This window comes from Peromyscus leucopus, chromosome 15 (assembly GCF_004664715.2).
Source record: "Peromyscus leucopus breed LL Stock chromosome 15, UCI_PerLeu_2.1, whole genome shotgun sequence".
NCBI lineage: Eukaryota > Metazoa > Chordata > Mammalia > Rodentia > Cricetidae > Peromyscus > Peromyscus leucopus.
This window is the reverse complement of record NC_051076.1, coordinates 88,230,677-88,302,765: the sequence shown is the minus strand read 5'-3', so window position 1 is coordinate 88,302,765 and position 72,089 is coordinate 88,230,677. Positions and strand designations below refer to the sequence as shown.

The 72,089-nt window shown below is 36.1% G+C and overlaps 1 protein-coding gene across 2 annotated transcripts; it reads left to right on the top strand.

Annotated features, from left to right (window-relative positions):
* The first annotated feature begins 19,373 nt into the window (after nt 1–19,373).
* Nucleotides 19,374–27,323, top strand: Dsel (dermatan sulfate epimerase like). Of its 2 annotated transcripts, none has more exons than XM_028856674.2 (2): nt 19,374–19,462; nt 20,221–27,323. In XM_028856674.2, the coding sequence occupies exon 2, from the start codon at nt 21,065–21,067 to the stop codon at nt 24,686–24,688; it is 3,624 nt and encodes a 1,207-aa protein (XP_028712507.1). In that variant the 5' UTR covers nt 19,374–19,462; nt 20,221–21,064; the 3' UTR covers nt 24,689–27,323. The 2 variants fall into 2 exon arrangements, with proteins under 2 accessions (XP_028712507.1, XP_028712508.1); XM_028856675.2 differs by lacking the exon at nt 19,374–19,462 and adding an exon at nt 19,480–19,728.
* The last annotated feature ends 44,766 nt before the right edge of the window (nt 27,324–72,089 follow it).

Sequence of the window (72,089 nt, the reverse complement as noted above, 5' to 3'; positions counted from 1 at the left end):
GAAGAAAATTTTCCTAATCTAAAAAAGGACATGCTTATAAAAGTACAAGAAGCTTATAGTACACCATGTGGCCTGGACCTGAAAAGAAAGTCCTTTATACACACACACACACACACACACACACACACACACACACACACACACATATAAATATATATCAAAATATTAAACATATAGAACAAAGAAAGTACATTAAAAGCTGAAAGGGGAAATGGCCAAGTAACATACATATAAAGTCAGACCTATTAAAATTAGAGCAGACTTCTCATTAGAGACCCTAAAAGCCAAAAGGGCCTGTACAACTGTCTAGCATATTATAAGAGACCACAGATTCCAGGCTATACTATTATACTCAGCAAAACTTCTAATCACAATAGATGGAGAAAACAAAATATTCCATGATAAATTAAAAATTAAACAATATCTATACACATTCAGTCCTACATAAAGTATTAGAAGAAAAATTTCAATCCAAAGGGGCTAACTGTGCCCATGAAAACACAGGAAATTAATAATCATACACCAGTAAAATCAAAAGAGTGAAGAACACACACACACACAAACAGAAATGCACATACAACACACACACATACTACCACCACCACCACCAGCAACAACAAAATAACAGGCATTAACAATCATTGGTCATTAAAATCTCTCAATATCAATGGGTCATACATTAAAAACCTATGCTCCACAGAATTGGAAAAATCTATAAAATATGGACAATTTTCTCAATATACACAATTTTACAAAGTTAAATCAAGATCAAATAAACAATTTAAATAGACCTATAATCCCTAGGGAAATAGAAACAGTCATTAAAATTCTCTCAAACAAAACAAGCCCAGGGCCAAATGGTCTTAGTGCAAAATTCTACCAGATTTTCAAAGAAAAGATAGTATCAATACTCATCAAATTATTTCACAAAATAGAAACAGAAGGAACATTGCCAAATTCATTTTATGTGGACCCAGTTAATCTACTACCCAAACCACACAAAGACTCAACAAATAGAATTTCAAACCAATTTCCCCCATGAACATTGACATAAAAAAATTCAACAAAATACTTGTAAACCAAACCCAAGAACACATCAAAAAGACCATCTACCATGATCACATAGGCTTCTTCCCAGAGATGCAGAAATATTTCTACATATGAAAAACTATATAGGGGACCCCAAGGCAGTGGGACCAGGACATGTCCCTCATGCATGAGCTGGCTTTTTGGATCTAAGTGCCTATGCTGAGACACTTTGCACAGCCTCTGTGCAGGGAGGAGGGGCTTGAACCTGTCTCAACTGAATGTACCAGGCTCTGCTGACTCCCCATAGGGACCTTGTCTTGGAGGAGGTGAGAATGGGAGGTAGGTTGGGGGAGGAAGGCTGGGGGTGGGAGGAGGGAGGACAGGGGAATCTGTGGTTGATATGTAAAATGAATAGAAAATCTCTTAATTAAAAAAAATACAAAAATATCTGTGAAGTAACCCATCATATAAACAAAATGAAATACACACACACACACACACACACACACACACACACACACACACACACACGTTCATCTCGTCAGATGCTGAAAAACCTTAGACAAATCCAACACCCCTTTATTGTAAAAGTCTTGGAGAGATCAGGGATACAAGGGACATGCCTAAACATAGTAAAAGCAATTTACTGCAAGCCTATAGCCAACATCAAATTAAATGAAAGAAACCCATAGCAATTCCACTAAAATCTGGAACAAGACAAGGCTATCCACTCTCTCCATATCTATTCAATATAGTACTCGAAATTTAGGCTAGAGCAATAAGATAACAAAAAGAGATCAAGGGGATACAAATTGGAAAGGAAGAAGCCAAACTTCCTTATGTAGCTAGAGTTTTCCTGCCTTGCCCACAGTCAGGACAAATCTTTGTCACCCACCAGTCCCACAGCCGCTCAGACCCAACCAAGTAAACACAGAGACTTATATTGCTTACAAACTGTATGGCCGTGGCAGGCTTCTTGCTAACTGTTCTTATAGCTTAAATTAACCATTTCCATAAATCTATACCTTGCCACGTGGCTGGTGGCTTACCTGCGTCTTCACATGCTGCTGGTCATGGTGGCGGCTACAGTGTCTCTCTGCCTCAGCCTTCTGCTTCCCACAATTCTCCTCTCTCCTTGTCCCACCTACTTCCTGCCTGGCCACTGGCCAATCAGTGTTTTATTTATTGACCAATCGGAGCAATTTGACATACAGACCGTCCCACAGCATCCTTAATTGCAGATGATATGCTAGTATACATAAGTGACCCTAAAAATTCTACTAGGGAACTCCTACAGCTGATAAACACCTTCAGTAATGTGGTTAACAAGACTAACTAAAAAAAAAAAAAAAAAATCAGTATCCCTCCTATATGCAAATTATAAATGGGCTGAGAAAGAAATCAGAGGAACAACACATTTCTTTTTTATGATAGCCACAAATAATATAAAATAAATATCTTAGGATAACTCTAACCAAGCAAGTAAAAGACTGTTATGACAAGAACTTCAAGTCATTGAAGAAAGAAATTGAAGAAGATATCAGAAGATAGAAAGCTCTCCCATGTTAAAGGATTAGTAAGATATAGACGAAATGGACATCTTACTAAAAGCAATCTCCAGATTCAATAAAATCCTCATCAAAATTCCAACACAATTATTAAAGACCTTGAAAAAAACCCAACTTCTATGGAAAAACAAAAAAACCCAGGATGACTAAAACAATTCTGTACAATAAGAGAACATACAGATGTATCACCATCCCTGATTTCAAGCTGTACTACAGCTTTTAATTACAGATCTAGTAATTAAAAACACATGGTATTGGCATAAAAACAGAAAGGATGATCAAGAGGATGGAAATGAAGACCCAGACATAAATCTGCACATCTATGGACACCTGATTTTTTTTTTTTTATAAAAAAGCCAGAAATACACAAAGGGAAAAAGAAAGCATCTTCAACAAATGGTGCTGATCTAACTGGATATCTACATGTAGTAGAATGCTAATAAGTCCATATCTATCACCCTGCACAAAACTCAAGTCCAAGTGGTTCAAAGATTTAACATAAAACCAGATACACTGAACCTGATGGAAGAGAAAGTGAGAAATACCCTTGAATGCAATGGCATGGAAGACAATTTCCTGAACAGAACACTAATGGCACAGGCACTAAGATTGACAATTAATAGATGGGACTCTTGAAACTGAAAAGCTCCTGTAAGGCAAAGAACACTATCAAAAGGACAAAATGGTAGCCCACAGAATGGGAAAAGGTGTTCTCCAAACCCATATATGACCGAAGGCTAATATCCAAAATATATAATGAACACTGTAACACCAATTCTAATTGGTCTTTTAATGAAAAACACAGAACCAGATACTGGGGTAAATGATGAAAGATCAGAGTGACAAAGGAACAAGACACCTCTTAGCTCTGGGACTCCTCAGCCTGAAAAGGCTCTAGTTCCTGCTTCCTCATGCCTTATATACCTTTCTCCGCCCAGCTGCCACTTCCTGGGATTAAATGCATGTGTGCTTCTCAAGCAAAGGCATGAGATCTCAAGTGCTGGGATTAAAGGTTTGTGACACCATGCCTGGCTCTGTTTCTCTCCTAGACCAAGTCAATCTCATGTAGTCTAGGTTGGCTTTGAACCCACAGAGATCTAGAGATCTCTGCCTCCAGAGTGCTGAGATTAAAGGTGTGTGCCACCACTGCCTGCCCTCTATTTTTAATCTACTGGTTTGTTCTGTTTACTGATCTTCAGACAAATTTTATTAGGGTACACAATATATCACCACAGAACTCAAGAAACTAGACATCAACCCCCCCCAAATAATTCAAATGAAAATGGGGTACACAGCCCTAAATAGAGTAAATGCTCAACAGAGGAATCTCAAATGGCCAAGAGCACTTAGAGAAATATTCACTATCCTTAGCCATAGGGAAATGCAAATCAAAATGACAGACCTGTCAGAATTGTTAAGATCAAAAACACAGTGCTAGCTCATGTTAGTGAGGACATAGACAAAAGGGAACACTCCCCTGTTACTGGTGGGAATGCAAACTTGTACAGCATCTATTGAAATTAATATGGTGATTCCCCAGAAAAGTGGGAATTGTTCTACCTCAAGGCCCAGATATAACACTCCTAGGCATATTCCCAAAGACACTCTACCCTACCAAAAGTACATTTGCTGAACTATGTGCATAGTAGCTTTATTCATAATAGCCAGAAACTGGAAACAACCTAGATGTCCATCAACTGAAGAATGGATAAAGAAAATGTGGTATATTTACACAATGAAGCACTACTCAGCTAACAAAAAAAAAAAATGACATCATGAAATTTTGCAGGCAAATGGATAAAATTAGAAAAAAAAAAAAACACCCTGAGTGAGGTTGCATCAAGGGGGATGCATGCATAGATACCCCTGGGAAAGGGAAAATGAATATATATTTTTGGTGCACTGGTCATGGGAACAGGAGACATCAAGTGCAGGGATAGAGGGAAAGAGTACTTGGAGAGATGATTGGAATTCGGGGCCATTAGGGGGACAAAGTAGAAACCTAGTGCAATGGAAAATCCCTGGAAACTTGGAATGTTACCCCAGTGAAGTCTCCTAGTAATGGAAGATATACAGCCTGAGCTGACCATCTTCTTTAACCAGGCAAGGCTTCCAGTGGTGGTACTAGAACAACAACCCAGCCACAAAACCTTTGACCTATCATTTGTCCTGCCTGAGAGATATGATGGGGTAAAGGTAGCAGAGAACGTGTAGGAGTGCCCAAACAATGAAGTGTTCCACTCGAGGGATTATATGCCTCACACTGCCCAGGAACCAGAGTCTGGACAGCCCAGAGACCTAGGATTTAACCAAACACGACTAGCAAAAAATAGATAGATAGATAGATAGATAGATAGATAGATAGATAGATAGATAGATAGATAGATATGGATGATAGAGAGAGAGAGAGAGGGAGAGAGAGAGAGAGAGGGAGGGAGGGAGGGAGAGAGAGAGAGAGAGAGAGAGAGAGAGAGAGAGAGAGAGAGAGAGAGAGAGAGAGAGAGATTATAGATAGGAAAAAAATAATAAAAATTCAATGAACTGATTCCTAATGATACTACGCTATACTCGTAGACCAGTGCCTACTATAATGTTCATCACAAAGGTGCCATTTAACAACTGATAGGAGCAGATGCAGATACCCACAACAAAACATTACACAGAGTTCAGGGAACCCTACAGAAGAAGGAAGGAAGAATTGTGGGAGCCAGATGGGTCAAAACCACCACAAGAACGCAGAATCAACTCACTAGGGCTCATAGGGGCTCACAGACTGAAGAGAGGTTCAGAGAGCCTGCATGGGTCTGACCTCGGTCCTCTGCATGTATGTTACAGTTGTATAACTTGCTGTTGTGGTGGAGATCCTAACAGTGGGAGCAGTGCTGTCTCAGACTCTTTTATCTGCTTTTGGTATCCTTTTCTTCCTACTGGGTTGCCTTGTCCAGCCTTTGTATAAGGGTATGTGCCAAGTCCTATTATAACGTGTTATGGCATGTTCAGTTATTATCCCTGGGTGGCTTACTTGCTCTTTTCTGAAGGGAAACAGAGGAATGGACTGAAAGAGGTGGGAGGTTGGGGGAAGGAACTGGGAGGAGATGGAGGAGGGGAAATGGTGTACAGTATGTAATATATGAGAACAGAATAAATAAAGATATTCATATACACATAAAGCTTTTGATGTTGTGACTGTTTCTTTGTGGTAAGAGTCAGGTATCTGTAAATGTAGAAAAGCTTTTGGTTTCCCTCTTTATATTTTGATCATTGTATCTTTGCTTATGTATGATACCTATGAAATTCCAAAACACAGCACTCAACTCTGTTTTAGTTGAATGTGTGCTTTAATATTACTACTAATCACTGTAATTATTTATTTTTCTATCTGTCCATGATAAACTGACTTTTTCAAGGACAGTGACCAGGACTTATTTTCAGGAAATTACATCTACATTTATTAATCACAAATGTACATTTTTGTATCATCTTAGCCATGCAATTATTTGTTAAACCAAATGAGCCAATTGCCACTCAGTTGCCTTATCAGAAATCGTCACTGACAGTTTTATTTGAACTGATCTGACCAGTATGTATACTGTTACATAAAGGGTTTCTCCAGAATACTCAGTTATTCCATGAAATTGGTAAGAGAGAAAAGATACAAAGAAATATCTACATTGTGGATGAAAAAAAATGGTAGCAGGTTTTTACTGTTGTTCTTTGTAATGCATATTTTGGCATTATACATATAGAAAATAAATACTTTTTTGGAAAATAACTACTACTGTATTTCCTTTCCCACTCTTTAATCTCAGTCAGCATATTGATTTGACTTACTTGGGAATGATTCGGCCATAAAAATTATGACCAGCTTCACAATGATTCTAGACTCTCATAAATTGTAACAATTAGCATGAATTTTTTTTAATTCAGTTGACTACAGAGTACTAGTTTCCTATAGTAGATTCACCTCTATTTTCCCATATAGCACTGAAGAGGAAGGGCTAAACTGGCATTATAAATAAGTCCAGGCTTTTTTCCCACAATGTGGGTGAATGAATCTGTGGGGAATGCATATGAGATTGCTTTCCTGCAGGAAGGAGTCGTTTCTGTTATTCATACTGTAACAACATGTGTTATACTATTCCTGTTGTGGATGTGTTGTTTCTCCCAAGTCCCAAGTAACTGATTAGCCAAAAGTCTACAGCTATTGTACCTGATATTCTCAATTTTCATAATCTCAATTTTTATCAATGATATCATTTGAAATGATAATAATGGTATTTTTTTTTCATTCTATTAAAAGGTTAAGATTAGCAAGTGGAAGAACAATAGTTTCCCTGGGCTAAAATAAGGAATTAGCTTATTTATCATCAAGGATGATACTTCTAAAATTTTAGCATCAAAACAGCAAAAGCCTTACCAGGACTTCTAAAATATGGACTATTTCCCAAGGGGCCCTAATAAGTTACAATGTTTTCATCACAGAACCAAAGTTTGGTCACAGTTGGTTGACCACTATTGTCTGTGTTCCACTATCATTAGGGTTCTGGCTGAACAGTTACTATACAGACATCTCTGTTAAACCCAGTAGTTGAGGAGTTCATTTAAAGTGAGCTACTCTAGAGGAATTGAGTTAGTGACCTGTGTCAAGAGCCACAGAGATCCACAGGAAAATGATGACAGGTCACTTATAAATGGAGGGCAGCAATATCAAAACTCCCAAGATTTAGCTCTTTGCAGTATCTGGAAAAAAATCTCCATTTTCCTCTGGATTCCATAAACACTTTGGGAATTTTTATTTTGTTTTTACACTATAAGTCTTAGCAGTAATGTATTCACAGTATTTCAATATTTTCTGTATGTGAAATAACTATACAACGTAATAAACATGTATAACTCGCACATTTCAAGACTTTTCTGTTATTTTATAATAGAAATGACAAATTTCTAGGCACTTGTGTTTTATTTTTGGTAAGAAAAATTAATATTTGCATGTATCGGCTTTAACAAACATTGCTTCAGAGTGTTTTTTCTTTTAAGTTCTTTATCTACGAAAAGTTTGAAACAGTAGTCATAATTCTAGCCAAAGAGCTGAATCACTTTATAAAATTAAATGTTAACATGAATTTTATTTATTTACCTTCCAACTAATTTATAAGCCTGTGCCTTCAAAACGTATGTGTTCTGTTTAATTTTAAAAAGAAAATAATGTGTGAATATGTGTCTCTTCAAGGACTTCTGGTGAGTCATTTGATTTGTTTCCGATTGATTTGATTCCTCAACCCATTTTAATTTCTTTTAGAGGCTCACGACAGCAAATGATGTAATTCAATCAACAGTTCAGTAATATAAAAGGTTTTGTAATACTTTTAGATTATAGATCAACAAATCTTTTCTATCAAAATGAAAATCTGTATGAGGAAAATGGGGGAGAGTTTTACTTTTATTGTAGGCATTTGACAATTACATAATATCTAGACCTATTGAATTATATGGAGCTCCGGCATTTAAAAATAATATGTATTTAAGAAGCAAAAGTGAGTCCAAATCAAATGCATGTTGAATAATATTCTTCACAGAAAAATTATAAAGTTAAAAATAAGGTCCTTTAGAATGAAAAGTAAAATTAAATTAACTAAATACATGAGGGAAATGACCATTTGAAGCCATTATTATATTCCCATAGGCATTTCTTCCTAAATTATACATTTAAGAAATACTTAATTGGCAACAATTTTAAATTACTTTTTAGAGCATAGAAGATGCTTTTGAAGACAGAAAGATCAAAGCAATGAATTATATCCTCATTTTAAGAACGTTTTTATGTTAGCATATAGGAACTCAAAATGAATAGCATAGTTCATAAGAAATGATTCCCAGTCTGGATAAAATTCCTGCCACACGACAAAAGTCAGAAAACTCAAATGCCAACATGGATATAAGAGAGGCTAATGAAGACCTACACCTGGCTGAGGAGCTGTTGGCAAGTGATGGATGCTAGGGGAGGGAGGGACATTCATGGACCCTAATAGGCTGCAAATGATCCAGGGGGTGGCCGTATATCCATGAACATACTGACAACACTAAGTGAGCTCAGCTGGTTTAAAAAAGGAGTACATGCACTTGGAATGGAAAAGTAGAAGGTGTGTAAGAAGAGTAGATGAGGAAAGAGTCAGAAATGGAGTAGATTAAAATGCATACTCATGTATGAAATTCTCAAAACAATAAATTCCCCAAAAATAATTTTTTCAAAAGAGGGAAAAAAGTAATCTATTCTCAGTGTACTTTCTGAAGCAATTGTCAGTGAATGTATTTGATAAAAATGACATACCTGAAATTTGCAATTATAACCTGTGGCTCAAACTTCAGTTCCTATATAGCCTCATCCTTCTAAGAGGAAGTGATATGGTCCAAAGACATAGTCCTTCCTCACATTAGAATTTATCACATTCAGCATAATTAATCACTTAAATATTCATAAATACTATAACTCGCTGTTTGGATCTAGTCATATACTATTTGTTCTTGATTAGAACTCCTTTTGCATTCATATTATTCATCTTTATTGCCTTGAGCTTCTGCTTTTCGTTATCACGGACTTCTATTAGGTCAGCTCACTTGTAAAATAGTATAAACTACTTCTAACCCAAGTATATACTATGCAATGGTTTGAATTTACTGGGTACCCTTAACTGCCATAACACTCCATTCTAATACACTTAAACTGTACCTGTGGTCACACTTTCCATATTTCCTCACACAAAGTTATTAATTTTTGCACCATGTCCTAGTATTCCTAATGTCATCTGTTTTACCATAACAGATTCTCTACATGATGAGCATGGGAATATTTTTGCAATATAGTTCAAGTTTTGCTAGTCCCTTGCTCAAAGCACTCATATAAATTCCTGTAATGCTGAGGAGGCAATCCATCACACTTCCCAAGTACCATAGCCGTGTGCTTTCTTGGCCCTGTGTTACACCTTTACATCTTCATGCCTACATTGCCCCACTGCTCTAAGGTAAACTTCTTGCTCTTATTTTGTCTTTATGCATTTCTCTGTCCCTGTCTCTCTGCAACAGAGGTTCATTCAACCTGAAAATTTCTTCCTCTTTTCATATCATCTCTTAAAATCTTTACTAAATGTCACACCCTTACCGTGGCCTGTCAGTTATCATTCTAGTGCATCTATTCCTCCATTACTGGTTTTATTGTCCCTTTTATTATTAGTTTTTTGCTCTGTAATATTGTAGGCTTATTTGTATTGCATAAACATATGCATAAAATTATTTATTGTATGATGTTTCCATTTGTTTTTGTTGTTGTTCCTGTTGCTTGTTTGTTTGGCAGCTTGATGCAAACCTAGACAGATCTGGAAAGAAACAAGATTTTAGTTTATAAATGCCTCTATAGGAGTGGTCTGTAGGCATGTCTATAGGATATGGCATTGACTAGTCATTGATGTGGGAGAGCCCGTCTCACAGGATGTGGTGCCATCTGGGAGTTGTCCTCAGTTGTACAAGAAAGCACGCTGACAAGTCATATGTAGCAAGCCAATAAGCAGAACTCCTCTATGCCTTCTGCTTCAGGTCAATTTCCAATTTCTCCAGGAGGAATTTGATAAATATTCCCTATTAATTTTCATGGTACCCTGCAATCAGTGTCTGTTTATAACAATATCAATATAAATATGTCAGTAGAACATTTTTGCAATCAACCTTCAATTCACTGAAAAATATATTCATTTATCTTTTTCTATTTTTGTATGTCCAGTGCTAACTATGGAGCTTGACATGTAACAGAAATTCCACTACTAGTTGGTAAGTAAAGATATGCATAAATTTGACAGTGTTCTAGGTTAATAATCTTTAACATTCTTTTTTTAAATAGTGGTTTCAACAAAGTGACATTAAGAAAAATTCAGATAGTTAATTTATTCTAAAACTTTCATTAGTATACATTTCACACCTAGTTATGATTTTATTCAAGCAAGATGTTTGACAAACATAAATATGTAATATGTTAATTTTTACATAACTAGTCCTGGAATAATATTTTAGAAAACTTTTCCATCTTATAGAATAGCTATTTTGAGTTGTACTTTTAATTATCAGAAAAGCAAATCTAAAATATGCATCTAATATATCATAAAAATCAAATCCAAAATATAAATCATGGTATCACCTAAGGAACATTAATGATGTCAGAAGAAGGATGTTGGTGGGTAGTATAGATCCTGCGGCTTCTGGTGTCTACTCTCCTGCTGTCTCTCACAGTGGACAGATTAGTTTGCTTCACTGGAACTAAGACTCTTGACTGATAAAATGAAGGAATAGACTTGGGTGTTTCTTTAGCACACTCCCCTCTATAGAAATGGATGAATTCATATGTAGTCATTAGACATCAGTGTTATTTTTGTTACACTATCATAATATGAGATATTTTTTATTTTATTCTCTTCAGTTTTTTTGTGCACAATATTGAGTTAATCATACATCCTTTACTCAATTATTAAAAGGATAAATGAAACAAAGTACAAGTATATAAATAGCCTATCATCTATGAAGCTTTCACTGAGAAAGCTACAGAAACCTTTTTTTTTTTTTTAAATGTACCTAAACGTTCAACTTCCCTACTACAATACACAGTTAGTGAGATTAGCACCTCATCTTTTCATATGTGGGCTTCTCTAAAAGGTAAGGTATATAACTAGACTGGCATTTAAAAGCAACATACATCAAGCTTCGTAGTTTCTATTTCAACTTGGTATTGCATTACTCCAAAGTCTAGGTGTATAATCATCTCTGAGTGGACACATCACACTCCTAAAATGACAGAAGACAGGGAGTACTTTAACAGCAAGAGGAACACTATGTATCCTTCTCCTACAGTATTTGCTGTGATTCTCTGCTGATAATTACCACTCGAAGCAACTTGTAAGAGCATAGAATTCTCAATTTCATGCGAGATTCTGGAACTGACATTTGAAACAGAAAATTATTAGTTGCTTATTATGATTCTTTCCATCAAGAGATTTTGTAAAACGTGGTTTTATCCACTGTTTCTTTTGTACTTATTATGATTAAAGTACACACAAGAGAGATAATCTTTGATTTTGCATTGCAGATTTCACTAGATCCTGCAATGAAAAGCTATGCCCCTCCATTGAATTGGTGCCAATAAAACTTTTCTGTCCTTTTAAGTCTTCACAGTACTGCATTTTGCAGCGAGCTACAAGAGAGAATGGCATCATCCCATTTCCAACTGTTGATAAATAATTGAACTACTGTATTTCTCCTCCTCCTCCTCCTCCTCCTCCTCCTCCTCCTCCTCCTCTGTCTCCTCCTCCTCTTTCTCCTTCTCCTTCTCCTCTTTCTCCTCCTTCTCCTTCTCCTTCTTCTTATTCTTGTTCCTCTTCTTCTTCTTTTTGTTTTCTCCCTGTCTAGAGAAAGTTGCTGGCTTGATATGCTGGTAATTCTGGAAGCAGCTACCAAAAGTTCCAGAATTCCTTTCTAGAGTCCTCAGTCAGCTTGTATGCTGCCTAGCTGCACTCCAGGTGTCAGAACACAATGGATGCAGCTCTGAAGGGTCTCAGACATGCTGGAGATTCTTTGCAGCACTAACATTTTTTTATCTATTTATTTCTCTAGCTCCTGAATCACACTATTAATCTTTTGTTTTCATCTATTTAAATGTACTTTGAAAAATAATGAACAATAAGATATAGATTAACTTCTAAAGTCATTTAAATCTAAAGCAGTAATAATTCATGCCTTGAAATCAGACATTTTGTTTCTAAAAGATTGTAAGTTCCACTTGGCTAGAATCTCTTTTTCCCATCAAAGTTTCCAGTGTCTGGTATAGTGTATAACAGAACCCACAGTGCCCAGTAATTGAATACATTTAGGAAATTATATCTAAAGCTTTTCTTCTGGTATATACGTGATAACTTCAATACAGCATCAGCCATTAACTGTTCCACATGAAGCTATAGTGATAGCTTCATATAATATGATGTTTCTCTCCTCGGCATTAAATAGGAGAAGAACTCCTGGTGTGTCTGTCAAAATAGTCAAAATCAGGATATTTATTTTTGTGCCTGCAACTTCTCAGTCAAAAGTCAAAATCCTATAATTTTTCATTTAAATCTATCTTACAGGTATATTTTATCTGACCTTCATAGAGTTTTCAAAAAATTTCAACAGCTTTTAAAAATCAAATATTTTCTCTTTAAAACAAAAAAGCCCACAATTCTGGCTTTCCTTGCAAAATCATATTATTATGCCAAATATGGCACTATGTTGCATGTGAAAACAATCCATTGGTTGGTTCATATATATATATATATATATATATATATATATATATTCACATATATAATACTATGGATAGTGATTTTGTTATTAGAAACACTACATATAACACTTGGAAATGTCTTTCACATATATACCCATCTAAGTGTTAGTCATTAGTTTAGAATATCATCTTCATCCCTGTTTTAAATGCTTTTCAGATCTACATAGGCCCATAACTCAAGATCCCTGAAATAATGTTTCTCATTCCTTGGCTCTCTTCTCTATGTCCAGGTTTTCCATTAAAACATACTTTAGAGCTGTGTTTCCAATATTACTGCCATTAACCATGAATGACCATTGAATACTGGGAATGTGGAGAGCAAAGCTAAGGAAATTAATTTTTAATTTTATTCCACTTTGGATAGCAGATCATTATAGCTGTATTTGTCATAAATTTTCTCTCTGAGAACCGTTATCAAATTCTGCTCACTTGATATCAAAGAAATGTATATCCTATAGAAATTGCCAATAATTTTTAATGACAAATTTTTTTCATCTAAAGTATTACAAAGTGGATACATGCATAATTGATTAACTAAACTAAAACAATTAGCAAGTACATTACCTTCCAATGACATTTTTATACCGAAATTACTGTGCCTGAACTTCCATGTTTGTTACAGCATTTACAATGCCAAAATATGGGGCAACTTAACTGTCCCTCAGCAGATGAATGGACATGAATATGTGGTATAAATGCACAACAGAATATTTTCAGTTATTAAAAGTAACGAGACTCTGCCATTCACAGTGATATGGATGGAAATGGGCAACACTGTACAGAGAGGCAAATTTGTATGCATAATCTTAAAAAGTAGATCTTATAGAAAAGAGAGTGGTTCCCATAGACTGAGGTGAGTAAGCACAAGCAGTTTGGGAGTTGTTGGCCACAGAAATGTTTTAATAAATTATCTTGACCAGACATGATGTTACACAACTGAAATTATAGTTCTTCTGAGGCCAAAACAGGAGAACAAGGAGTTATAAGCCAACTTGAGCTAACTAGAGAGACCAATATCTTTCTTATTCTGTTTGAAGGTAATTTAATTTCACATAATAATAATGGAAAAAGCAAAATCATGTGTAAGAAAACGTAATTGCCATACTTTTTTTTCCTCATTTACAAATTCAAAACTTTAACTTAAAGGAAAAACTTCTTTTCTTAAAATTTGGATTTGGTAAGGAATTTTTTGTTTTGTTTATTTTTTACTTTTATAAACATAGTTGCCATCACACTGATCCTTGTGCAGGTGGGTAAGCACACTCAAATTACACATCTTCATTAGAAATTCTGCAGGCAAAATTCCTGTCATTTTGACATTTTTGGTATTCAGAACAATTGCTAACAGAATATTTCAAGATGCTACTCTCTTCTTTAAATCTGTAGTTTGGGTGTGGCCTATTACAGTTGGCCCACTGACTTTTGGTACCCCTTTCTATGCAGTCACTGATACTAAATCCCTTCAATTATGGCAAACACTACTTCAAATATTGCTAGCAGATCAATCTACCATATCCTGGCCCTGGTAAGTGATCCAAAATATCTGTTCAATCTTCAAAATCTGAAAGCTTATCAAGAAAGACAATTCTAATAGAAGAATAGCAAATCCATTCCTAAGGTCCCAGTGTTTGTATTTTGCAACCCTGCACACTGAATATGTGCCTGGTTTAGTGCAATATTTACCTAAATTGTACTAGTATTAATAAAAATTCAGGAAGCAGAAATTGAGATTAAAAACCTGATAAATCCACGGTACAGCAGAAGGGTGATTGGCTGACCCTACTCGCCAAGTTTTCCAGATCCAAATGCCCCAGAAATCCCCCTCAGCCCCTTCTTCTCTCTTCCTGTCCCTTTCTTTCCAAATTCCTCAGATCTCTAACATCTCTATGGTTAATCCTGGTCATCTAATCACTGACTGCATCCTTGATCAATGTGGCTTTATTGGCACTGTGGAGTAGCAGTGTGAACAATTCTCCTTCAACAGTTTGGTGCTGGGTGAAGATAAAATGATTCTTGGATTCTTGATCCTAGTTATTAAGAGTCAACCAAAATAATAGATATGGGCAAAAAATATTCCAGCCTAGGAATTTATGTAGTTACTGGTTTGTTTTATTGTTTGCATTTTATTGTTCTTTATGACTGTGTAGTATTTAACTTACATTGTAAATCTAAGAACATGAATTGATCTATCTTAGAAATAAAATTATTTCTAATAATCATTTTAAAAGGTTGGCTCACTACCCAATCCTGCGTATCACTGCATAATTAAGTTACCCTCAAGACAAATACCCAAGTATAGGTTATGCAGAAACAAATATCACAACACATAAGAAAAAGAGCTTCTAAATTTAGCTACTCTCTTTAGACTTTTACATCATTCTCTCTTCCACTTTAAATGGGGGTAGTGATATATGCTCAACTTTCAACATGCTCAATCCAAAGTGCTGGGCTCTGGAAAATATATCAAGGGAGGGATGGACAGATTATAGAAAGGAGGGAAAGAGAGAAAAACAGAGGCATGGAAGAAGGAAGACAGGGTCAGAAGGAGAGAGAGAAAGAAAAAGTAGAAGGGCACAGTGCTGTGGGATGATTTGTATGTCCTGTGGGAGCCCTTCTTGGGTTCCTTGTGGCATTACCCAGCAGGTCCGTATAGAGGATGATTAGGACCATGGGCCTGAGTGCAGGTGTTTGAGATGGTCTGCACTTGGCTGTGCTGGGGGATGGTCTGTATGTCAAGTTGTTCTGATTGGTTAATGAATAAAACCTGATCGGCCGTGGCTAGGCAGGAAAGATAGGCGGGACTAACAAAGAGGAGAAATAAAAAAGGGACAGGAAGGCAGAAGGACGCTGCAGCCGCCGCAATGACCAGAGAGGCTGCAGCCGCCGCCATGACCAGAGACACTGTGTGAAGTCGCCGGTAAGCCACCAGCCATGTGGCAAGGCATAGATAAAAGGAAATGGTTAATCTAAGATAAAGGAACAGTTACCAAGAAGCCTGCCACGGCCATACAGTTTGAAAGCAATATAAGTGTCTGTGTTTGCTTGGTTGGGTCTGAGCGGCTGTGGGACTGGCGGGTGGCAGAGATTTGTCCTGACTGTGGGCAAGGCAGGAAAACTCAAGCTACAGCACAGAGAGGGAATGGGGAGAGAAAACAATTAAAGGAAGGGAGGAATGAAGGAAGGGCTGGAGGAACAGGTATATAGAGAACAAGAAGGAAAAGAAAGACTTCAGGGTGGGGGACAGGGTATCTATTCCAGAAAACACTGTCTCTATAGTTGGGTACTTGAAAGTTGGTTAAAAGATATGCAAATAAAGAAAATGAATTTTCATAAGTATTTGAAATCACTGCATAAATCTCATGTAGATTTAAGATCCCTTTATATAGAAAGGAATCCCCAGAGCAATACTCTGTACTATACTTGATTTTCATTAAAATAAGATACTGTTCTAGGATTCTGAATTTAGCAGCTGTTGGTATATGTGTCTCTTGCTACACTCATGAAGGATTTTAATGTACAATAACATAGACTATACCTCACTTCTTCTATGGTTGGATGCATTATTTATAATTTATTAACTTTGTAGCATCTTCATGTGCATGGAAGTCATAATTGGAGCTATTCATTTTTAGTTCATAGGAAACAAGACTCTCTTCATTTTTAATAGTGCCATTTACCTACCAGCCTTTCTGAAAGGGATTTGAATCATTTATCTGTTTTATTTTAGTGCACTCAGACGTCAGAACTGTGAGAAGATTCGTGTTCAAAACAAATCATCCTGAAAGCTCATCTGAGAAGGCTGGGAACTTAGCTACATCCCCACAACTTAGTTCCAGATGTGTGTATGGCTCAGAAATAAAAAAAAGAAAGAAAGAAAGAAAGGAAGGAAGGAAGAAAGAAAGAAAAAAGAAAAGAAAAAAAGAAAGGAAGAAAGAAAGAAAAAAGAAAAGAAAAAAAGAAAGGAAGAAAGAAAGAAAAAAGAAAAGAAAAAAGAAAGGAAGAAAGAAAGAAAGAAAGAAAAAATCTCAATATCTACGCATGGGATTCATTTATCGGTGAAGTGAAAATTAGCATTTTGATGATAATAAATCAGAAAATACAATGATTGGATGAAAACTTTGTGTGACAGCTGTTTTTCTGACACTAATACTTCCTGATTCTGGTAGCCTTCACATCACAGGGCTCTGTGCAACCACAAGATGAAATTACTTTGTGTTTATATCTTGTTTTAAGAAACATCTACCAACTGTTTTTTATGAACACTGACTTCTTGGTAGAAAATGGAGTCTGATGTCCATGATGTCAGAACTCCCTACTCTCATGTAAGGAAGACAGGGTAGTGAGTGTTCTGCAATCTGGCATCATGAAGACAATCCAACTATTTGTGAGAAGTTGTCTACAAGGAAGATCTTTGTTTTAGAGCAACTTTTAGTAAATATCATAAGTTCATTCAAGCTAAACGGTTAAAAGATCAACTCATTTTAAACCCAGCTGTTACAAAAGTACTAGCTATCCATGGCCAGATAGATTCTCATGTAGAGCAGAGTAGTGAACCAAGTGAGACAGTAATCCATAGAACAATTTAGAAGCCCACACAAGAAAAATGAATATGGTTCTGTTGAAATAGTTTGGTCTAGAAAACTGATAAGGAATTTAAAGATATGAACTCTGACCAGGATAAGAAAAATCCATTCAGAAAAAAAAATTGCAGCCACTACTTGGGGGTGATTGGGTAGTAGACACTGAGGAAGCCACAGAATACATACAATTACTGAAGGGCCAAAGCAAAACTTACTTTGGCTATTGGACTGGGACAAATGTTAAGTGTGTTTTGTTTATAATTACAGGCTCTCAAATTAACTCTGCTGGTAAAGTTACCTTTGCTTCTTACCAGGATGTTATTCAAGCACCTAGCTTCCTCTCCCACCTCCCCCATGAATACAGCTGTGCATTTTAGTCAATAATAAGGGTTAGAAGGAAACTGGAGTGTAACTAATCCCCAAGTAGGAATGAAATTTTCATCTGTAAAGCTTGACAGCTCCTTGTATTATTATGGCCAAGTTATTGGCCAGACTGTCTGTTGGCCTACGTCCAAGTGTAATCTACACTCCGTGGAAAATGCTCAAGTGAGTACAACAGGAACCATAGCCCAACCTGTTTTGCAATTGAATTCCCAATTGGTTTTGTTTTTCTATGACAGCAATCTCAGCCAGTGTGCCTTAGGGTCCCAAAGAAGTGCTTTTCCAATCCTTTCTCAGCTCTTAAGGGTAACTGATTTTTCTAGTCTTTCCGCTGTCGTCACCCATCCCATTCCCCGAGTGTCTCTGATTATTTGTAATTACAACTCCTTTCTGCCACATTTAGATGTTTTACAGTTGTCTTTGTCCGATAACCAGAAAGTCAGAACATAAGTAAGCCCAGACAGATCTTCAATAAAGGGGCTTCTAAACTTCCACCAAATCTAGTCGAGTTGTTCCTAGAGCGGCTGCCAAGCCGACCAGACTCACACTCAGGGAGTCTCCTTCCTAAGGAGCCCCTGAAGCGCGGGGTCCCCTGAGCCACCGCCCGCCTCCTGGCGCAGTGCGCGCAACGCTCAGGCCTTCTCCTGGGCCTCACCAGTCTCTGTATCACCCGCCCGGGCTCGCAGGCCCGGCGCCGCGCGGCTCTCCGTCCCCCAAGACTCCGCCCCGGCACGCCCCGCCCCGGCACGCCCCGCCCCCGGCACGCCCCGCCCCCGGCACGCCTCTGGTCAGGCCCCGCCCCCGGCACGCCTCTGGTCAGGCCCCGCCCCCGCCCTCGGGCCCTGGTCGCCTTTTCTCGCCCTCCGCGGATGGGCGACCGCAGCCAGCTCGGTGGAGCGCGGGCCCTGGCGACATCCGGGCCTTGGGTCGCCGCGCGCAGCTGAAGACAGCGCCTCCGCGCGCCCCCGCCCGCGGGTTGTCTTCCGCCACGGGAGCCGCCCCAGCGAGCGACCAGCGTTCCTCAGGGCGGGCGTGTCCGGGTGTGGAGACCTGGCCCTGAGGAGACTCCGCACCCGGAGGGCTGTGGCGCTTGGGAGACCCCGCGCCGAGGAGACCCGGGGCCGAGGAGACGCCGGGGCTGAGGAGACCCCGCGCCGAGGAGACCCGGGACTGAGGAGACGCCGGGGCTGAGGAGACGCCGGGGCTGAGGAGACCCCGGGGCTGAGGAGACCCCGCGCCGAGGAGACCCGGGGCCGAGGAGACCCCGGGGCTGAGGAGACCCCGCGCCGAGGAGACCCGGGGCTGAGGAGACCCCGGGGCTGAGGAGACGCCGGGGCTGAGGAGACGCCGGCGCTGAGGAGACCCCGGGGCTGAGGAGACCAGGTGCGCATTGGAGACCCCGCCCGGCAGCTGCCTGTGCAGTCCCCGCGTCGCCTGCGCAGCTCCTGGTCTCTGCAGGCCCGCTTCCCGACAACAACAGTTTCTTGAGCTCCTTACCTTCGCCTGTGTTGGGGCCCAGCTCAGCTTGAAGACCCTGTCGCAGGCTTGAGGTAAGCCGACTTGGCCATCTAGATGTCTCTAGTCCCCACTTCGCAGTCACAGATCAGAAAGTGGGGAGCTGAGCAGAAGGGCGAGGCGCTCTAAAGACACGAATTAAAATATGCAACAGGCGAGGAAGGTCAGGAGTCCTACAGAAAGGAGGACTGAAACTTAGTGAGGTTCCTCCAAATCCAAGACGGGCTAAGGAGAGGCCTGTTAAACCTGAGTCTGATCGCCCTCTGGTGGCTCGTGGTGAGGATGTTGCCTGCAGCTACAGGTGAGCAACTGAGTCAACGGTTCCTTTTCTCAGCCTCCTGCCCTGTCAGTCGTAATTTGTCTTCAGAAAAATGACTTTTCTCGTAAGCGATTTTCTAATTCATTAAAAGCTAAACTTTGAACCATAATTTGAAAGGGTCATTTTGACTTTTACCTTTCATAACCAAAATAACGAGAATATTTTATTCATTTTCATAATGATAACTTGTGAATAGAAACATGTTTAAATAGCTAAAGCTAACACATTAAGATATGAAGTATGTCTTGTAGTTGCTTCTTCTCTGCTAATATTAACTAGGATCCAAATGAGCATGAAAATAAGGGGGGGGGGAACATTAGAAAAATTAAATTGCAAATAATATCAGGTGTTAACTGATTCTCACGTTTTTATTAAATGACTTAAACTGTTTAAATCATTATTTAAACTCCACTCTCAGGATACCTGTAGCCTTTGAATTTTGCTTTGTTTTTGTTTTTGTTTTTTTCCACCCAGAGAGGAATGACATGAAAAAGGAACAGAAAACAGTCTTCAGTGTTGCTGAAAGGGAAATTTTCTTTCCCAATTGGTGGTTATGATTTGAAGAGGAGCACCTAGAGATTGAAGAGCTTAGATTCCTCTAGAGGTGCAGATAAACTTGATAAAAGGAAGATTTGGAAATACTTTAAAAAGATGTTTGAAGTGAAGGCAGAAATTTCGATCATGTTTATCAACCATGTAGGACTTTGAACACTTGTTCAGAATTTTTTCCTCCCCAAAATGGAAGAAGAAACAATTCACAAACCACAGTGCATAAGACTCTGAGAGAAAGAATAATGAAGTTTGGTCACTCTGGGAATGACAGTACTTTATCATTTTCTTTTTGGGAACAAACAGAAACACCATGAATATGTGGTGAGCTAATCATGAAGGATGGTTTCTTGTTCTACATTCTACAAATGACTTTATTTGAATTTTGGGATTTTTTTTTCTCTCTTCTTCTCTGATTTTATATGTTAATTAGATTTACATAAAGGAAATAAATGCTGGATTCATGGTACTTTCTGACTACACTGCTGTTTTCTGTACATTATGGAGACATTGGAGGCATTCATATGTCTTGAAGTTTTATTTTATTGGAAGCCAAACTTTGCTGGGGACACAGAGATGTGATATAAGTTTTCCTTTCATAGCAACTTTCCTTGCTTTGAATGAGCTGAATGTCATCTGGATTTCACAGCCTATGAGGTATAAGGTCTGATTTATCTAGGACTTTAATATATGTTATAATAACAAGATGAGAAACACAATAAACACTGTTTAACATGTATGCCTAAGGAAAAGATCTTCCTGATGGATCATGGCGTTAATGTTTACAGGACATTTCCTATTTTTAATATTGATGGTGTTTAGTTTTTCTACTTGTGAAGAATCTGTGAGCAATTACTCTGGATGGGCAGTTTTCACAGATGATATACAACAATTTAAGAATCATAAAGTACAAGATTTCAAGCCCAACCAAAAACTTCATCCAAATTTGTATTTTGATTCTGGGGATATACAAACAATGAGACAAAAATCTCGTACAAGCCATTTACATCTTTTTAGAGCTATCAAAAGTGCAGTGACAATTATGCTGTCTAATCCAACATACTACCTACCTCCACCCAAGCATGCTGATTTTGCTGCCAAGTGGAATGAAATATATGGTAATAATCTTCCTCCTTTAGCACTGTATTGTTTATTATGTCCAGAAGACAAAGTTGCCTTTGAATTTGTCTTGGAATACATGGACAGGATGGTTAGCTACAAAGACTGGCTAGTTGAGAATGCACCAGGGGATGAGGTTCCAGTTGGTCATTCTTTAACAGGCTTTGCCACTGCCTTTGACTTTTTGTATAATCTGTTAAGTAATCATCGAAAACAAAAATACCTAGAAAAAATACGGATAGTTACTGAGGAAATGTATGAATATTCCAAGATTCGATCATGGGGCAAACAACTTCTTCATAACCACCAAGCTACAAATATGATAGCATTACTCATAGGGGCCTTGGTTGCTGGAGTAGATAAAGGATCTAAAACAAACATATGGAAACAAGATGTTATTGATGTTATGGAAAAGACTATGTTTCTCTTGAATCATATTGTAGATGGCTCTTTGGATGAAGGTGTGGCCTATGGAAGCTATACCTCAAAATCAGTTACACAGTATGTTTTCTTGGCACAACGCCATTTTAACATCAACAACTTGGATAATAACTGGTTAAAAATGCACTTTTGGTTTTATTATGCTACACTTTTGCCAGGCTATCAAAGGACTGTAGGTGTAGCAGATTCCAATTATAATTGGTTTTATGGTCCAGAGAGCCAGCTAGTTTTCTTGGATAAGTTCATTTTAAGAAATGGAGCTGGAAATTGGTTAGCTCAGCAAATTAGAAAGCATCGACCTAAGGATGGACCAATGGTTCCTTCCACTTCCCAAAGGTGGAGTACTCTTCATACTGAATACATCTGGTATGATCCAAAGCTTACCCCACAGCCTCCTGTTGACTTTGGCACAGCTAAAATGCACACATTTCCTAACTGGGGTGTTGTGACTTATGGAGCTGGACTGCCAAATACACAGACCAATACCTTTGTGTCTTTTAAATCTGGGAAACTGGGAGGACGAGCTGTGTATGACATAGTTCACTTTCAGCCATATTCCTGGATTGATGGATGGAGAAGCTTTAACCCAGGTCATGAACATCCAGATCAAAATTCATTTACTTTTGCTCCCAATGGGCAAGTATTTGTTTCTGAGGCTCTTTATGGACCAAAGTTGAGCCACCTTAACAATGTATTGGTGTTTGCCCCATCACCATCAAGCCAGTGTAATAAGCCCTGGGAAGGTCAACTGGGAGAATGTGCACAGTGGCTCAAGTGGACTGGTGAAGAGGTTGGTGATGCAGCTGGGGAAGTTATTACTGCTTCACAACATGGAGAAATGATGTTTGTGAGTGGGGAAGCAGTGTCTGCTTATTCTTCATCAATGAGACTAAAAAGTGTCTATCGTGCTTTACTTCTCTTAAATTCTCAAACTCTACTTGTTGTTGACCACATTGAAAGGCAGGAAACTTCCCCAATAAATTTGGTCAGTGCCTTCTTTCATAATTTGGATATTGATTTTAAATACATCCCATACAGGTTTATGAATAGGTATAATGGTGCCATGATGGATGTGTGGGATGCACACTATAAAATGTTTTGGTTTGACCATCATGGCAACACTCCTGTGGCTAATATACAGGAAGCAGAACAAGCTGCTGAATTTAAGAAAAGGTGGACTCAGTTTGTTAATGTTACATTTCATATGGAATCCACAATCACAAGAATTGCTTATGTATTTTATGGCCCATATATTAATGTTTCTAGCTGCAGATTTATTGACAGTTCCACTTCTGGACTTCAGATTTCTCTAAATGTCAATAATACTGAACATAGTGTTTCTGTTGTAACTGACTATCGAAACCTGAAGAGTAGATTCGATTACCTGGGATTTGGTGGTTTTGCCAGTGTGGCTAATCAAGGCCAAATAACCCGATTTGGTTTGGGGACTCAAGCAATAGTAAACCCTGTAAGATATGATAGAGTTATTTTCCCTTTTGGGTTTAAATTTAATATAGCAATTGGATTCATTTTGTGTATTAGTTTGGTTATTTTAACTCTTCAGTGGTGGTTCTACCTTTCTTTTAGAAAGCTAATGCGCTGTGTGTTAATGCTTGTTATTGCCTTGTGGTTTATTGAGCTTCTGGATGTGTGGAGCACTTGCACTCAGCCCATCTGTGCAAAATGGACAAGGACTGAAACCAAGGCAAATGAGAAGACCATAATTTCTGAAGGGAAGCATATAGATCTGCCTGATGTTGTTATTACCTCACTCCCTGGTTCAGGAGCTGACATTCTCAAACAGCTTTTTTTCAACAGTAGTGATTTTCTCTACATCAGAATCCCTACAGCCTACATTGATATTCCCGAAACTGAACTTGAAATTGACTCATTTGTAGATGCTTGTGAATGGAAAGTATCAGATATCCAAACTGGGCATTTCCGTCTTCTTCGAGGGTGGCTCCTATCTTTGGTCCACGACACAAAACTGCACTTGCAAAACATTCATCTACATGAAACCAGTAGGAATAAACAGGTCCAATATTTTGCAGCTAATAAAGACAAAAAACGAAAATTGAAAAGGAGGGAGTCTTTGCAAGAACAAAGAAGTAGAATGAAAGGAGCTTTTGATAGAGATGCTGAATATATTAGGGCTTTGAGAAGACATCTTGTTTATTACCCAAGTGCTCGTCCTGTGCTTAGTTTAAGTAGTGGTAGCTGGACATTGAAGCTTCATTTTTTTCAGGAAGTTTTAGGAACTTCGATGCGGGCATTGTATATAGTAAGAGACCCTCGAGCCTGGATCTATTCAATGCTATATGGTAGTAAACCAAGTCTTTATTCTTTGAAAAATGTACCAGAGCATTTAGCAAAACTGTTTAAAGTAGAGGAAGGTAAAAGTAAATGTAACTTTAATTCAGGCTATGCTTTTGAGTATGAATCACTGAAGAAAGAATTAGAAACATCCCAATCAAATACTGTCTCCTTACTATCTCATTTGTGGCTAGCCAACACTGCAGCTGCTTTGAGAATAAATACAGATTTGCTGCCTACCAGCTACCAGCTGGTCAAGTTTGAAGATATTGTTCATTTTCCACAAAAGACAACTGAAAGTATTTTTGCTTTCCTTGGAATTCCTTTGTCTCCTGCTAGTTTAAACCAAATATTGTTTGCCACTTCCACAAACCTTTTTTATCTTCCTTATGAGGGGGAAATATCACCATCTAATACTAATATTTGGAAAAAAAACTTGCCTAGAGATGAAATTAAACTAATTGAAAATATCTGCTGGACACTGATGGATCGTCTAGGATATCCAAAGTTTATGGACTAAATGCTGCAGGTCAGCAAATATTTGCACTAATGAGTCCCAACCTACTTTGTGGATATTAACTAGATAACTTTGTTTATTCTTGTACACTTGTGTATGTGTGGGGAGAGTGTGTGTGTTCAGTCTGTTATTTGCACAGAGAAATACTTTAAAAAAAATAGGCATCATATTTGGCCTAGCAGGATTTATTTTTATGTTACCACTTTCCTTGCCTTGTTTTCTGAATTTTTTTCTGCTAAAATGTTTGTGCTATAGAGGTATATATTATGGGGGTCTGGAAGATGGGAAGATTTTAATGTACTTTTAACTCGCCTTCTTTGGTAACTGTGCTAATCTGTCTTGGGACCTCAAACACTACAAAAGGCCTTGCAATTGCTGCTTTACCCAGTCATCTCTTGCTATTAAGATAGACTACAAAAGGTTCCTTATCTTTTGAAAGGTCTTCAATTACTTATCCTGCACAAAGGAAAAATGAAATAAAAAAATCGAATTTCTTTTATTTTGTATAGTGTTCACTGAAATCAGTGGGGAAACGAAAGTTTCTATTAGAATTTTTAGAAAATATAGGTGAAAATATAGAATAAAGGCTTATTTTTTCTTTTCTTTTCTTTTCTTACTCAAGAAATAAGACTGAACAGTGGATGCTGAAATTCAGTGAGTTGTTTTGGAAATGCTGCTCTTTTCAAAAGCTCATTTGCCTCCCTGGAGATATGGCTGTTCACCATCACAGTATTCCCACCCTATCTAGCTTTTCTGTCATTGTCAACAAAACAGGCAGTAGTTAGTAACTATAAAACTCCTAGCTTTGGAAGACCCAACAACCTCTTCTGCTGATTAATTTTGTGTTAAAGACTGACACAGATTTATAATCAAATTTAGTTTTGTGGCATTACCATTCTATGACTCAAAGAAAGGAGCAGCAGTTTGCTGCCAGTGGTGAGTTTGTTGTTGTTGTTCCGGGTGGCGGTGGGGTGGGGTGGTGGTGGCATGGATTGGGGCTGGAAACAGGATTAGAAAGCTTCCTGACCTATCCTGTATCCTCTGAGTGAATTTACAGGCTGCCACTGTCTGCATAAATTGAAGCCAATTGAGAAATGATGTCAGAGGCATCTGTTCCCTTTACCATCTGCATCTTATTATAAATGTAGTGAACATAAAATGTGGTTCATTTTACTTGGTAGTTTCAGAAATCAAAAATGCTGTGCTATTAAAAGCCAGTAGAGTAATTACAATGTGTTGGGTGAACATTATCAGGCAGCATTGGGATTAGATGAGAATCTATGCAGATTGCAATCTTCTTCCTGATGTTTCAACTACAGTCTCCTCAAGTTCTCTAACATTTGGAGTCTGCCACTCTGACTTAAATAAAAGTGGTCCCCTCAATAGTTTGTTATTCTATCTAAATGATACAATTTTTAGAGTGATAAAGCTGTGGATATGTTACATTCCAGCTGAATCTAACTTAGCTCTCATTTTTTCTATTATGGCATGAATGGAGACTGTTACATGTCCCCCACATTTGGTCTTCCCCCATAGGACTCATAATTTTCCTCTCATGTTAAAATGAATAGAAATTAATATAGATTGAAGACTCAAATCTACTCTCAGGTTTGTCAGCAAACAAAATTGCTACATGGATGATAACACTATTTCCATTATTGGTCAGAGTCTCATTGCTTTCAATTTTTAGAATATGATCTTAGTCAGACCAAATAGGAAAGCTCTAGGGTGAAAGAGCACTCACTACATCACACTAAAGTAAGAATTAGAATGGATACAGGCACAGAGAAGACAATGGGAGCTACTTCTGCCTTTTTTTTGAATATTGTACGAAAGGCACCCATGTACAGAAAGTGGTCAATAGATTATGTGGAGGAAAGGGAGAAGAAGAAAATATTTAGAAAATAAAGTGAGTAATTTTAAGAAGCTATTTGGGAATGTTTTATTGATAAGTCACAGTGGAGCACAGCTTTCAGCTCCATAGAGCAATTCAGAGCTAAACTTTCTCACCTCAGAGGAAATATGAGACATCAGCCGTTGTCTTAGTTATTTTCATAATGAAAATATGAAGACTTTAGAGATACCCTCAGAGGAGTATTGTATATGGGAAAGGGGACCACTGAATTTGCCTGCAAATGCTCATACCTAAGCCCTGCTGCCTTACAATTTGAGTACTTAAGGTGAGTGACACCTCTGGTACATCTTGGTTTTGAATACACTCTAAACTTATTACCAATTTTCAAATAAAATTATCATTTTTTATTGCTTATGAAGAATAAGAGCCTTTTAAAATGTCCTGTCGTAAAAGCCACACCTTTATCCATGTCCTCAAACTTAAGCTTACTTGGTACAACTCATTAAAAATAATTTGGAATTATTGAGACATTAGACTATCAACTGACAAAGTAGGGAAACATCAGTAATGCAGTGTTTAAACATTTCTAACAAGTACAGACTTGATCTAGATGAATAGAAAATAACCCATCCTAAAGCTAAACGTCATTTAGAGTTCAATTTTTTTAGAAAAACTGGATGTTAAGTCTATGAATATGCTTAAATATATAATTTTTATCAAGAGGATACAATGACATGTACATATTAGGCCTCAATTACACATAATAACACACTTAGTTTCTTTAAACAAGCATAAGAATTAACTAACTCCTAAGAATAAAGCAATCTTTTATCAAGTTTTGACAGATGTCAGGACCTGTCAAGCTACCCTCTGCAAATGTCTTCAAAGAAACATTTTCTTGTCCCTCACATACTAGCTCACCTTAAATATTCTGAATTATGTCATGTTATAATCTCATTGACTGAACTTTCAATTGATATCATTGATCAGAAAATTTTCTGCATCGTAATGTATGCACATTCTGACTAATGTATGAAGCCCATCATTTAATTTGGAGTAATATACTGCAGTTTTATGTACAATCTTTGATCGTAACTAGGAGAGCTTACAATGATGAAGAAAAATGTAAAAGAAAATATCACCCAGATGTAAAGATGCTTAATATTCTAAAATATTCCAGGACATTGAATATTGAAACATTTCTTGTTAATTTATTTTGGCTAAATTATCTAGTGTTTCTATTTATTTTACATTGTTTTTGCAGGAAAAAAATCTAAATAATTGGCAATATCTAAATGACTTAAATTTTGATGACAGGCAATTTTGTAGATTTGTAATATTCTTAGCCTTGTTATTTTTCTATACAATTATGTACATTTATGTTGTATATAATGTAAGTAATGTGCTTAGTTTATTCAATTTTCAAAGTAGATTTAATGAGATCTATAGGCGTAGGAATTTCATGTTTTTTTTATTTTTTGATGTTTTATTTTTCCAGTCACACAGGAAAGAAAACAAACTAAAGATCATAAATAGGACTCCCCAATTGCTCTAAAAATGAATCACTTAAGGCAATTTGGAATAATTTTGTCTTGCAACTCTTTAAGTCTTTGGATCCATGAGCACAAGTTGGAGAATACAGGCATGTTTAATATTAACACCCATTTCTACAAGTTCACCTAATAGACTCAGAATCCCCCCCACTTCAGTGACGGGCAGCCCTCCTGCTCTGCTAAATTTATTCTAAGACACTGTCTATAATCTTAATAAGGATATGTCTATGATGCTCATGTGTGCTATATACCCAACCACCATGCCATGGTAAGTTTTCATTCAGAAATAATAACTAAGAAAAATTCTCTTGCATGTTACTTGAGGCACTCTTAATTGGTACACCAAAGAAAAATTTAACTTAATACTTTTAACTTAATACTTTTAACTTAAGTATTATGACTTGGCATATAAATACAAAATCATTGAGTTTTCATATATAACATATGCAACCCTTATAATTCTATGTGGTACGTATATTATATATAAATTTGATATTCATGTCAAATGATTTGCTTATATTAAAACTGCTAAGTGTTTTATTCAAATACTGATAGGCAGTTTTTCCAATGCCAGTGTTTATATTTCATTCATTTGAATAAAACCATTGGTACTTATTTAACACCCCTGCCCAACTAATTTAATATGTAATAGTAATAATGGCTAAAACATTTAATATCACGGGATTCTTGATGGAGAAAAATGCTGAGAGGACGGGTTGAGGAGAGCATGAACTTTCTAATAGTAGCAGTAGAGAGGAATCTTAATTCATTTTCCTCTCCTTTCCGTAATACTCTCACAACCACAAGTTCCTCCAGATAGCAATAATACCTAGTATTAAATCTAAGTCCAGGGAATGTAATGTGAAAACTGTACCATCGACCTTGCATCCTTGGAACTGACCATGCAATCAGTATTTTCAAATATCCTCCCTTAAGAGAGCCTATACTAATTTGAAGTATATGGTTCTTTCAATTCCATGACTAAGAGTCGACCCAATATATATGAATGATATTTTTAATACAGAAAAAAGGTTTTACATTTTTTATTCCTTGTCTTGTGCACAATGATAAAAAGGAAAAGAGAAAAAATGAAAATGAGAGGAGGAAAGAATTTATGGAAGAGAGAGAAGGAAGGGAACATTTATTCTTATTATGTTCACTATAATATAAACTATTTTAAAAGCAATTGAAACATTAGAGTGGATAAAACTCAAAAAATGCTATAATCTGAGCACTTGTTACATTGCAGTTGCTTTCTTATTTAATGCTTAAACTAGTTCTGTCTCTCTCTGCCTCTTTTGGGATGTGATGTCTTAATTCAAGTGTGTTAATCCTGATGTTGAATTTCAAATGTTCCAAATTTTCAGATTCCATAATTTATTGGTTTCTAGAATGCAACAGAATTACAGTTGATTTAAGTGCACAAATCTCTAGATTTGCCAAAACAAACTGAAATGTGCATACACTTGCAGTTTTTACTTTCGGTTTCAAAACAACTATATAACTATTTAAAATATCTCATTGTTGAACACAATAAAAACAAATATGTTTGTGTATGCATTACAAACCTCATAAAGCTTCATTAACTTGTAGGTACAAGGTTTCTCTCTTTATGATGTGTAGAGTAAGTTTTCACAAGTTTTGCTTCAATATTTCCTTTATCTTTTTTAGTTTGAAGAGGAAAAATTATATTAAAATTTATTTATATAATTTACTTAAGCCCATTTTCTAGTCAAACTTTTATAGCTGTGACTTCCTTAAAGTCTATAGGAACATATTTTAAAGGGTGAAAATTAATAGAAAAATATGCCGTTTTAGTAATCATCTAGAATTCTCTAAAGAAGACAAAGAAAGAAAAGGACTGTTTATAATTGATTCATGTGCTCAAAAGAAGGCAAGCCCATGTATAATATAACTTTTCCCAATGATAAAATACTTAAATATCTTCAGATTAATTAAACATGCAGAATTAAGGTATGTAGATCAAGGACAACACATTTTATAATTTAATATATTATTGAGCTTCACAAGCATGCAAAATCACAATTGCATGGTTAATATGTTTATTTTTGATATATAATTTTACATATTCAAACTTCAAGAGATAGCTTGTTCAAAATTTGCCTTCAATATTTCTCACTTGACTTTTGAGATTTTTCATAACATTTTTTATTTATTTTTGTGGTATATTAAGCATAGAACCCTGAATTCAGGTACACTGGGTTCAGTATCTCAAATTTATTCTATGTCAGAAGTATAACCTGTATAATATCAATGTTAAATTTATGTTCATGCTTTCATTTTTAAACATATTATTGTAATTGTCTACGTTGAAAACTATTTTATATTTACTTTAATTTCTCCATTTTCTAAGTATCCATGAACTTGGACAGTTTAAAATTATGTGAAAATTGTATGTGTGTATGTCTGTATATGTATTCATGTATATTTACACAATGATTGCATATATACAAATTGCTAAACCTTTCTTGGCTAATGTGATAAGTGCATCATCATTGGGTTAAACCAATGATGATACCACACTGTATTAATTACTACACTTACTGATAGCTTCATAATCTGATGAACTAGAATATATTATTTTCATCTTTCTCATTATTTTGCTTCTTTTTAAGCATTTATTTGGCATCCACTTTAGCATTAAGTTTTCAAAGTTCCATAAAACAAGATATTTAAAAATAATGCATCTTAGTAATAAGTTCATTACATTACTTTTGGTAATATGGAAATTTATACTAAATTAGTCCTTATTCATAATACATTACATGTATTTCCTTTTACTATTTGTCAGTCTTTTGACAGAATTTAAATTATTATAGTCTGCATACTGTTATTATAGTGGATGCTAGTTACTTTTAAATATATACTCCTAATTTTGCTAAAATAAAAAAAATGTTTATATTCTGTCAGGGATCTAATGAAATATTCTTACTAATTTGATAATCTTAAATTCTTTTGAAACATATGGTTAGCAATATATGTTTAGTGAGAATAACATTTTCTTCTTTTGAATTTTACATTTTAATATGCTTCATTTTTATGGCTTCTTGTAAAGGTAGATGCTCTTGGACAGCTTCTTGCATTTCACAAGTGATTATAATTCATTCTAAGTGTATTTCACAGGTGCTCCTTATTAAGATGTGGTGTTGTTTACTATTCCTAGTCTAATTTGACTTTACTATGAGTGCAAGATAATCTTTCTTGAATATTTTTGCCTTTCTCTATCTAGTCATAATTTTTGTTATTTATCTGTTAATTTGCTGTAATAACTGAAAATACTTTTTCTTTAAGATTGGACCTACCTTAGTCTCTATAATAAAACCAGCCTGAGAATGATTTATTGTATTTGTTGCTGTATTGTGATAGTTATTAAGATATTTGCATAAGTACTTATAATAGTAATTAGCCTGTATACTTTTCAAATCAACAATGTACTTATCACAAAGTAAATTGGGGATGGTCTACATTTATGTTTTCTAAAAGAATATAAATTGAAATAATCTAATATTCACATATCAGCTCAAACTCATCTATAAAATGACATGGATATTTTACTTTTTATATGGAAATATAACATTATATAAATGTTATTTGTACTTCTGGACTTTTTTTAGTTAGCTCCTGCATTTCTGATTTACTATATTTGGAAAAATTATATTTTTAAGAATCTATTCTCTTAATTTTTCAAATTTACTTACCTAATTTGTTCAAAGTGCTTTTGTTGCTGCCTTTCTTCATTCATTTCAAAAACTACCTTTTAAGAACACATCTTTAATATTGAGTTTCTAAACCTTACTTCTTAGAATTTATGTGTTATATGTCTATCCGATAATTAACTATTATCTATTATTCTGTTTTATTTATTTGATATTGCACTAACTTTAGTTTTTACATATTTTTACTGTTTTATAAGGTGCTATTGGGTTGTGTTTTATACCTTTCAAACCTTTTTGTCAATGTTCTCCGTCAAAATAATAGAGGTATCTATTCCTTTTGCAGTGCCATGGATTTAGAAGATATGATCTCTGTCTAGATTAGCTCTGTCAGGAAGGCGGGCTAGTTATGTAGTTATGTATCTGAATAAAATTTATCTAGAAGGAGGTAAAAGTAGAGACTGAATTTGTGATTGGTATAGAAGTAGCAATGACTAATGTCAGCACTCAATTGGCAGAGGCAGGTAGATCTCTGTGACCATCCTGGTCTACATACTGAATTTCAGACTATTCAGGTCTCCATAATAAGACTTGGTTTAAAAAAAAAATAAAAGTAAGCCTCATGGACTTGGAGATCACTGGACCTCTTAAAAAAAGCATATCTTAAGCTGCAAGTTACTTATTCTTACAGTATATTCTCACTTTGAAATCAATGGGGAAAACTAGAAATAGAAAGCAAACAAACACTAATATTCTGTGATTTAATCAAAGCTCTCAGCTTTCTGGACTACTTATAAAATGTAAAATGAAGAGTCATAACACTTCATAACCAGAATTTTGATAATTTTCCCTGCTACCAAGTGTCACTAAAGATGACATACTACAAAACTAAATCTAGCATCACACTCATACAATTTCTAAGTAGGTCATACTGTTGGGCCATACATAAAAGGCCAGTATATCAAAATCCACTTTCTTAGCTTAGTTTTTCTTTGTTTCTTCAGAAGCACAGTCCATTTGGGCCATTGACACTTAGCCTGGGATGCGTATCTACATGAGTTACATATTGTATGGCAATCAATTCGCTCTTTTCTCTTCAGAAAACTATTAGGCATGTCTATTGAATGTGAATTAACAGCCCAAACTCCCCTCTTAAGGTGATTTTATTTTAGGCATTCCCTTCTCTGTCCTGTACAAATAATTGTTTTGACCTGATATAAAATCAACTTTTAAGGTCTCTCTACTGTCAAATTGTACACGGAAAAATGTGGGGATGAATTGGTTGCTGGTGATTCTGCTTTAAAAGATAAAAATATGAAGAGATGAATTGTCGCCACAGTAGTGGCTTTGGTTTGTAATTCTAAACCAAATATCACAGACCTATTTTTCCAAACTCACAAGTTTTCTTCAAAACAAACCAACTTATACTAAAGGATGGGTTAAAGCTACATTTCTTTAGTTTTAGAGGCAGTAAGGTAGAATAGAAATAGCTACTGTCTAGACTTCAGCAAGAACAACTAAGTTTTTTTTTTTTTTTAAGCACAGAGGCAGGGACATGGGCATGAAGTCCCACCTTTAGCTGAGGAACTGTTTGCTGCTTTCTTTAATAGTATGAGACCTGGTATGTAGACTGCACTCCAAGGTAGGTTTCATCCCCAGGAGTAGTAAGGCAAGACAAACTGGACTCAATGGGGAGAGAAAGATGGTGGGAGAGAAAGAGGGAAAAAGGAAGAGAGAGGGGGAGAGAGAGGGAGAGAGAGAGACAATGTGTGTGTGAGCTTGTATGAAATTGAGTCTGTAGGGTGGTGGGTAAGGATCTGGAAGAAGGAGGGGGTTGAATATGATCAAAATAAATGAATAAAATATTTCTTAATATAAATAATATAAAATAACAAAAAATTCTCAAAGAATTAAGAGCATTTGTTAAAAGTATGCCATAGTCCGATAAATATAAACACTATAAATCTAATATATAAAATTAAGTTAAAGTGACCTCAGTATTGTGTTTTAGTTCATAACGTAACAGATAAAAAAACACTTTTTGTGGATATAACAAAAAGCAAATCATTGTTTATTTCTTTGGGAATGTAAGTGTGTATTTTTGATGAGAGCAAGGTGATTGATATTTTATACTTCCTCTCTACTAGCATCACAGTTTGCTTTGGGCATGGATTTACATTTAAAGATCTTATGCCATATAGAAAAAGATTGAGAGGCATATAACAAGATATGTATTATAGCACCATTTAGATATCAAAGCTTGTAAAATGTCTAGGGTTAAAAATATTCATAGGATGCCGGGCGGCAGTGGCCCACACATTTAATCCCAGCACTTGGGAGGCAGAGACAGGAGGATCTCTGTGAGTTCGGGGCCAGCCTGGTCTACAGAGCGAGATCCAGGATAGGTACCTGTCTCGAAAAAAACAAAACCAAAAAAAAAATTCATAGGACAATTTTCATTAATTGATTATAAAATAATTTTATTTTTATTTAGAACAAAATAGGATCTGTTATCCTGAAATATATTAAATAGATGTGATTATGCCAATGTGATTAAATACTAGTAATTTGAAGATAGTCAATCTAATGTTCATATTCATATGTATATGAATTATATTTTCCTAATGTTTTATGCACAGGAAAAAACATTCACACATTCATATTTCTGAGAAACAAGTCAAATATTAACAGCAATGGTTTCTGAAAATAGAAAATTCACATTATTTTGCAGTTTCTTTCATTAGAATAACTGTTTTATGCAGTGCAATGTTACTCATTATGTGGCGCTGTTTACCCATGCAAAAAAAGCCATGAGCTATGACAAAACCCACTATAAGAGTTTATTAGGGGGAGACAGAAGAGAATGTGGTTAGGCCTATTTGGAAGACATGTGCAGAAGGAGAAGAAGAAGAGGGGGGAGGAGTCTGTGACCTGCTTTTTATGGATTCCCCCACACATGCACACATGGGTTTATGTAGCTATGCCACATGTGCACATAGATTATGTGATCACACTGCGTGCAAATTACATGGTCAAGAAACACATGGATTACGTAGGACATAAGGGATGACTAAGCCTCTTGCTTGGCTACTGGACAGCGCATTTGTGGTCATGTAGCAACAGTCTCTATAAGAGATGTAGTAAAAGTTTGGAATTCAAAGCCTAGCTGTGGTGCCTTCTGAGAAGATTAAGTATAAAATTTAGAAATAGAATGACTACTAAGCAAATAACCAATTAACCTAAAAACTTGAGAAGTCTTTAAATGAGATCATAAACTAAAGTAGAAAATTCTTATTTAAAAATAGTGCTACTTTAAAACACTTCTGATGAGTGAGTAGTGATTCAATTAATATTAAAAGTTTCAAAAAAAGTGGGAGTGCCTTTTACACCTAGTAATTGAGTTCCAAATAATCCAAGTACATTTTCTTTGATTTAAAATATATGTCAGTTGTAGTGGGATAGACCTTAAGTAGAGATACGTTTATAAAATACTTCTAAAAATTATGAAAATATAGAATTGTAATTTTATTTCAATTACAGAAACTATTTTTAGCAATTCTACTTAATTGTAGAATCAGGTAAATTTTTTGCTCATTTTTTGAGTTATGAAATGAAAATTTTGATTAAGTGGCCAATGGATAGCACTCCATAGTCCTTTGCCAAACCAAAGGCTAAAACTATACAGTTAGCAGCAGACATTGAAGAAACACTGGCCTTTAAGGATTGTAAATGGAAAATGGTAGTACAAGTATGTAATTGAACCTCTTGATATTTGCACTTAATGCCCTAATTAATATTCTGTTCTTACAACAGGGGATGCTTGAATCAGTATCCTGTAGCCACTGGGTGCTGATTCATGAATGGGGTAGCTTAGATGATGACTCTTTAGCTACAGAAATGCATGGTATCTGATGTCAATATATAGTTGTCTTCAGATGACATATATTTTCTATATTTTGAGATATAAGGTTTTTATTATTATTTTGATCCAATTATTTTTATTAGTTTGTACTTTAAAGTTACAATGCTTAGTTTTCAAATATAGAAGCACTAGTTATTATTTTGATAAGCTTATAATAAAAATAATTTCAGTACTTGGAGTGATTTGGGAATTCAACTTAATGGTTCTGTGTATAGTCAATGGATAGAAAGTGTCACTTATTCATGACAAAATGTATAATGTGGGGGTATACTGTGTTCTATGTATTAGTTAACATGGGGTTCTTATTGACCAGCTCACTTTAGCCTGACTGTTAAGACAATTTTTAAATTGTGTGTATTATTACAAACACATATATGTCTGTGCACATATATTTGTTTTCTAATTATGTTAAAAAATGCTCTCCAATGATCTTTGCCTAAGTTTTGCTTCATATGTTTGTGTTTCTGTTAATGAATTTACTTTTATTTTATTTTCAGTCCTATAGGTTAAAAACAGGGAAGAAATGGCAGGTTTGAATGTTTACAATAATCATTGTACTTTTAACATCCAGTTTAATTAATTTTGACCTCAGAGACAATTCTTATTAAATAGGTCACTGTAAATATGTGGCCACTCTTTTTTCTTTAGATTTAGGACAATGTGATGAAAGCCAATCTGTTTTTCTGTGGAAGAAGCTGGACAGCTCAAAGGCAACAAATAAAATATTTTTTCTCTGCTTACAAAAAGGTAGGAGGCAGCTCCACCCATCCCGCTTATTCAGCTCCTTCAGCATATTATACAACACTGGATTTCAGGGAAGTCAACAGATTCATATCACTGCTTTTTGCACACAAAGGCTCCTTTTCTCTCTACTTTGAATACGTTTCTTTTAAGTTTGATGGGTCAACAAATATTTGATTATAATATTGCTAGGTATAATTTTTCATACTGTCTTAATATTTTGCCTCAGGGAAACTAAGTAACAATCCCTCCCATATCCTATGGTTTCAATGACAGACTAAAGTTCCATCACAGCACTTTCCCCCTGCAGGCTTTATGAACCATAGATAAGACATTATAAGTTTATGGGTGACCACAAAACAATTGTCTGGAAATTCTAAACTCACCGTGGGTGATGGTGCTACCATGGTTGTGTAGATAGAGCCCCATTTCCTAGTCCTCCCCAGTCTACATGCTCTAGGCTTTTCCTGAGATTCTCAGGTCATAGGTAACAAGGGCAGAATTGCATACAACTGGTTCTATGTGGTGTCTGGATTCCCAGGTCACGTTCCCTTAACTCTCCTTATTCCTTCCTATCAATATCAACAATCAACAATCCCGGTTGTGATGGTCTTTGGAAAGGAAATTCAGCTGGTCTTATGAAAATGGAGGTTATTCTGCTCAGAGGATGATTTTGTTCAAGACACAACGGGTTTCCATAAACACACGTGTGTAAATATTTCTATGCACGTGCACATATGTAAGCATACACATGGAGACAAGAGCTCCATCTTAGGTGTCATTACTATTCAGGATCCACATTCCCCATTTTTGGAAACCCAGTCTCTCACCTGAAACTAGCCGCTTGGCCAAATTGGTTGGCCTGTGTGTCTAGGTGATTCTCATGATTCCACTCCCACCCAATCCTGGCTAGGATTACAGGTGCATACTTGGTTTTGCACATGGGTGCTGGGGACTGAAGTCAAATCCTCATGCTTGTGGCATAAACACATTATCTACAGAGTTAACCCCCTCAGAGAATTTAAATTTTTTCTACTTCATTTATTGGTAATTTGTTAAATCTGTTGAATATATGCTTTTAATATAATTGGAGACATTTTTGTCCATAAAAATTTCTCTGTATATTTTCTCCTATTTTTTTTTTTTTGAGACAGGGTTTCTCTGTGGAGTTTTGGTGCTTGTCCTGGAGCTCACTCTGTAGACCAGGTTGGCCTCGAACTCAGAGATCTGCCTGGCTCTGCCTCCCAGTGCTGGGATTAAAGGCATGTGCCACACCGCCCAGCTTTCCTATTCTTTTAGAATTAAATTTACATGATGTTAGCCTTTTATTTGGAAGGTTAATTTTGCCAAACTCAAGCTTCAAATTCTACATAAGCTGTTGCTTACATTAACTGAAAATTATTCCAGTCTATAGCCCTGTTTAGTGTTTAGGATCCCCTTTGTGGGTTCAGAATATAACAGAGATCTGACCAGACTTTATGTGCCATTCTGGCTCTTTCTTTCTTTCTTTCTTTCTTTCTTTCTTTCTTTCTTTCTTTCTTTCTTTCTTTCTTTCTTTCTTTCTTTCTTTCTTTCTTTCTCTCTCTCTCTCTCTCTCTCTCTCTCTCTCTCTCTCTCTCTCTCTCTCTCTCTCTCTCTCTCAATATTTGCCTCTATTTCTAGTTTTCTCACTTCAGGGGAAAGCATGATTTATGCCTTTGAATTTCCCTAAGGAGTTTCTGGCCAAGTTTTAGTGGCTATATGCAACAAATTTGCTGGCTGACAGCTTTCCAGATAAAAGGTATTTATTTATTTAGAAAAGTAAGCTCATTTGTCTTAACTTTTCCATTTATATTTTTTAGAGTATTTATTAATTTGTATACTATACCATCTAATCAGGAGTTTTCAGTTTTTAAATAATAAGTACAAGAAAATCTTTAAGAAGGAAGACCTATAGAGCTGAATGGAATCTTCTGATCTTGTCTAAGTAGGTAAAAATTCTACAGGGATAGCCAAGTGGTTTTTCTTATTGACCTATGCTTAATAAAATAATAGATACAAAAAGTTCTGAAATTACTGCAATGTTTACTATTAAAGACACATAATACCCAAGTGGTCTTACATGTATTTTATTTTACATTATCTTATGTTACAAATTTTTATTTTAAAATCTAAATGTTTCATGAACATCAGAGTTTCTGTAAAATGATAGGCATGTATTATGAATTGTAAGGCTGGAAAAATACCATCCATAGTTTTAAACTTGGACATAAGAATTGGGATTTCTGTCAGAATTTGTTTATAGTAGCCACAAAATAGATTAAAAATATTTCTTTCCCATCGTTTCTCAAGTTTCTTGAAATGTCAGGGTTATCTTGCTAACAGCACCCTTTGGGTAATATTCATCAGCTCTCCTTTTGACTGTACTGCTATGATCCCAGGATACAGCTCCTAACAGTCTTTTCCAAAACAGAGAAAACCTGCAGATAAAAGACAAGTCAAAGTCTTTTAGACACTTTGGGCGATATATGATATGTTAATGAACTCTTCATCTCATTTATAGATCATTAGGCATTGAGATTCATACACCTTCAAACAGACTCCAGTTAAACAAGTATTCTTAAAATGTGCACACTTTCAGTAAAAACTGGTTAAATACTAAAGAAACAGAAACAATGCCAGGTCTCTTAGCTATATGATTTATGTTTCATTTTTTTTTGGTCATTAATAGAAATAAAAATAACACCCTACAAATTAAATAATTGACCTACATAGAGATGTATGTATCCCTTCCCTAACATAAATTATTATTGATTAATTAATAGTCTTCCTGAATTTTCAATAAAGATAAATATTTGTTAATGTTGCTTATTATAATTATTGCTTATAGTCACTGCAACACTATGGTTATAAGACTTGTTGTGATTCTACATTATATTTTGGAAATAATTATATAAGAGATTGTTAAAAACCAAAGTAATAATTTTCAGCCAATGACAAAAACATTAATATTATTCTTTTTTTTTTTTTTTTTTTTTTTTTTTTAGTGTTAAGGAGGAACCACATGTAGCTAGGGTTCTTTTTTTTTTAAGATTTGTTTATTTATTTATTATGTATACAGCATATGTGACTACAGGCCAGAAGAGGGCACCAGATCTCATTACAGATGGTTGTGAGCCACCATGTGGTTGCTGGGAATTGAACTCAGGACCTCTGGAAGAGCAGTCAGTGCTCTTAACCGCTGAGCCATCTCTCCAGCCCCTATTCTTTTTTAAGATAAAGAAAAAAGTGTATGTGTGTATCTCTGTGTAGGTATGGGCATGTGAGTTCAGGTTTCCCTGGGAGAAGATAGATACATCAGACATACACTTGGAACTGAAGTTACAGATGGTTGTGAGCTGCCATGTGGATGTTGAGAACTAACTCCATGTGGTGTAGACAATTTACTCTACAAGAGCACTTCAATCTATTAACTGCCGAGCCTTATCTTATGCCCAGCTATTATCCTTAGTGGGATAAAATTGTTGGAAGGAGAGTTAAAGGTTAGTCAAAATTATTTTTGAAAATCTGAGAAAAGATGAAACCTCTTTTGGTTAGAATTATCTGATAATTTTGGAAACCTATTTAAACATAGACATGGTGAACTCTTTCTAATTATGACCCAAAGTTTACAGACTTGAGTTTCATTTCTGATGTGGGACAACTAAGCACAGAATAAATAAACTTCTTACAGATAACAACTATTTTAAACTCGAAAATATTAATTACAAAATCAAATAAATACTTGAAGATGCTGGAAAGTAATCAAAAGTTAGTAGAAACTGGGTTTTCAATGTGGTGAAGCAAGAACACAGCTGACTTCCTGGTTGTCTCACTTTTGAAGGAATGGAAGGCACAGCTGACTTTTTTGTCTGTCACTCAGGAAGGCAGGATACAGCTGACTTCTGGGTTAGTGGTCAAGCAGCTTGAAGCAAGTCTTGCACCACATATGGCCACTATCATGCCCACCCATCAGAAAGCTTGTTGGATAATGACAAGGGATAGGGACAGGGAAGTGCCAGAGCCTGGGTTACACATAGTATTCATATGAGCTCAGCTATCTAGATATCCTTAATTCAAAAATTCTACAAGGTGACTTTTAGGTATCTATCTAAAGGAAAATAACAAAACTGAGTTTTGAACTGCTATGGAAAAGACGTTGCAATCTGTGAACAGTTATTTTAAAGAAAAACTTGATATATTTGATTATATAAAATGAAGTCCTAATAATTTTCATTGCATAGCAAAATTTGCCAATACAAAGGAAAAGAGAAGTAGAAGAATATGTACTGTCGTGGGTAGCCATTCCAGCTTTGATCTGGAAGTTCCAACTCCCATTGAGGCCTACAAGGTGGGCCCAAGGGAGGACCCTGGAGACCCAAAATCCAGACGGGCCAGCTCGCTTGGTCCTGGACCCTGGACAGTGGAGGTTGAAATTATTAAGGCCACTCTACGTAGTTAAAAGGAAGACTTATTTAGTGGGTAACTTAGAAATGAAGGGATAGGTAGGTCGCAGGGTCTGGGGAAGGTGTATCTCAATCCAGCAGTGTTCTCTGGAGCTCTGCTCAGTCAACCTCCACCGTTATATGTATACTAAGTTGTAACTATAACTGCTAGTCTTCAATCCTATCAAAGACCTGAGAAGGAATATAATGGTACCTGAGAAATGGTAGATGGATGTAAGCAACTTTTAGGAATCTTGCAAGAGTAGACCGAGACAGCTGGCGGCCTGGACAGTCACCTAATGTTTCTCAGCATTGTTGGTGCATTCAAATTGGCTACAGGCCTAGGGTATCTGACAGACCATTTTCAGAAGCAGGAATTCTGAAAGACCATCTTACCCTGTCTTGGCAGAGTACAGTGGTTGCTTTCCTTGTGTCCCGCTTGTCCAGAAAGGACAGCATTGCATTCATACTGTCAGCAGTGGAGGCAAGGGCAGTTCTTTGCCCAGTAGGCCATTTTGTGCCAAGAAGACAAACTTCCAAATAGAAATGTCTTAGAAGCCTAACATGCTCTAGGGATCAAATTGGTGCTGCCAGGAGCAATTGTGTCTCACGTCAACAAAATTCTAAGTTATTTAAATGCCATATTCTCTAGGTCTATGAAGTGTTTGAAGATTACCTGTCCATCTGACCTATGTATCTGTAAATCTGGATAACCTAACTAATGTAACTATAGAGATGACAAGCATAGGTGACTATAAATCTATGAGTCTTATCTACCAAAATAACCTAAGAACTAAGGCTTCATGTAAAGAAGGTAAACAGTCTATATTCAAATGTATGGTAAAGAACAATGACTTCAATTGTGACAATACACAAGATATTTATAACAGAGGTAGGGATATATAGTGTAATATGCAATATGACAATAATCTTAAATATATATCAATATACCAAATATCCTTAACAGAAGTAGAACATACATAAAGTATGACAGATATAAATTTACATTTGTATCAATATACAAATATTTCAAATAAGAGTAGAAATATATGTACATTATAACAAATATAGTTCTGTATTTGTATCAATATAAAAATTATCAAACAGGAATATAAAAATAGTTTACATATGTATCAACATATAAGAATCCATAACAGTACAAATTATCTAAGGCTGCTATTTTACTAAATTTGTTTACTAGTATATACAATAATCTTATAATATCTTCTACCTATCCATTCCATTTCTTCTTTTCCCTTTTTTTTTAGAATACTGAGTCTAGTATTTTCTTCCACTCCCAACCCTATAACCATCATCCATAACCCTGAGAATTATGAAACCTAAGGGAGAAGGGGCATCGTTTTCTTAGAACTGCTTCCTGCTATTTAGGGGGTAATGTTATCTCTGTTGGGTACTGTGAGAAAGCTCAGATAGTTAAATCTCAGTTAGACTAACTGTAGGTTCTGCAGCAAGTTTTAGAGTAATGGGTAAGATTGTCTGAAATTCTGGCAAGAAGTGTAGTATGATGATGATTACCATGGCATCATTCTGGATTGGGTAGAGTTGTTGTTGTTGGGACCACATCTTCCTTCTGGAGACTTCAGAGATTGCTATTGGAAAAACTTATTTGTTATCAAAATGGAAAGTTTGGATTTAAAGAGGACATAGCATGTAAGAAAGGATTCTGAGAAATCAAGAGTAAGATGGAGAGAATTAGAATCTTGAAGACAATGGTCCCTTTTTATTGGTTTTCTTCTGTCCCACACCAGAGGGCTCTTCTGATATGGGACTGAAGAATCTCTCAACCTTTTCTTTTAGCAATATGCTTGGGTTTAGAGAAGGAGTGAGCCAATTCTATCTCCACAGCCAGCTTGGCTTATAATTGAATTGGAACCACAACTTTTCTAGATTGATAGAGAGATAGATGTTAGACAGTGAGATTTTACCGTGTGTAGATTGGTACCAATAGATTCTTTCTTTCTGCTGTAAACATCTGGATATCTAAGGCCTTATGATTTTTGGAAGATGGGTATTTCCATTATCCTGGAAAGACAAACACAGAACCCTACCCCACCCTTTGATTGTTAAATTTTTCTTACAACTTGTAGAGATGTCACATTGGTAGATGATCTTTTACTTCTCTTCATCAAGGGTTTTTCCTGTTCTAATCAAATTTTTTATTAATTTTGTTGGTATCCATAGCTTTTCTTCTCCTGCAGAAACAAAAGCAAAACCCCTTCCCCAATGTAGAACATATCTACATGGCCACTTTTCACTCTGGCATTACAGTTGACTACATGTCATTCATGTCCTTCCTTTGAAGAAAATAGGCCCTTGTGACTGACAATTCTGGTTTCCAGTACTTATTCTTCTGTGCTTCCTACTGGAGGAGATACAAACACACTCTCTCTTGTACAGCTCTGTAGAGGCCAGAGGTTGATGTCAGGTATCTCCTCATTCACTTTCCACAATATTTATGAGACAGTGTCCTTCTTTTATCTGGGAGCTAACAGATTTTCCAGCCCCTGTTTTTCTCTAACAAAAATAAGAAAGGGAAGTATTTTTTATATTTGGAAATTTCCCCATTAGTTGTACACAAATGAGAAAGGCCTCCCCAAATTGGTAGTTAATAAAATGTGAATGAATACTCATTATGGGGTTGGGAAAAAAACCTAGTGCTAGGGAAATTCCCAGGAATCCACAAGGATGACCCCAGCATAGACTACTAGCAATAGTGGAGAGGGTGCCTGAACTGGCCTGCCCCGTAATCAGATTGGTGAATACCCTGTCATCATAGAGCCTTCATTCAGTAACTAATGGAAGCAGATGCAGAGATCCACAGCCGAGCACCAGGCAGAGCTTTGGGAGTCCAGTAGAGGAGAGGGAGGAGGGATTGTATGAGCAAGGGGGATCAAGACCATAATGGGGAAATCTACAGAGAGAACTGAACCAAGCTTGTGGGAACTCATGAACTGACAGCTGTGGAAACTGCATGGGACTGAAATAGACAGGGGGAGGCAGTTGTGTAACTTGGTCTGTTTGGGGCGTTCCTGGCAGTGGGATCAAGCGCTATCCCTGGTGCATAAGCTAGCTTTCTGGAGCCCATTACGTATGGCCAGACGCCTTGTTCAACCTTGATTGGGGGGGAGGGCCTTGGTTCTGCCTCAATTGAATGTATCAGGCTTTGCTTACTCCCCTTCGGAGGCCTTACCCTTTCAGAGGAGGGGTTGGGGAGGGAGGGTTGGTGGGAAGTGAGAAGAGGAATGAGAAAGGTATCTGTGGTTGGTGTGTAAAATGAATAAAAAATTTTCTTAAATTAAAAAAAAAAAAGTGTGGCTTTGTCGGAAGAGGTATGTCATTGAGGGTGGGCTTCGGAGTTTCCAAAAGCCCAAGTTATATTCATTACTCTTTCCCTGCTTCCAACTGATGAAGCTGTTGATTTTTCAAAGAAAAACAATTCCCCCACTGCTCCTGCAGATCAGACCATCTGTGACCTACTGACCTTCAGTCTGCAAACTCACTAGCACTTGAGCCAAAATTTTTACTCCCTGACCCTTGTTGACTGTGCCACTGAAGGCCAAGACCCTGGACATATTTAGAATTTGGTTACTTGAGTCATAATCATGAAAGAAAATACTTGACAAAAACAGAAAACTGATATAGAATTATAAAAGAATGGAATATAATATCCATCATAATAGTCTGTGTGTCTCTATGTTAGGAGTCTTAGGAACTTAATCCCGCTAACCAAATTATATTTGCACATCCAATTATAGTCTCCAGACATTTTTTTTTTTAATTTTAAAGGAACTACTCCCAAGAGGTTTCCACTTCTCTGAAATTATACCAGCAAGATATGAAAAGTGCCAGACATTTGTTTGAGTTCTATAGCAATCTGTCTGGGATTCTACACAGCATACCAGATGTTCCAAGCCATTTTTACCTCCTGCTTTTGTTTTTGTTGCATGAGTTATTATTCTGAGCTTGCTACTGTCTATAAATCTTAAAATATGCCCTTTATCTTCCTTCTGTTCATTAATTTAAATTATAATATGACAAGTCTAAGAGCTAACAGTATATTTTGCTGAAGACTATTAAACTTTATAATTTAATATGTATTGCCATTATTTTGGAATTCAATTTGACTTTACAACTTGATTTTTCTGTAAAACAAATATCTTTCTGTGACTTATTTTCTTTATCATCAACATGGGATGGGTTTTATAATAGCTATTTATCATATAATTTCTTTTGAAGAGTAGTTTTGCCTTTTAGTTTCTTTTGGGTATTGTTGTGCTGTGTGAGGGGGGAGGGGACACCACAGCCTATGTGTGGAGGTCAAAGGACAACAATGTGGAGTCATTTCACTCTTTCCACCTTTTGTCAGTTCCAGGGATTGATCTCAGGTAGTCAGGTATGAGTGGCAACACCTTTACATCCTCAGCTATCATGATCACCCTGTTTTTCAATTCCAATTGTCCCTCATACTTTGCCACATTAAATAAATGACAAGTAAAATATAAAGTTGAAATATAAGGAAAAGAAATACAGCAGAATCATTTTTATAATTAGATTTAATAGACAAACATCATATACCCATATATAGATAAGACATGTTAGAAAAGGAAGGATTAAAAGCTGAATGTGCATTAAACTAATACAATAGACAATTCATATAAAAACTATAATTGTTGCAACTTTTGTGGTTCTGTAGCTGTTAACAATTAAAAGTTATTAATGGAATAAGGATTCATATATTACAAGCCTATATGAATATTTTAAATCAGTCCTATAAATGATGGTAAAATATTTATATTTAGAATGACAAATCTTATTTTGCTCATTGATTGATAGAGTATACGTTGGGTAAGCTACAAGATCATCACTAGCAAATAGTAGCGGTCTTTTTTGGGTTTTTTTGTTTTTGTTTTTGTTTCTGTTTTTGTTTTTGTTTTTGTTTTTGAGACAGGGTTTCTGTGTAGCCTTGGCTGTCCTAGAACTTGCTCTGTAGACCTCAAACACATAGAGATCTACCTGTGTCTGCTTAGTGAGTGCTGGGATTAAAGGCGTGCACCACCACCAGTGGGCTATAGCTAGTAGCAGTCTTAACTGTCGTATTTTGTAACACTCACATGGAAAAGTTACAAAGGTACACTGACTAAATGAAAAGAGTAATTTCAGTAAGCTTGAGGATTTATTTGTCTCCTACATAGAGCAAGTGATGCTTTTCCTTCAGTTTCTCTTCAGTCCTTCAATGGATGTATTCATTAATCATACAATTTAATTAACAAGCCAAATTTTATGCAATTAATGGGCTCCACATTTTTCTGTTGGAAACTTTTGGTGGAAAAACAAGATTCAATCTCTTCTATTAAAGCTTGTGTCTACTGATAATTTCTCACAGGTATGTGGTATCAAGATCCATCAAGGCATGTTTGTTTTTTGTTTTGTTTTGTTTTCTTCCAGTTATGGAAAATTTGAGATGATTTATTTATGACACTAGACTAATTGTTTATTTTACACATTTAATAGAGTGTGTGAAACTAGTTTATTATCTTCCATGTTTGTTCATATAGTAGGTCAAACATCACCAAGAGAACTTCCTATCAAAATGTGTGCTGTCTGTCAGAATGAATGACATGATAGCTTTCATTTTTGTATCATATCAATATATACTATTTCTTTATGTTTTCTAGGTAATTTACAACTCAGTATAGATTCTGTAGAAATACTTCATAATTTGTCCTTGACAATGAAATCAGAACACAGTTCTAAAAAATCTAAAATTCAAGACATATTTGTTAAGAATATATCCTTTTATAGTTTTATACACTTAGAGTTAGGTTTTTTTTTTTAATTGTTTTTATCTTCAAGGATAAATTTACTCAGGAAAGAAGCAGACAAGCAAGTCCTTCAATTCTGTGATTGTTACTGCCAAACTGAGCTACAAGTAGAGAGCAGAAGAACTCTTGATTCAGTTCAGGGGCACCATGGGAATAATATATGTCCAAGATATCCTGGAGATAGAGTCACTTTTCTGATATTTCCAAATTATTGACCTCAAAGTAAATCTTTAAATAAAAATCAATTTACAATTTGACTTTTTACAATAAAGTGGTAGACATGAATCATTCCTATTTTTACAACTCAAATTATGAATGAATAGCTTTCTTGAAAATAACGTACCGGCAAAGTTCCAAGAAAACAAACTTTGCTATGTATGTACACATGTCAGACAAACTCATAATTTATCAACACAAATTCAGAACGCAACCATCATTAGGACTACCACTTTCAAGAGCAATTCTTAGCCATTTTTATATAAGCATTGCCTTAAACACAGAAATTGTTTATTTTAAATTATATGCACATTTATTGTTACTCCTTAGAAAGCTAATACCTAAACTAGGAAAGGGTGTGCTTTGTACATGGATGGAGCATTTCAGGTGCATGACTTAACAAATGAGTACTTTAACTCATGTCTGGCAAGTTCAAACTCAATGTAGCATTATTTAGTATGTGGACCCCAGATAAAATTTATGTTCCTCTTTATTCTCTTGATTGAATTCTTGTGGCGGGAACAACTTGTTTAACGCCCTGATCAGTTGATTTTACTAGGCAGGAGAGTAAATGTAAAAATTTTTGTTCCTTATTATATTATTTTAGTGAATTTTTAAATGTGACTCTGTTCTAGGGGATATTATTCCACTATATATTTAAGTTGAATCTCACACAAATGTATCATTAATTTCCTTAGTCTGTCTCTGGACTTTAAAGAGACAGTCTCCAGGGTGCTGTCATAATGCTGAGACACTAATGTATTATGACTTTACTTTAGGAGAAACTGCTTGACATCTGGTATTAAAAAGTAAGTGCTCATGTTTCTCATAGCTTTTGGCAGTCCTCAGCAGAGTTTATTAAATCATAATGTTTATTTAAACATTTGTATGATACATGAATTGGGTTTTGTCCATGTCATTTAATTAAAAAATCTGTCATGAAGATTACCAAAGACCTCATGAGCTATGCATCTATATGAAAAGTTTTGACACTTGAATTTAAGCCTTCTAATATATGGTACATGGTAAAGGTTATAATTGTGGAAGTTTTAAAACCATACATAATAATGAGAAGAAATTTGTTTTTATGAATGTCATTTAATTCTGGGCAGTATTTATTCAGCATCAAAGCAGAACACTCTGCATGCTTTTTGTGAGTTTTGCCACACATACCCATGTAACTTAGCATGGCTGCTGTAACAAATCACCCTGACTTTAGTTGCTTATAAAAATACAAGCTTAATATTTTATGGATTATCTTCAGAGGACTATCAGGAGTTTGCAATGAGCCTTCTTGATTACAATAAACAAGTCTACTGGTGTAGAGAGCTGTGTGCAGCCGCGCCTCAAAGATGGTGCTGGGTTCTGCCTTCCACCCTCCTGATGGTGAGTGCTCTCTGTGATAAACAACTCCTTATTTGGCTAAGGCTAAGGATTTGGCTTGCTTCCACATACCTGGACCTATCCGCAGTACCCATGTGGCAGATTGGGGTTGGCTGCCCAGAAGCTATTTAGGTTGTGGGTTGGCTTTCCCCGGGGTCAGAAGTCAGAAAATTGTTTCAAGGTTCCTGAATAAACTGCTTGGAGAAGAGCCTGGTGTTGCGTCTTCCTAGCTGGTCGAGGCAGATGTGACAAGGTTCCAAATTCTTTTCTGTAATCTCTAGGACAGAGTCTATTTTCTTGTCTTTCTCAGTTTCTAGAGGGAGCCACCAGCTTTATCTCCTGTCCTCATTCCTTCTTCTTCCAGGACATCAGTGTTGGGACAAGGCTGTCTTACATTTTCACCTCTTTATTCTTCCTGTTCCACCTTACTCTCACATTTTTAAGGATCTTTTTTATTACATTATGCTAACCCAGATAATGCAGATTAATCTCGGATTTTAATACCAATTTATTAAGACCGACTTCTATTTGCTTTTCTGTTGCTGTAATAAAACATTGACTAAAAGCAAATTAGGGGAGAAAATAACTTATTTTGCTTACAATTCCAGGTCTCAATCCATCATTCAGGGTAGTCACCATATGAACTCAAGCAGGAATTGTAGAAGAAACCACGGAGAAACATTGCTTACTGGTTTGCTCTGCTAGCTTTCTTATATAACCCAGGCTCTCCTTATTAGGAATGGTACTAATCACAGTGGACAGAGTCTTCCTATATCAGTCATCAGTCATGTCAGTTCCTCATAGTCATGGCCATAGGTCAATCTGCTTGAAGTAATTCTTCATTTGAAGCTTTCTTAGGTGAGTCTAAATTGTGTCAAATTGTACTGATCAGTACACCAAACTTAATTATTCCAAAATATTAATTCTTCCTTGTTATGTAATTGCTGTACATAGATTCAGTGGTTAGAATGTGAATATTTTACAGGTAAATTATGTGTGTGTAAGAATTCACTACAATATTATTTCTATTTGTCATGAATTATTAGGCTGTTGATGGGAGAGTCATTATTATATCCATCATTTTGTTCTAATGGATAGCACAATTTGGAACCATACAAATTTTGCAATTTTTTGTTACATATATATATATATATATATACATATATATATATATATATATATATTCGAGACAGGGTTTCTCTTGTGTAGCTTTGCGCCTTTCCTGGAACTCACTTGGTAGCCCAGGCTGGCCTCGAACTAACAGAGATCCGCCTGCCTCTGCCTCCCGAGTGCTGGGATTAAAGGCGTGCGCCACCACCGCCCGACCATTACCTATATTTTAATTTCACAATTCACACAGATGTACACTTATTTCATATCTACATTAACATGTCTATACACATTAATGTAGTGAAAATTGAGGCTAATATATATGCTGGCTAGGATATATATTGACTAGGATATGCCAAAAATATACTTCTTCCAGGTTTAAGATTTGATCATATTATAGGAAAACACAGAAGAACAGAGAATAAAATGAGATAAATTAGGGAGAAAGATTGGGTTGGAAGAGTATAACAACATGCTCACTCAGTTTAGGTAAATTTTCACATTCAACTCCAAGTTTTCCTAAAACCTCTAATGTGAGGGGAAATTGGGTGGGGATGGTTTCTAAGAGAAATGGGACTATAGTGTAGACAGCATTTTTCCCTGTTCTTGTGGTGAGAAGAGTTGAGAAAATGAACAGGGCTAAAAGAAAACTCCTCTTTATGGAAACCATAAAGGAAAAGTCAAGAGTAATAACTTCTGGTTCCCACCAAATTAATGATTTCAATAAAATAAGTTATTCATTTCACAAATGCAGCCATAATTGGTTAATCACATTTGAATATAAAACATTTAAAAGTCCATTGTAATTATAAGGCATGGTAACGTTATGTAACATTTTATCTACCTCAAAAGTTGTTAGGGAATGTTTTAGCATACATCAGGAAATTGAACTAAGGTTATTTTGCAAACACTCTGTATTACCATTGTTAGTTTCAAACTGTGAATCTTAAGGAAAGCTAGTTTACATATTTTCAGAATGAATATAGACTTCTCTAAACAATGGAAAATGTTCAGAGGATCAATAAAATGTGAATATGTATAAATACATTAATAATCATTTCATGTCATGTTGTATACATTGACAAGTATGTGTGCAACACATCAAAGTAAAAGATACGTGAGTATTGGCAATGTTAGTATTGGGATGTTCTTTTTTAACTCAGGGATGAGATTGTGCTTAGTATTATGGAAATATATTGTTATGCATGTCGGTGGAGTGCAATAAAGTTTGGAGAAATAAATAATCAATGAATTCTCACAGAAAGATGTGCCATAGTTTCCTTCCATTTGGTCACTGCTAGACTTGCTAAGTTCAAAACTGCCTGTGGAATATGCTATCATAGAACAACTTCAGGCCAGATCCTTAACATTATTCACTTATCTCATTCTCTTCAAGATACCAAAGAATTTTAACAGCGGAAGGTATCATTGGTGCTAAAATTTTGATTGAGATGCATGTGTAATGAACTCAGAAAAATGATTACCATGTTGTAAGCTATTGTAAGAATTGTTCATAGAGAAAGAAGTGTAGGCTGAAAGATGTGTTTTGTGTTAATTAGAATAATCTAGAATTACACTCAGTATTTTTATTTCTAACTCTGCCTCTAATAATCTATTCTTTATTCAAGATAGATATTTATTAACTTTAATCATCAGCTTATATAATCTTCCTATAATGAAATAATCATGCTATTCATTTTTGAAATTTTTCTAGCACAGATAATGGAATTTGACTTCTGATGCATATACTCCCTATTGTCTCAGAAGTTTTGAGGACTTACTCAGGAGTCTCATATGCATCCACTGGTCTAACCATTATCTCAGCTTATGACTTGGCTCCTCTGCTTGCTCCTTGTTGTCATTTAGACTTATCTGTGTATCTGTAGCCTGGTAGTTTCAATTTATAGGGTCTGGTCCAAACTCAGACAATACCTTCCCACAGCCTCTAAAGAAACACTAATTAAAATCATTGTGATATATCAGTTTCCTGTCTTTTGGGGTAGATTTCAATTAAATTTTATATGGAGTGGAGAACAATCTGTGGTTGAATGTGGGTTTATGTATCAACTGGATTTATCTTGTGGGCTGACTACCCTCTGACGGTGAATTTAGATTTGTATATTAGTGACTTCATCCTATGGGCTCTTCTCAAACAAAGACTTCCTATCACATCTCACTAGTGCTCTAAAAAGCTCAAAACTTCTCAGTTTTATTCCAAAAACAAGACAAAATCTGCTTCACACCATGTATCATTATTTAAAGTATTTTGGCATTATTATATAAGAATTGATCCAATTGCATATTAGCATGAATATAAAATAATTAAATCTTGACAGTATGACACAAATTGATGAAGAATAATATTTATCAGATGACTTTTGTCAGTGATGTAATCTTTCTTCTTAGAGAAACTTTTGTGTATAGGAAGACTTTGAATTGGACAAATGAATTACCAATGTTTTGTTAAAGTGATACATCATGAAAATACTTAAGCCTATCTTTAAATTCTATTCTAAAATTTTATTTTACTATTTGTTCCATATAATAGCAATTACATTATTTTCAGATAGTTTAAATTACATTTTCAAATATACACTAAACTTTGTTTTGAACATTATAAATTCTAGCATTGAAGCAAATATTTCCAAACAGTAAAAAATTATTATAAATAAATAACATAAAATAAGCACAGAAGTTCTGAATTTCATTTAATCATTTCACTCTAAACTGGAAATCAGAAGTCAACGGGGTATCACAGTTTTGGAAAGCCTAATTAAGTAAATATTTCTAAATTAAAATCTTAGAAAGAATTTTTTGAAAACCCAGAATGATAATTTTATTAAGCATTGTGATATTTATGTCTTAACATATGCAGATTGTTCAAGTGATTAATGTGGTATCCCAAACATTGTCATCAAAGAATTAAATTCATGAGTCTATCTGGCTTTTGTCTTTATAATAGACCTTTCCAATGTGGAAAAGATATACCAGATGTAGGTATTTCTGCTTCAGCAAACTGAAGACAATTATCTGTCAGAAACTTGAGGAAAAGATTTTGACCTATGAGCATTTAATATTCATCTTGAGTGAACAAATTATACTAATGAATTGGTGTGAGCAGAAGAGTCTAAAGTACACCTGTGTGTTTATAAAACCTATAAATTATACTGTTAAAAACCAGTTTGTTGACTTGTGGATATTGGAGGAGTTCTATACCTTTCCCCAAATACACATTCACAAGATGCACCTATTCTGACTCTCTAATCTCTTTAGTGTAATTTTATTCTATTGTACCACAATTTCACTTCAGTTTAGCCATATAATATATATATTTCAATGTAACCCTAGTGATACAGAATATCAAACACCTTTTTGTGGCTCTGCAGGTTTCTAAGTAAGAATATTATGAGTGAGTTCCAGACATTGGACATTGACAGTCTTTTTTGTCATAACAATTTTAATGAGTATTTAGGAATTTCACATAATTCATACTGATCACTCTTACATCCCAATCTTTTCAGGTTTGCCCCCCAACTTCTGTACCCCCCCCCCAAAAGCATATAAAAAAATCACTTCCTCTCTGTTCTCTATTGCCCCTTCTTCTCTGCACATGCTTCTTCCCCAGGCCTGGTTTTTTTGTGTCCTCCCTCCAATAAAGATCTGATACCGGGGAAAAAAACACCTGCCCACACAAAGAATGAGTATAATTTGTGTTGTCCATAGTCACTGGAGTATGGTCAAACTTCTATTGACCAGCTCCTTAAAGAAAAGTGAGTCCTTCCCACCCCCAATCCTTCAAGTAGCCCTCTCTTCTGGAGAGCTACACTTTAGCATCCTTATCATATTTATGAGTTCACTTTATTGTGTTCCTGCCTAAGGTTGTTACTTTTTTGGGGGATGGGTGTGTCACAAATGCCTCCAATGTCTTTCTCAATAGTGAGTCCATAGTCATTGATATCTCTGCATAAGAAGCTTCCTTATCATTTACAGTCAACGGTGGCATAGATTGTAGACTTCTATATGGTGTCTGGAAACAACATGGATCATGGACATCCATCTGGCCTTGAGCAACAGCACATACTATGGACTTCAGCATGGTCTCAAGTGGCAATACAGGCAAGGGACACTAACAGGGCTTCAGGTGGCAGCACATACCACATCTGCATGGCTTTTGGTGATAACATGGAGCACAGATATCTATATATCCCAGCTGCAGCAGGACCAAGGACTGCAATGTGCATTCTCCCACTGTGGCAGCATGGAACAAGGATATCAACATGGCCTCTGCTGTCAGCCTGGGACATGAAAATAGTTCAGCCTCTTTCCAAAGCACAAGTAATACTCTGTTTCTTCTTTCTTCCCATCTTTCTATCCCAAATTCATTTCTTGAAGTGTTACTGGAAACTCTCTCTCTCTCTCTCTCTCTCTCTCTCTCTCTCTCTCTCTCTCTCTCTGTGTGTGTGTGTGTGTGTGTGTGTGTGTGTGTGTGTAGTTCTACACAGGTCAGGCTCAAGGCATCTGGTCTCTGACACACCATAAATACTGGATCATTGCCTAGACTAAAGACTAATTTGGTCACAGCCATGCTTCAGGTCTTTATCTTCAGTGGTGTTGATGTACTCCATATTCTGGTTCTGAAGCACTAGCTCCTACTCGAGATCCAGCAGCTCATAGATGGAGGAGGTGTTGGGGTTGGCCAAATTGAAGCACTGGATATGGGCCCAGATGGTAGACAAGTTGGTCAGGTTGTCCTGTTGGGCCATCCAGAAGGTTGGCTCTTCTGGGAGGCTGCCTCAGTGGAGGCTTTTTAAACTGTTAATTTTGTTGTTCTTAAATATGGCTGTAACTGTTACTAGCTCTTCTCTCTTGGAATAAGGAATTATTCATTATTATTATCAACTATTATTGTTTTTAATTTTATAGGATCCCACAGTAGAATTGGAAGTTATAGACCTTGATTTTTCAAAGTACTTGAATTATGTTGAATTCTATGGAACTTTTAAATTTATAGTATGTTTTAAATTACAATCTTAACATGAGATCTTGGGTATAAACAAGAAGGACAAGGTCATGGTTAGGCTTTGACAACTTGACACAAACCAAAGATACTTGGGAGGAAGCATCCTTAATTATAATGTACTTCATCAGATTGTCCCATGGGCATATCTTTGTGATATTGTCTTTGCTGAATGATATGAGAAGGCCTTTCCTACTCTGGACAGTGCCATTCCTTGGCAAGTGGTCTTGGGTTGTACAAGAAAGCTGGCTAAATACCAGCAGTAGAATAAACCAGTAACCAGCTGTCTTCTCCCATGATTTCCTGTTTCTGTTCCTGCTTTGAGCCTTGCTTCAGCTTCCTTTGATGATGGACTGTAACTTAGAAGCCAAACTCCTTCTCCTTATTAGTTTTGGCCAATATTTTATCTCAATAAAACAAAACAAAACAGCAATAACAAAAACCAAAACTCTATCATTCTAGTAATTTAGGATAAACTTGAGAGAGAGCAAAAGGTTATGTATATGAGGAAGATTGGAGGGAGGAAAGAAAAAGGGGGAAATGATGCAATTGTATAGTAATTTAAATATTAAAATAAATCCAAAAGTAAACTGAGAAAGAGAGAGAGAGAGGAAGAGAGAGAGAGAGAGAGAAGAGGAGAGGAGAGGAGAGGAGAGGAGAGGAGAGGAGAGGAGAGGAGAGGAGGAGAGGAGAGGAGAGGAGAGGAGAGGCTGAATGATTTAGCATGGAAGAGGGAAGCAAAGCCATACCCTTAACCACAAAGCTATTTTCAATTGATGCCTGCTGGGAGTGTGAAAACATTCCAGGGCAAGCCTCACTACCAGGAATAGTTGGCCAACACAAAACAAACTCTGTGTTTTTTGTGTCCTTTGTTCTTTTGTTTTTTGAATTTTAATTATTTTTGTTTACAGGGAAATAAAGAACATAGAGTTATGTGGGTAGAGGGCATATGGGAGGACTTGGGAAAGGGGAAAGGGTATGATCAAAATATACTGTATGAAATATTTTTAAAAATTAAAAATGATGGAGACAGGTGACTTATTTAATAGTTAATTTGGTCCTATCTTCAATTTGCACTTGGTTGCTTGCTTGTTTGCTATTATTTTAGATGCTTTGCTCTTCCTTAACACTTGGAGATTTCTGAATTATCTTCGAAGTCCCAGAGTCCCTGTTCTCTTACACATGAAACATTTTTGTTTTTTGTTTTTGCTTGAGCATTGCTGTCTGCTGTCTCCAATGTGCTGTTCAAAACAAATTGTATATGCCTTCTCAGCACTTAATCCTTTGGTGATTTATGCCTGCCTTCTACCTAGAGACGGAAGCTATACTATATACTATAAAAAAGGTAAGAATTTAATTGTTTGGTTTATTTGCATTGCCAAGTAGAGTTTTGGTCCTTTGTATTTCCATGAAGCATATACCTATCTATATATGTAATAATATATACACAAATATAATTACAAATCTCTCTAGTAATATTTCTTAAAGAATGGCAAATTCACATATATACAGGAGTGTAATATTAGGATTTGGGGTACACAGATATATTCAAGTATCCCAACAAATCTCAAAGTATTTACCCAGAAGCATTCAGCAAATTATGTTCTCACTAACAGTAAACAAACAGCTACTGCTTTATACTCTTCTAGTGATAGCTCATCATTCTATAGAAACACCAAGCATAATAATGGGTAGGAAACTATTATTAAAAAAACTGAGCTGCTGACAATTCTAAACTTCTGGAATTACTTTTTCAGAGAAAATTATAGTTTATGTATAAATATAGTTTATGAATTTTTGTGAAATTTATAAATTCAAAAAACCTACTTGAATATGAAAAGTTAAAACTGAGTCTAAAATCATCAATTAGGTGTCAATAATTAGCATTTTTTAAAGTATCATGAATAAATTTTTGAGCCTATTTCAATGATTAGACCAAACAATAACCCAACAATATAAAATTATATTGTTGCTACCTACCAGAAATGTTTTAGTAGGCAATATTCATATAAAAGCCATTTTGGATTTATATAGAGAGTTATAACATAATGCATTTTAGAAGAAGTAATGAATCTTTTAATTGAACACTGGACCTCATATCAGGATCATTCACTTACAAATCATTCAGTAAAAGATATTAATCAAACAGGTTACTAAAACTTTGTGTATGTGAATTATGTATTTTCTAAAATATTTGAGGTAGATACTACAGAAGATTAAATAATAAGTCTCAAGCATTGAGAATTGAAATAATGAATGCTGAAGATTGTCTTATTCTTCAAAACAGTGAAAAATTCAAGAGGCAGTTAGAAAACTGATTTTGATTATATATTTTAAGAAAATATGAACTACAAACTGAAAAACTACCAATGTATATCTACAGTGATAGAAAGAGCCTCAGCTTCTGTAGTAAGCATGTGTAGATGCCTATAAACAATTCCTATGCAGTAGTGCCAGAGTCCTAAAGACCCATAGCCTTAGCAAGGTTTTTATAGCGTGGGCACAGAAATAATTTTCTTTTATTTTTTTATAATTGTATACATGTATACAATGAAATATAATTGTTTTTATCTACCCTATTTTCCCCTTACAACTGATAATAATTTTTATTAGTTATTTTTATTTATGCCAAGTACCTGAGAAAAAGTAACCTATGGAGGGGTGGTATATTTTTCTTCATATTTCAGGGATTAGACTCTACTGTGGCAGGAAAGACAAGGAAACAAAGTCAATCATCCCCCACCAATTAATACTCTCTTAAAATGCCTTTACAGATAAAATATGATTCCCTAATGCTTTATGTGTAAATGTGACACTAAAAATTGACTATCACTTCTACCAATCATACTACTCCAATTCAGCAAAAGTTTACTTTAAAGTTTTTTCTTTCATTACTACTTTTAGGTTAGCTAGTTATATAAACAAAATAACTGCTTCCAAGATGTGTACAAATTTGGAAGTGATAAGATTAACATCATAGTTGAAAGAGATCGTTAAGATATCCAGCCTCCAAATTCTTTTTTTAAATATATTTAAAAAATTTATTATCTTATTTATTTATTTATTTATTTATTTATTTATTTATTTATTTTACATCTAGATCTCACTTTCCCCTCACTCCTCTTGCTCTATATCCTCCCCAACCCCCTGCGCACCCCACTTCTCAATCCACTCCTCCCCTATTTCTGTTCAAAAAGCATGCCATATCAAGTTTCAGTAAGGCTAAGTACTTCTTCTTGTATAAAGCCTCGACAAGTCAATCCAGTAAGAGGAATAGGTTCCCAAGAGCTAACCAAAGCATTAGGGACAATCCCTACTCCCACTATTAGGAATTCCACAAGTACACCAAGCTACACAACTGTCACATATCTGTAGATGACCTAGGTCAGTCCCATACAGGCTCCCTGGTTGTTGGTTCAGACTAAATGAGCCTCTATAAGCCAAGTTAGTTGTTTCTGTGGGTTTTTTTGTGATGTCCTTACTCCTTCTGACTCCTACAATTTTCCTCCCTCTCTTCAGCAGGAGCTCTGCCTAGTGTTTGGCTGTAGGTCTCAGCACCTATTTCCATAAATTACTGAGAATTAAGTGGCTGATAAAATATCATGGCTTCTTAGACCAACACTACAATAAAATTTTATTGAGTTAGAAAAGCATCAAGAAAACAAAGACTTTATGTTTCTCTGTTCACACTTATCTTTCTATGTTTCCCTTATTCTGATACTTTTCAAATTTATTATTATATACCTGTCCTCTATATTTAGTTTCATAAAAATGGAAAAAAAAACAGGGAAGTGGGAGAAGAGAACAAATCAGAGATAAAATTAATGACATAGTATTGGATAAGGTATGGGCTCGAGATGCTAACCATATGTATAGAGAAGGGGGGGGCAGAGTGAAGAAAAATTAGAGAAAAGAAGAATCCAGCTATGCTCAATGGCAGTGTCATTAAAGCAGGATCCTTATTAATCATATGTGGCTGTAGATGAATTTTAGTTAAAGGAGGACCAGAAAAAGGAAGATACAGAAGATAAAGCAAAAATCCATTTCTTAAACTACACTTACATATTCTGAAGGGGCCAACAACATCATTATGGATATTGAATGATCAAAACATATTTGAAGTGCAAAAAAATATTCAACAGGGTTAATACTAAGAAAGTTGACATTATTTGACTTGAAAATCATTGTTTTGTCAAATTGGTATGCTAGTCCAGTGATCAGTTACCTTTCGAAGTAGACTTCTGAAGTAGCTTTGGAACACCAGAGGCCTTAAATAACTTTGAAAGGTTATTTGAAATCAATCTCTGTCAATTGAGTCTCAGAGCTCTTTTTCTGAAATTCACTACAGAACAAATAATCTGTCAAGTGGGGCAACTCATACTTTTCCCAACAATTATGATTATGTGAAGTTGCTGTGGGTTATTTGTGACATAAGCCTTGTGTGGATTGGACTTGGTAAAGTGTTTTTGTTTGTTTGTTTGTTTGTTTTTCATTTTTTTCAAGACAGGGTTTCTCTGTGTTGCTTTGTGCCTTTCCTGGATCTTGCTCTGTAGATCAGGCTGGCCTCAAACTCACAGAGATCCACTTGCCTCTGCCTCCCGAGTGCTGGGATTAAAGGCATGCGCCACCACCTCCTGGCGGTAAGTGTTTTTTAAAAATACATTAAACTAAACAGGTTAGTATTCATTTTAATCATCAATAAATTTTATTTCTGAATATATTTAATCCAAATTTTGAGAATAGTTTATCTTGAAAATGATTTTCAAAGCCTGCATAAAAATGAGCAAGTTTATTTTAACATGAAAAAGTTGCAAAGTTGCAACTAAAATCAATCATTTTTTACATATTTGAAACTATTTAATATTAATGACTTAATGCAACCTCTTATTAATTATAACTTTATTTATCATTGCTGAATTTTATAATAAAATATTTAATTTTTCTTCATTTTTGAATTTATAGTCATTTATCATGTAAATATTTTGATCATTTAAAAAATTCTGGTTTTTATCATCTCAAAATGAACAAGTACACATTAAATTTATCAATTTACTCCTATTTATTATATTATATACTGACTTTAAGAAAGTTAAATTGGCTACTCTTAAGTGGCAGGCATGGGTGTATATAATATGATAGATAAACTAATATAACTTATTATAATTTTGCTTAAGGATATTGTTTTATTCTTAGTAGGTAATTATAGAACTATGAATCCAGCATTTCTCTTAATAAAAAATAGGAATTGAAATGTATTGATAATCAGGTCATTTAACCAAGGATAGTAAAAACAAAATTGTACCTTGAGCAGCCCATGTTTAAGGGAAGAGTTCTTTCATTCTGTTTGACAACTAGGTATATGCCTCAATCTGCACATCAGACAACATAAGGTTTTCATTGTTTAGTGGAACTAAAAACCTGATGTAGCACATTTACACAGCTATGTGAGCTATATGGTCAACTCTGCTATTGAACTTATCAATGATGTGGGGGGAATAGTGAAATGTGCAGTTTATGCCAAGACTGAATAAAATAATCGCATAGGCATTGTTTTCTTTGTTGCTGTTCATTTTACCTTATCTAGATCACTGTTTCTTCAGGAAAGTATTATGCACATTTTGAAAAATAATACCTGGAAAACTATTAGACATTAGAAGAAGCAAAGATTTCTTTTAATCACAATATACTAGTGACAATGTAGGCAAAGTGCCAATCATAGAGTGTCCGCAAGACTACTTAGCACACTTTTGCAGAGACCTGGCAACAGTGTCATTGTTAAATGTAGCATGAATCTTAAAAGTTCTTATTAATAAAATCAAACCTGAGCTAGGTATTGGGGTGAACACTGAAATATCAGAGAGACAGAACAAGCCACAGCTAACCTCACCTGACCAACTTCTCAGCTGATCTTGTTTCCTCAGACAGGAAGTCTCTGTGTCCTCATATTTGAATGGCTCTCAGCTGAACTGTGCTGCTCAAAACCTAAAAGCTTAACCAGCCAAATGCTTCTAGTTTCTGGTCCTCACACCTTATATACCTTTCTGCTTTCTACCATCACTCCCTGGGATTAAAGGCTTACTTTCTGGGATTAAAGGCATGAGTCACCATGCTTGTCTGTATCCTTGAACAGATGGATTTCTGCCTCTGGAATGCTAGGATTAAATGCATGTGCTACCACTGCCTATCCTAATTATCTAGTGGCTTTTCTGTTCTCTGACCCAAGATAAGTTTATTAGGGTACACAATATTTTGGGGAACACAATACCATCACATTTCCTCTCTTTTTGTCTAAAATTTTAAAAAAGCTTATAACTAATACAAGAAAAACTATATCCAATAAGTATATACAATATATATATAGTCAAGAATTACATTAACCATGTCTAGTCCATTAACATTTGACAGATTCAGATAAAAAACTCCGTTAATATATAACAATGTCTAGTAACATTTGATAAACTAAGACAAAATTTTTTTTATTACTTATCTTATTTAAAACAAGTAGTTTCTTTTTAAAAGTAGAATTAAAAATTGGCTTTCTTATATTTAAATTCTCTCTTTTTTCTTTTCATAAAAGTTTCAATAATCTAACTTTTGTCATTTTTATATCTTCCCCTTTTTCTTTTTAGTGTCGATTCAGTCATCTACCCATTTATCCTATTATTTCTTTAACTTTTTCTCAGAGTAGGGTTAATCATCTACGTCAAATCTATATTCTCTTTTTTTAAAACAAAACCTTTGAATCTAATCTCCTTGTTTAGCTTTTTTCCTGACCATTAACAATTAACAACTTGTAACTAATCATCATAAACAATGACAATATCCATAACTCAAATGACCAAAAACCTCCCATCCTACCTCTTGGGAATGTGGGTGTCATTTTCTTAAAATTACTTCCTGCTTTCTAGGGGCGAAGACATCTTTAGGGAATCCTGAAGAGAAAATTTTGGGGTTAATTGTCAAGTCCTGTATCATCTGTCTTTGCATAATAGGAAAGTTCAGGGCTTGTCACAAGTCCTTGTTCGAGTAGTCTGTCAGGCTGGATCATCTCAGCTAGCCATCTTGAAATCATCCTAAACAGTTTGTAGTTCAGAGTCAATCTTTCTGTAGTGTTAATCAGCTTAATGGTTTTACCATAGTCCATGTGGAATCATCTTTGTGGAGTCCCATCATCTTTCTGAAGATTTCAAAGTCACTGTTAAGCATGGTCATGGTTCCCTGCAGATTTTTTTTTTTTTTTTTTTTTTTTTTTTTTGCCTCCTCTGTGGTTTGGAGAAATCACAGTCTGATAAATGTCTGTCTCTTGGAACCACAAAAAAATCCTTCCCTAGAAGAGAATATCTTCACAGCAATTTCTCCCCACCATTTGTCTTGCCAAACTTTTCCAATTGACAATCAATATGAACTATTATTCCTAGTGAACTTTAAAAATGCATTTGTTAGATCTTGGAATTATAGCTCCATGCTTTTTATCATCTAGATTATCTGCTCTTACATTCTATAATGTTGGTATATTTGGTTGTAAATGTCTCCATACCCTTAGGATACAGCTTTCTATTCTTAATTATGTTGAAGACGTCTCTCTTTTACTATGTTCTTCAGTTTCTTTTTCCTTTTATTTTATTTTACAATACCATTCAGATCTACATATCAGCCATGGATTCCCTTGTTCTCCCACCTCCTGCCCCCTCCCCTCCCCTCCAGCACACCCCCCATTTCCACCTCCTCCAGGGCAAAGCCTCCCCCCGCGAGGACTGAGATCAACCTGGTAGACTCAGTCCAGGCAGGTCCAGTCCCCTCCTCCCAGACTGAGCCAAGTGTCCCTGCATAAGCCCCAGGTTTCAAACAGCCAACTCATGCAATGAGCACAGGACCTGGTACCACTGCCTAGATGCCTCCCAAACGGATCAAGCCAATCAACTAACTGTCTCACCTATTAAGAGGGCCTGATCCAGTTGGGGGCCCCTCAGCCTTTGGTTCATAGTTCATGTGTTTCAATTCGTTGGGCTATTTGTCCCTGTGCTTTATCCAACCTTGGTTTCAACAATTCTTGCTCATATAAACCCTCCTCTTTCTTGATAATTAGACTCCCGGAGCTCCACCCGGAATCTAGCCGTGGATTTCTGCATCTAGATCCCTCAGTCTTTAATGGGGTTCCTAGCATGACTATTAGGGTGTTTGGCCATCCCATCACCAGAGTAGGTCAGTCCCGGCTGTCTCTCGACCATTGTCAGCAGTCTATTGTGGGGGTATCTTTGTGGATTTCTGTGGGCCTCTCTAGCACATTGTTTCTTCCTTTTCTCATGTGGTCTTCATTTACCATGGTCTCTTATTCCTTGTTCTCCCTCTCTGTTCTTGATCCAACTGGGATCTCCCGCTCCCACAGGCTCTCTTTCCCTCGGCCCTCACCCTTCATTACTCCCACTCATGTCCAGGTTGTTCATGTAGATCTCAGCCATTTCTCCATCATTGGGTGATCCTCGTGTCTTTCTTGGGGACCTGTTTTCCAGATAGCCTCCCTAGTGATGGGAGGAGCAGTCCAGTAATCCTTGTTCCACATCTAGTATCCTCCTATGAGTGAGTACATACCATCTTTGTCTTTCTGAGTCTGGGTTACCAAACTCAGGATGATTTTTTCTAGATCCATCCATTTGCCTGCAAACCTCATGATGTCATTGTTTTTCTCTGCTGAGTAGTATCCCATTGTGTATATGTGCCACAATTTATTTATCCATTCTTCAGTTGAAGAGCATCTAGGTTGTTTCCAGGTTTTGGCATTACAAACAATGCTCATATGAACATAGCTGAGCAAGTGCTCATGTGGTATGATTGAGCATTTCTTGGGTATATGCCCAAGAGTGGTATAGCTGGATCTTGGGGGAGATTGATTCCCAATTTTCTAAGAAAGTGCCATATTGATTTCCAAAGTGGTTGTACAAACTTACATTCCCACCAGCAGTGGAAGAGAGTTCCCCTAGTTCCACATCCTCTCCAGCATAAGGTATCTTCAGTGTTTTTGATCTTAGCCATTCTGACAGGCATAAGATGGTATCTCAGAGTTGTTTTGATTTGCATTTCCCTGATAATTGGGGATGTTGAGCAATTCCTTAAATGTTTTTTAGCCATTTGAGCTTCCTCTGTTGAGAATTCTCTGTTTAGTTCTACAGCCCATTTCTTAATTGGACTGTTGGGCATTTTGATGTCAATGCAATTCCCATCAAAATACCAACACAATTCTTCACGGGCCTGGAAAGAATAATATTCAACTTCATATTGAAAAACAAAAAACCCAGGATAGCCAAAAGAATCCTGTACAATAAAACAACCTCGGGAGGCATCACGATCTCTAACCTCAAACTCTACTATAGAGCTACAATAATAAAAACAGCTTGGTATTGGCGTAAAAAAACGACATGTGGACCAATGGAATGTAATTGAAGACCCTGACATTAACCCACACACCTATGAACATATCATTTTTGATAAAGAAGCCAAAACTGTACAATGGAAAAAGAAAGCATTTTCAACAAATGGTGCTGGCACAACTGGATATCAACATGTAGAAGGCTGCAAATAGATCCATATCTGTCACCATGCACAAAACTTAAGTCCAAGTGGATCAAAGACTGCAACATAAATCCAGCTACTCTGAACCTGCTAGAAGAGAAAGTAGGAAGTAGTCTTGAATGCATTGGCATAGGAGATCACTTCCTAAATATAATACCAGTAGCACAGACACTGAAAGAAACAATCAATCAATGGGACCTCTTGAAACTGAGAAGCTTTTGTAGAGCAAAGGATACGGTCAACAGGGCAAAGCGACACCCTACAGAATGGGAAAAGATCTTCACCAACTCCTCATCTGACAGAGGACTGATATCCTGTTCTTCAGTTTTGATGACAGTTCTCAGAAGTAGAAATTATTTCCTGAACAAAAACGATGTAAATGAGTTTCTACCTCACTATAAGTCCATGTAATTATGACTATTTAAAATTTCCTAGATATTTTAGTTTGTATTATTAAAGATGTAATATATCATTCACACTCTAGTCACAAAATATCTGGTAAGTGAAAGTTAAAGAAGGAAAGTCTAGTCTTTATCGGGGAAATCATGGAGATAGTAGAATGATGGACCTGTTCCAATTGCATCCACATTTTGAAAGTTAAGACATTAATTCTGGTGCCACACTTGGTCTCCTTTTTATTCATTCAGTGTCTGTAGCCCATGAAATTGGCTTACTCATATTTAGGGTGAATCTTCTTGGTTCAGTTAACTCAATCTATAAACTCCTCCCAGACATATCAAGAGGGCTGCATACTAGAATCTAGATTCTGTTAAATTGACAATTAGTATTAACCATCATTCCTGGTGATGTTTAAAATTACGTTTGTCAAAACTTGGAATATAGTTCAGTGATGGAGTGCTTAACTTAGATTCAATGACTTGTACTGCAAAGTAAAATAACTAAATAAATAAATTCCCATACACAAATCACAAAACAACCCTGTAATATTAATTTTCAAAACATGTTATAGTTTTCAAAATAAGTGATTCATAATTCCATACCAATGGATTACCAAATACCTCCACTTCCTAATATCCTATGTAGGTAAAATGTAAAAGAAACATGAATGCCTAAGAAAATAAATGCCTGAGCTGGAGAGATAGCTCATTGGTTGATAATACTTGCTGCCCTTGCAGAGGACACAGGTTTGGTTCACAGCAGCCATATACTGGCTAACAACCAACTGTCTGTAACTCCCATAGCAGAGGATCTGATTTCCTCTTCTGGCCTCTGTATACATGTGGCACAAGGCATACACCAGACAAAATACCCATACAAATACAATTATTCTCTCTCTCTTTCTAAAGACAAGATCTAGCTCTCCTAGAACTGATTTATATATATATATATATATATATATATATATATATATATATATATATATATATATATATAAACTGATGTATATATATATATCAGACTGGCCATAGACTCACAGAGATCTGCCTGCCTCTGCCTCCAAGTGCTGGAATTAAAGGCATGGGTCACCAAATCAGCTAGAAATCTTTTAAAATAAAAAGATAAAAAAGTAAACTTCAGTTCCATTTTATTTATTAAAAGCATTTTAGAGATTGAGAGGAAGGAAGTTGGTTATGATTTTTAATTACCAACATTTTAGAATTCATGGAATTCAGTAGGAATCTGATCTGACTAGGGAGCAGAGGTGGTAAAAGTGCTGCACTGATTACCAGGCATCAAAGTAAGTGGAGATCCTTTGATGTTTAGTTACCTACTTGCTCTTTCTATCTATCCAGACCAAAAGTCCGAGTGTCCTGTACCTGACTTGCTTGACAAAGTCTTTTCTGTTTTCCTAATGTTGATTTCTTGTTTTATTTAGTAATAGTTATTTATGTGGATTTCTTACTTACAAAATATGGTCTATCCTTTGGTTAGTCTATGAATGAGTGTGTGTTGGGGGGGTGTTTTGAGACACGGTTTCTGTGTGTCTGAAACTCAAAACCGAAGTCTCCACACATACAGTGTATGTCAGTGACCTACATTCTCCAGCTATGTTTTTCCTTAAAATCACACATTCAATTATTCAGTCATCTATGGACTCACAGATGCAGTTAGTTATGGGAGTTATTTCAATCCAAGTTATAGCTAGTACATTGTAGAATGTATTTTTAAATATTTGATAGAGTTGATAATCTCTTTTTATATTTAATGACTCATACATATACATACATATGAATAACTTCATAGGATGTTCTCATTGTTTTTTAATATCAATATATCCATATTATTGTGTATCTTTTTAAAAGTTTACCTTTTTATTGTCTTTGGCAGTTTCATATAAGTATAAAATGCATTCTGCTTACTCTATTCCCTACCCCCTCTCTTATCTTCTTTCCTCTCTATCAATTCTCCATTCTATCTTTACCTTTCCCCTTCCCAGATTCATAACTGTAGGTTTTGTTTTGTTTAAGCATGGCCTTCAATGGGACCATTTAATTGGTCTAGCCTTTGAAGCCTGGTGAAGACATCAGTGAGTATACAACTGAAGGTAATGATTACCACTCTTACTGAACTATGAGGTTCCCCTGACCCCACTGAAGAATTAGGCCCATCACCCACAGCAGACCTTGACTGAGGAGGGAATAGTACGCCACCGGGCTGTCACCCAGCCTCCCAGTGCCTGGTACCCGGAGACAATCAGATGCAGTGGGGAGCCATGTCAAGCAGGAACTCATTTATTAAACATCAGCACACCCTTTATAAAGCACCATACCACAAGCCAGCTTTCCTTCTACCAATCACAACAAAGGTCGGTATCCCTGAGCCTCTCCTGGCATAGCTCAGGATGATTATCAGGAGGAGGCCAAGTACCTACTTCATGTTTCCTGATCCCAAGAGCCAATCATAATTTTTGGTAAACAAGTTAGGTCCCCACCCAGCTCACTTCCTCTCAGGGCCATCTTTGGCTTTTGCAGTCTGACATGTGCTCAGCATACCCACACTGAACAGATCAGTAAATAATAGCTATGCCTAGAAATCTAGGATCTCTGACCACATATCCATTGTGCCTGAATACTTTTCACATTTAATTTTTGACTGACATAGTTCAGATATCCACAGATTCTGTGAGATTTTTATTGTAATGTCTGTGTCTTGACCATAAAATGGCCTTTATAGCCCTTCCATCTATCTTCAGGCTTTTGCATTTTTCCATCCACCTCATCTGCAATGTTACCTTAACCTTATACAGGGTGCTGCAAGCTTCAGGGAAATGTAATGAAATTCAGCTACTACCACAAAAGCTACTACTTGGAAAAGTCAAGGACTTTCCCAAAGGTCAAGCCATGGTTTAAGGAGTCTTGGTGATATTTTAGCTTTTGTATATATATTAGCTGGTTCTTACAATGATTCTCTTGTACTGCTATATGTGCTTCTGAGAACTCCTAAGATTGTATTTATCTAAAATACCTATCAAACTTCCAAGGCCAAACAATCTCCTGAACTCTTATGGAAACGACATCTGTTTCCTAGGTCAAGCAGATAGCTTTATTTCCCATGCAATCTGAGACCCTCTTTTTCTATTACTAACATTATAGACTCCTAACTTCTTACCTAACTACTTCTAGGAATGTAGACTGAGCACATAAATTCACTTCTTGATATACTAACCACTCATTAACTCTCAATTGAGCTCCTTTGGGTTGTAAAAGAAAGCCTTGTAGTCACTGCCTGAGGAAAACTCTTACCTACCTTTATGACCCTGTAAGAATTCAAGCCTGGTGACCTTGCTCTGCCAGAGGATTGCTATTGCTTGGGTTTATAACTGGATTCCTGATAGAATTGGGATGAACTGAGAGGTATAAGGAAGGAGAGGAGGATTCTGAAGAGAGAACTTGGGGATGAGAAAGAGAAGAGAAAAGAAAACAGAAGAACTAGATGAGTAAGAACTGGAGAGGAACAAACTAGATGGGAAGAATTAATTGAGGGACTAAAAGAGAGTACTAAATGAACAAGATGGAAGACAAAGAAGATCCAGATGGGAAGAACAAGAGGAGAAAGAAGTAGTTGGTTTTTGGTTTAAAAGTAGACTCAATAATCTATCTTTTTATCCTATGCTTATATTCCCCCTGTTTCTTCTCAGAATAGATTCAATAATTTACCCTTATAGCCTACCATTCCTATACCCCCTTTTTTTCTTTACAGAACAAGAACCTTGAACCTAAACTCCTTTGTTCTACATTTTTCCTGACCATTACCAAGACCAAACTTGTAACCAACTACACGAAATGTTGACAAATATCAATAACCCATTAAAAGACCAAAAAACACCACTCCACCTCTTGGGAATGTAGTTGTCATGTTGTTAAGTTTACTTCATGCTGTCTGGGGGTGATGGCATCTTTACAGGATACTGAAAAGAAAAATTTGAGTTAATTGTCAAGTCCTTGGGGAGGCAGCTCTATCATTCCTCTGTGTAATGGGAAAGTGTAGTAAGGCTTGTCTCAAATCCAGGCTAGAATAGTCTGTGAGGCTGGATCATCTCAGTTTCCCACCTTGAGACTGTCTTTAGCAGTTTGAAGTCCAAAGTTGATCTTTAGGTGGTGTTTCTCAGCTTAGTGGAGTTATCATAGTCCATGTGGAATCATCACTGTGGGGCCCCATCATCCTTTTTGTGACTTCAGAGGTCATTGTTAGGTTTGGTCATGGTTCACTGCCAGAAACTTAAACATTTTAAATGTGATATGCAGCAGATCTCAAAGAGGTTAAAGGATCAATATTTGTTATGTTCATCCAGAGTACAGAAATGTATTTCCTAGTTACCTAATAGAGACTCAAATCCTAAATCATGCACAGGAAGCCAAATGATGCCTTTTTCTAGAATTAGTACTTTATGTAAACATTAATATCATGACAAAAATTTATATATATATATATATTAATCTTATAAATTTTGAGATAACATTTATACCTTAAAAAAAGCTTTGAAGAGTCAAAATAAAACCAAAAGTTTATGAGATTTGTAGCAATAGAATAGTCCCTAAATTTTAGTTTTTCTTCTGTTCCATATCAGGTGGCTCTTCAGACATGAGACAGAGATTTTGGATTTTATTTTAACAACCATGCTTGAGTTTAGAGAAGGAGAGAGCCATGCTCCAACTCCAAAGCCAGCTTTAATTTTTAATTGGACTGTGACTACACAAAGACCATTTGCATTGTGCATCTGCAGAGAACAGCAGAAACAAACATTTAAGCAGATTCATGAAATTTTTTCCTATTGAAAATGTGACATATCAATAGGCCAATTGGGACATTTTTTTTCTGGATGATTTGTCATTTTTATTCACATGTCTCATTTGTTAATGTTTTTCACATTCCTTAGCTGGATGCCTTCATTCTCCCGAAAAGACAAAAATGAAGCCATGCTCCAACCCTAAATTTGGGGAGTTTCTCTTTTAGCAAGTTATATCTGATCAAATGAAAAGCACTTGTTAGTTTTATGGGTTAGTTTAAATTGAATGATCATGCTGGTTGATGAATGATCACATCTCTTAATTAAGAGGTCTCTCTTGACTGTCCATCCCTTTCTACATTGTACATGAATGTGCTAATCTACATTTATTAGTACAAAGGCTGCCTTTGCCACACCTTCTGCATAATCTAGAAGGGAGGGGCATTCTGTTTGAATTATTCTTAGAAAAAGCATTGTTTCTAGGAATGCCCTGTCTACAGTCCCTTTTTAGGTGACCTTGTTTACTGAAATTGAAACATTTGACAATTTGATTTTTCTTCAAATCTCTGGAAATCACCTTTCCCATCTAAGCATCATCATGGTTATGAGATTCAATATTGACTATATTTCAGATCTATTCCTCCAAGGGTGCTGATCTTGCCTTTAATGGCCTAATTACCCTTTGCATTGTGTATTAGCATTCTCAAAAACCAAAGTTTCAATTATTTGTATAACTTCTGAATTTGGTATCATTCTATTTACTGCTGAAATCAATCTTTGTAAGAAATCAGTGACTGGTTCTTTTGTGCCCTGTATAGCTTTAGTAAATGACTCAATTTTCTTTCCTACTTCTTCACTTCTGTCCCAAGAATTTAAGACTGCTGCATGGCATAAAGCCATGGTGTGATCATCATATAGAGATTGTCTTTCTACATTAGCATAATCTCCCTCTCCAAGAAGGTGGTTTCTGAGATTTCCATACCTCTAGCCTTACTTAGTTCTTCCATGGTCTTAGCCTCATCTTTCTACCAGGTCCTCCACTGTAACTGAGAACCAGGCTGAAAGAATACTGTAACCAAGTCTCTTTAGTCTTGAGGGATAATTCTGTTACAAGTTTACCATGAGTTTAACATCTGCTTCACAAAAGGTAAATGCATACCATATGAGACTATCACTTTCTTGAATCTCTTCAAATCTAACAGTTGTACAGGAGTCTATTCAGCCCTTACACAGCCTTAGGGATATCTATCATTTGACAGTTCCTGTAAGGTTACTGGATAAATTAAGGTTAGCTATTTGAAAAACTAAGTCTATTCATCTGTAAACTTATAATGCAATGCTGAGATTGGTTCTCCTTTAAATCCTCTGTCTGGGTATGAATATCTCTATGATCTGTTTTAATGAAGTTTTCTAAAACTTTTATCTTGGCACTCATATTAAACACCTTTTAAAATGATAAAATAAAAAAATGATCAAACAGCTAATATTTACAATTGGTATTATGTAAATCCCATGTAAATTAATTATTCTCACATTTAACTTCTCCATTTTCAAACTGTCCAGCATATTATCATACAGAGACCTAAGTCTCTACATTGTAATAATGTTTCCCATGTTTTAATGTGGGAAAAAAATCTCTCTTTTAGCTGAATCCCCCCTTTAAGAATTCCCAATTATTTCACCAAATCTGCTGACAATGATGATTTAGATGTGAGGCTGATTTCTTCTGCATAGGACAATGGAAGCCCTAGTGGGTTAGCATAGTATGGTAGCAGCCCAAGGAGGGGGTCCAAAGAGAGCCCACAACCTACTGGGAGAGAAGAAGCCAAAGAGCCAGCCATCTGCATGGGGGAACATGCAAAAGCAGCTAACTCCTGCAGTTGTTGGAGCCCAAAAGTCTATGAAGTTTTCTTCAGGTAGGTTGCTGTGGGATGTTCTGTATGGCAAATGTGTTAATAAATAAAACACTGATTGGCCAGTAGCCAGGCAGGAAGTATAGGCGGAACTAACAGAGAGGAGAATGAGGGGAACAGGAAGGCAGGGGGAGAGACTGCAGCCACCTCTAGGACAAGCAACATGTAAGGTACCGGTAAGCCAGGAGCCACGTGGCAAAGTATAGATTAACAGAAATGAGTTAATTTAAAATAGAAGTAGATAGCAAGAATCCTGCCACAGCCATACAGTTTGTAAGCAATATAAGTCTCTGTGTGTTTACTTGGTTGGGTCTGAGTGGCTGTGGGACTAGCAAGTGAGAGAGATTTGTCCTGATCATGGGCCAGGCAAGACCAGTAAAACTATAGCTACAAATGGTGCCCAATGGGTTGGCAAGTGTTTCCACCTAAAACTTGAGAAAAAAAGATTCTAAAACGGAGCTAAAAACAGTTCCTTGTTGTCTCTCTCAAGTTAGTGGCAGCCTGCATGTTTGAGCTACTATCTACTATGGTGGGTTCCTGGCATGCATGTTTGAACAGCAGTATGGTGGGAATGAGGCCTCTGCAAGTGGCACATTATGCTGCCTGGTGGATTTAGCTTTTGATAGTACAAAACAAAAAAAGAGCTTTCTGGGCTACGTGCTGCTCTGATAGAAGCATAGACCCACTATTTCTGATAGTTGATGACTCCTAGAGCTGGTGGAAAATGTACCGCTGCCATATTGGGAAACTGAGGTGGGCAGAGCCATCAGCCACAGCAACCTTTTCAGTCTTAGAAATGCTACAGTTTAAGCCAATAGATTCACAATAAGACAGATTCAAATGAAATAAACCTCTAAACAGTTTACAATATCTGTAAAAATGTATGTAGGCTTGGAAGACAAAATAAAGTAATATAGACAGTTACATAAAAAAATGCATAGTTTTAAAAAATAAAGTCT

What these genes read in the sequence shown, in the direction of transcription:
- Dsel (XM_028856674.2), top strand. Translation starts at nt 21,065, where the DNA reads ATGGCGTTAATGTTTACAGGACATTTCCTATTTTTAATATTGATGGTG.